Source organism: Dipodomys merriami, unplaced genomic scaffold (genome assembly GCF_024711535.1).
Source record: "Dipodomys merriami isolate MVZ:Mamm:240054 unplaced genomic scaffold, mDipMer1.0.p SCAF_94, whole genome shotgun sequence".
NCBI lineage: Eukaryota > Metazoa > Chordata > Mammalia > Rodentia > Heteromyidae > Dipodomys > Dipodomys merriami.
Genome location: NW_027206557.1, coordinates 501,808 through 572,988, shown reverse-complemented (window position 1 = coordinate 572,988; position 71,181 = coordinate 501,808). Strand labels below are relative to the sequence as shown.

Genomic DNA, 71,181 nt, shown 5'->3' with positions numbered 1-71,181 from the left:
AGAGCTCTGTCTTACCTCCAACTGGTCTTGAAATTTTGGGTCTGGGGACGCCTTATCCCGGACGAGCCCCCAACTGAAAGACCCCAGACTCACTGGGATGCTTTCTTCAACGGGAGGGTACCCCAAGAACCAAGACTCCAAGCCAGCAGATGCAACAAGCAAGAGGAGTTTATTTGGCGTTTGCGCAAACAGGCTTCCTGTCCAAGGCAGACTGGAAGCCCCGAGCAGCGGTTACAGGCACTTTTAAAGACAAAAACCACAGGATTAGCATAAGACCCCAGGCTCCCCAGGATTGGCTCAGCTCTGCACGGGAAGTTTTGTAACATTTGTTGAAAACTGGTTGGTTCCCTAGGGGAGGCTTCTCTGGAGGGGAGTCCACATAGTTACAGGCTCGCATTGGTTGACATTTGACCTAGTTTGCTGGGCTCACCAGATGGTCCTTGTCTTGAGCCCCTTGCCATGAGTTTTTACACAGGAATTCAGGAGAACATACTCTTTTGTTCTTTATCTATGTTTGTAGACCTTGTCCCTGGGCCTGCATCTGGACTTTGTAACTTTTTACTTATTTCCCGGGAGGGTCTGTGCTAGCATAAGCATATTTACAGAAGCAGAATCAGCAGTTAGTAAGTTGTAAAAAGAACTTAGTAAATTGCAAAAAGAGGACATAGTCCTGACTTCAATCTTTCAAAGTCTTCCCTTAAAAGGTTCAAGTATGGGCTGGGAAGGTGGCTCATGGGTGAGTAAATGTCTTGCATGCATGAGGCCCTAGGTTGGATTCCTCAGTACCACGTAAGCAGAAAAAGCCAGAAGTGGCACTGTGGCTCAAGTGGTAGAGCACTAGCCTTGAGCTGAAGAGCTGAGGGACAGCGCCCAGGCCTAGAGTGCAGGACTCATGACTGAAAAAAAAAAAAGTTCGTATGAAGTAGGTCACTGAGATTGTGTCCTTGGGTGCTTGTCATGGGGGGGGGAGGGGAACTTGTCTTGGGAAGGGGCTTGTTCTGGTGGGGCTTGTCTTTGGGGGGGGCTCGTACCAGGGGGGTATCATCCTCAGGGTTGTATCCTCAGGACTCTTGGTCTGTTTCTCTACTTCCTGTCCACCATGAACTAATAACCAGCTTTCTTCCATCCTCCCATGATGCACTACCATGGCAAAGACACAACAGAGCCAGCTGACCACAGACTACTACAGCCTCTGAAACCACAAATCCAAATCTCTCTGATCCTTTAACTTAGATAGCATTGACAAATACAGTAAACAAAACTGACATCAGTTTCTGGGTTCCCAAAGCCACAATTGCAAGCTTAGGAAAATTCAGTACAGATGAAAATGTGAGAGGAAGAGGGAATATTTGGCCTCATCAAATACCAAGCTTTGTTTTGTCCCACTGTTACTGAAAACTTGTAAACCCTGGATCTGGTTCTTTGTCTCTGTGGTCTCAAAGATTGAGGGCCATAGACATAGAGGGAGAAGTAAAACCAGGAAAGAGGGCTGGAAGGTGGCTCAGTGGTAGAGTGTTTACCTTGCATGCATGAAGCCCTGGGTTTGATTCCTCAGCACCACATAAGCAGAAAAAGCTGGAAGTGGTGCTATGGCTCAAGTGGTAGAGCACTAGCCTTGAGCTGAAGAGCTGAGGGTCAGTGCCCAGGCTGAGAGTTCAGGCCCCTTGACCTACCAAAAAGCAAAAAACAACCCCCCCCCAAAACAGATGCCCAAAACAGCAAAGACTTGTTGAAGAAAAAGTTAAGCAGGCTCTTGCTAGACAAGAGGGTCCCAACAGTGGGCTTAGCCTGGGGTGAGTTGTGCAGGAGTGAATAAGGTACAGTTAGGAGAGAGCTATATGACTCTTGAGATCTGCATCCTTACTCCCTCTGACCAGGTGCTCGGTCCTGGATAACTCTGGGGTTCCTTCAGTCTGCTGTTCACTTGCAGGTCTTCCAGGACAATGGGTCATGATGGGATGCCTAGTGGCCTGCATGTGTGACAGCTCAGAGCCATGGTGCTATGGAGTTCAAGGGCCTGCACACAGGGCCACACAAGGCCATGGTGAGGGATGTAGAACCTCAGGGGACGGGGTTGTCCTGAGGACCCTAGATGTCCCTTTTTCTGCTCTCACTGTGATTGGCTTTTAGAGTACATTTCTCAATTCTGAAGCTGATGGGATTGGATAGGAGAACACAATCATATTTCATCCAGCAAATTCTGGTTTGCTGTGAGATTCATCTGCATCCCTTTCTTCCCTGATAAAACCCCAAAGCTAGGAGTTTTGCACACCTCCCCCTTCTCTCTCTTTTACCAGTTATGGGGCTTGAACTCTGGGCCTGAGTGCTGTACACCTCAGCTCTTCAGCTCAAGGCTAGCACTCTACTACTTGAGCTATAGGGCCACTTCCAGTTTTCTGGTGGTTTATTGGAGATAAGAGTTTCACGGACTTTGCTGCTGGCTGGCTTTGAACCAGGATCCTCAGATCTCAGCCTCCTGAGTAGCTAGGATTTACAGGTGTGAGCTACCAGAGCCTGGCTCTGCTGAAGATTCTTGCAAGAGCAAGAATCATACACAAATGTAGAATTATTTCTCAGACAAAATCAATCAATCAATCAATCACTGGGAAATGAATCTCAGTGTTTCACCACATTCCTACAAACATTAGATTACTTCTTGCAAATACTCAGTTTATAAAAACTCCAAAGATATTAAAGACAAGCCTATAATGGGTTATGTGGTATAGGATTGGAAAAAACAATCACCCAGGTCTCTGTGACACTAAATGCCAAAGATACATCATTGGCAGAGTTCTTTTTGAGGAGAAAAAATTGTGCCATGTTTACCATATGCAGGATAATCTTCCAGTGTGAAATCAACAGAAAAATAGTCTCAGATTTGCAACTATTTAAAAAATATATTATCCCTTCACCCGTATTTTAGAAGATGTGTCTGAGCTGGAGTGTGACTCAAGGGACACAGTGCTTCCTAGCAAATGCAAAGTTCTGAGTTCAAACCCTACCAAAGCCAAAAAAATTGTTTTTGTTTGCTCTAAAAACATCATGTATTCCATTTGAAAGTTTAGAAAGTGAAGACTCAATGATGTATTTATTTACTCATTTATTTATCTATTTATCTATTTGTGTTGGATTCTGGGACTGGGCACTTCCTCTGAACTTCTTTTTCTCAATGATGGCATTTGAGCCACAGTTCTATTTCTAGCCTTCTGGAGATTAATTGAAGATGATTCTCATTTACTTTTCTGTCCCAGCTGGCTTTGAACCAAGATCCTCAGATCTCAGTCTCCCAAGTAGCAAGGATTACAACTATGAGCTAGCTGCACCCAACAAGAATGTATATTTTTGTGCCCAAGATATGCTACAATATTGGGTACCATTTAATTCAAAGACTTCAAAAACCAAAAGCTAATCTCAATAAAAATAAAAATATTTTTTTGCAAAGAAAAGATATACTCCAAGAAATATTTGATTGTCAAAATCTTAGTCACAAACAAAATTATGTTACAAAAGCCAGGAATTAGGGTGATTATGACAAAAGGAAAAGCTTTGTAAATTTCACCTTTCGTGTAAAGATGATTTGAACAATTGGTTTTCATTCTGGATCTTGATAGAAGATGATTCTGCTGTTTTATTTTTAAAACATAAAGGTAGCAACCCAGTAACAAAATCAAAACACAGCATGCAACCCTTAGGTTTGTGGTATCATTCTACTTTTGCTTTTCAAAATGCCGTAAAAGATTTATATGTAACATATGGGATGTTACATATATGGGATGTCTTTTGTTTACTTTTAATATTTAGTGTTTTCTACAGTAAGCATATATTTATTCATTTAAAACATAAAATAAAATTTAATACAATGCATACACAAATTTTAAAAAAAGATGTAAGCCAACTCCCAAGGAGCCACAGTTGTTTGCCCTATGAAACTCACTATGAGAAACCTTTCTTATTACATGCAGACTGAATTAAACATGCACCAGCATATAAGTTTAAGTCAAACATTTAGTTAGAGCTTTGGGGGGAGAAATAAGAACTAAGGGCAAGAAACAGTATAAAAATTAGAATCATAACCATGCCCATTTTGCTAATGATTTGGTAACAAAAGACATGTCTATGTTAGATAACCTTTACCAGTAATTTAGATAATCTTGCTGATAGCTGAGAACACATCACTTACATATGATTATTTTATTTTCTATTTTATTTTATTTAATTGATTATTTATTTTTGTTGGTTGTGGTGCCTAAACTGTGGGCCTGGGCGCTATCCCTCAGCTCATCAGCTCAATGCTAGCACACTACTACTTGAGCAACAGTGCCACTTCTGGATTTTTCTGTTTATGTAGTACTAAGGAATGGCACCCATGGCCTCATGCATACAAGGCAAGCACTCTACCACTGAGCCACCTTCCCAGCCCTACATGTGATTATTTTCATGCAAGTAGGAGGAGTACTGAAGAACTATAGTTAATATCCTCCTCTGAATCTGGAATATTTTAGACTAAATGTTCTCAATACAGTCTCTGACTCTATGCTCAAGATGTCCAAAAAGGAAGTATCTAAGTGCAAGTCATCTATTCCTGTGTACCGGATTTATGAAGATGTGCCTATTGGAATAGCCTGTGGGAGTGGCTTAAAACAAAACAAAACAAAAAAAGTACCAGTGGGTTCCTTGAACATTTTACTAACCTTTGAGCAATCCATTGCAGCAGCCTTGAAGGCACATTCTAATAAGAAAAGCTGAAATCCATCCTTTGCCTAAGAGATCACTCAATGTGCACTCAATGGGAAAAGAGAAAGAAGTTGGGAGATGAGGCCTGTCCAGAACAGTTGCCTCCTCAAGGCAAATACCATCCAGCTGTGTACAGTAGCTGTTCTATTCTGAGAGCAAAGGGAGACAACTCAGTCATGCAGAATGTTTAAGATAGGCAGGCAGACAGGCAAGCCACCATCCACGCAAATAGTCATTTTTTCTGGTAAATGATTTTGGGGTTTTATGAATCACATAGCATTGCACAGAAGTATCTCAAGCTCTGGATGAATTTATGGTTTTCATGGGGGAGTTGGTTGCATTAATTTATTTGCCAGGTGCCACTGGAGTGACAGACACTCAAACAGGAAGTGAGGAGACTGAAAGGAAAGGTGCTATGTCCAGAAAGGCTGATGGCTAAGGTGTTATAGACAACATTTTCAATTTTCAAAGAAAATATGTGCCCATTTCAATTACAAAGGATAGAAGTAAAACAAACACAATTCATATAGAGAGCTCTGATACTCTGAGTATATATTTTTTTCATTTAGCAAGTAATATCCAGACAGACTTCTGTTCAGAGCTGTTTAACATTTCATTCTATGGGTGCACTGAGAATGTTACACCTGTGTGGAAGCCGATGTAGCCAAAGTGTGAAATCATACTGAAAAACCAGAGTTAAAGCCATAAGGGGCAGGCTGGCCTAGGACTGGAAGGGAATGAGTGTTAGCCAGTGCTTGGAAGCATTTGTAGATAGTGGGTAACTTTTAAAGTTTTAGAAATTAATAAAATAACTGACAGGAAATATTGGCCTAAAAATGTGCAATGGGAATTTAGAAAGAGAGACAGATGTGAATAGGAAGCTCACTTATTAATTTATTGCTATTATATTGCCAATAGACAATTATATGTAGCAACATAGTCAACACATCCATGTTTTGACTCAACAATCAGTCTGAAGGGCTTTTGTGTTGTTGATGTTTTTGTCAGTCATGGGGCTTGAATTCAGGCCTTGGGCACTGTCTCTGAACTTTGTTTACTCAAGCTAGCACTCTACCACTTGAGCCACAGTGCCACTTCCAGCCTTTTCTGTTTATGTGGTAGTGATGAATTGAACCCCTCGCTTCATGCATGCTAGGCAAGTACTCTACCACTAAGCTACCTTCCCAGTCCCAAAGGTTTTCTTTGTTTAGTTTTTGTTAGCTGTGGGACTTGAGCTTTGGGCCTGGGTGGTGGTATCCCTGAGCTATTCTGCTCAAGGCTAACACTGTACCACTTGAGCCACAGCACCACTTCTGGTTTTCTGCAGGTTAACTGGAGATAAGAGTCTCACGGACTGTCTTGTCCAGTCTGGCTTTGAACTGTGATCCTCAGACCTTAGCCTCCTGAGTAGCTAGGATTACAAGTGTGAATCACCAGTGCCAAGCACTGAAGGTTTTTGGTTTTTTTAAATAACATTTTAATGTTTTGGTTCTGGATATTGAACCTGGGGCCTCTCATGCTACACAAGTTCTCTATCACTGAGCTAAAACCCAAATGAATTTTAGGATATTTTTGGAAATAAACAATGGGATAAAATAGAGAATTTGTACATAAAATAATAGAAAAATGCTTAAGCTGTATATGCAAAGATGTTCATTGGATTATCATTGATAATAAAGAATTTTTTTACTAATTCCTGATATGAAATCCTGTGAAGTAATTAATTCAGATGAAACTTCATTTATTAACACTGAGATGGCTTCATATATGTCACTGAAAGCAGAGGCCAAGAAGTAGTATAATCAGAGTATAATCTTTCGCCTTTACATTCATCCATACCTAACATCTCTGTCAGCTTTTTGTGGCTGTGATAACCTACCTGAAATGAGTGAGGAAAAGGTTTATTTTGACTCATGGGTGCAGAGGCTTCTGTCCATGTGCTTGGCTTTTACTGTTTCAGGGATTGTAGAATGGTTTGTAGAATAGAGGAACAAAGCTGTTCATCTCGTGGCAGCTGAGGACAAGAGGATTGAGAGAGAGATACACAGACAGAGAGAGACAGAAACAGAGACAGAGAGACAGACAGAGGGCAGACAGAGAGATATAGGAAGACAGAGACAGAGAGAGGCACACACACAGATGGCTTGGGGTCCCTCAGGGCTTGCCCCCAATTACCTAACTTCCTTCCATGAGGCCACACTTCCCAGAGGCTCTCAATATCAACACAGACTGCTGACCAAGCCTTCAGAACACCGGCCTTTGAGGGATGCACCACATCCAAACACCCTATCCCATCCCTGTGATTCTTACAAAACTGTTACCACAGTGGTGGTTTGCTTTACTCAAAAAGTAAGGTGGCTGGGCACCCATGGATCACACCTGTAATCCTAGCTACTCAGGAAGCCAAGATGTGTGGTTGGAAGCCAGTCTGGGCAGCACAGTCAGTGAGACTCTTATCTCCAATAGACCACCTGAAAAACCCTCTGAAAGTGGAGCTGTGACTCAAGTGGTAGAATGCTAGTCTTGAGCACAAAACCTGAGGGACAGTGCCCAGGCCATACACACACAAATAAGATGACCAGCCTTACTCAACGGATGTTTTAGTAAATAAATACATGTAATTCCCTTGTTTCCTTCCCATATGGAATGTACTAAAATACATCAGGGGTCTTGTCTTGTTGAAGCACAGTCCCTGCTCCTAAATGACACTAAGTATGTACCTACTAATATCAAATTAGTTCATGTTCAGTAATCTGTGTGTCTATAATCTACAGGCACTTGCCAATTCTGCCAATTTCTTCTATGACAGGAAAGATTTTTCCCCAGGTCCAGTTTAGTCATGTGACAGTCTCTGGCTGGAAGACTCTGCAGTCTCCATGAGACTGGGTCCATTTCTGTATGACGCTATTGCAGCATGAGAGTCACTGGCTTGGAAATGAGAAATCTGGCTTCACTTTCCTTCTGCCACTTGATAACACCGTCAGTTGGGCAAGCCACTTAACCTCTTCGGCTATTTCATTTATAAAATGGGTATAATGGAAGATCTTTCCTCGGGTTGCTGTGGAATTGGACTTCAATAAAAGAAACTTTTTCTTTACTTCATTCTTACATCTTCAGATGTAAAGTTTCAGACAGGAATGTTAGTGTCTGCAGTGTTTCATTATTATTTACCTTATTAAAAAGCAACATAGCCACAACACACTGCCTTCCTGGATGCTGAATTCCTTTTCCTTTATAATTAGTCTCTTTGAAATAAACTACAGAAATATCTTTCCCAAATATTACAAAACTTTCCTATTTTGCATAAATGAATATGCAAATGAAAGATTCTTACCTCAAATATGATTATTTAAGATAATGTAACTCTGCCATTAAAGTAATCTACCTCTTTCTTGTTTTCAAATCCATAGTGTAGTTTTCTAAAAGAAGGCCTCCCTTCTTTATGTGTGTGTGTGTGAAGGGGTGTTTGTGTGTGTACAAAACTCTTTGCTCATGGATATAATATGCTATTTAAGTTTTCTGCCTTCAGGCAGAAAACAAACAACCTTAGTGATTTTTCCTTACTCCTGACTTTGCTCACACATGCCCGAAATTCTAGACTCATTCGAGAACAGATTCTCATGCTTAGAAGAAGTTACTACAGGACACCAATCCTTTGGAAAGCAGCCCAAGGTGGCTACAAATGAAACAGGTTACATGTTCTTTTTTTAGACAATGTCACTTCTTTTAGACAATGTTACTGTTTCTTTCACTTTCCTTCAGTTTCTTCCCCAGTCCTTTCCCACAAGTTATTTCTCTACTTTTTACAAAAGACATATTGACTAAGGAGTACTGAGATATTTACTGGGTATTCCTACAATACATTAATAGCCATTATAAATGCATTTTCCCATTGGCTCCATCTGTTGGGCAATTAATATAAGCTCAGCACTGTCTGAGAGAAGCATTCTGATCCTAACATCTCTCATTTTAGATCTTAGAAGAAAAGACAAAGCCTAAAAAGATGTCCAATGTCACTTGGCTACAAATATAGGTGGGATTTCCATCCTGTCCCCCCCAATACCTGGGCCTTGAAATATTCTGCATCATTTCTCTGATAAGAATGGATGGTTGACATTTATTGTAATAAATTTGGAAGGATTCTTAGGTTTTGTATTTGTTTTAAAAGTTATGCTATTACAATTTTTAGACACTATTACTACTTTCAAATTGTTATGCAAAAGAGTTTCAATTTAACATATTGTAACATCCAAATCTGAGACCCCCGCCAAAGACACAGAGTAGTTAAGTCCATTGCAAAAGCAAAGAGCCATTTATTAGCAAGCTCGAGCCCAGACCAATGCCAGCATGGATGCAGCCAATAGCGAAGACCCCGAGCTCGGCTCACACAGGATTTTTATAATGGGGTACAAACAAGTAAAGGGGGTTTCCAGTTTGGCAAATACGTGATTGGTTGACATTTACAAAACAAATAATGCTCTCTTCCCATTGGTGGCTCCTAGTCTGCCTGACCGCAAAGTTAATTATTGGGAACATCTGGTCCTTTCCCGACTTTCCAGCTGCCCTCTGATTGGCTAGTTCTAGCGGTGTTCATCTGGTACTAGGGCAGGCAGGTGGTTGGGAAAACATTCTGCTGTTTTTCTAAGAATTGTTTTTCTTTGGTAGGGATAGGCAAGTCACTAAGATGGCTTCCAATTTAAAATGGAGTTACCCTTGTTTCACATTCCCTTCACAATATGAGTTTATGAGTACAGTGCATCTTGATCAATGTTACCCTTCCCATCAGACTATGAGGGCAATTTCCTTGGCCACTGGCCCTTGAACAGGTGGATTAGACAGTGGGTATAGGACTGGATAAAGACACATTCTGTTCAAAAGTAGAGTGAAAGGACTAGAGAGAAGGGGTGGAGATAGTACACAGAATAATTTTCTGTTTGGAAGCAGATGATGGGAATGTGTTGGAGATGAATTCAGGATAATGGTGCCACAGAGAGGACCAGGAGTCAAACAAGAATGGTGTCATCCTTTTCATTTCCTGTGCAGGTCACTGACTTGGGGGCAGATGTAGGTGTAACTATGTTGGCCTTCAGGTGCCAAGAAAGCAGACCAAGTTCAGTGTTCCTTTGACCAGCCCAGAAAGAGAAAAACTTGCTCATTTGTGCCTCTCTCCAACCCACATGGCTATCTCCTGGACCACACCTGAATTTCTCTCATTGTCCCAGCCCTTCCTTCAGTTGAGGCAGGACAGCTTTTCATTATTTCCAGACTTACTTTACTACAATAACTTTCTGTGAGTTATAGATCTATGTTGTTTAAGTCATCTAGTCTATGGGCTGTTGCTAGGGCAGACTCATGCTGAATAAAGCACTGTTCTTCCCACTTTCTTTTTTGTCTCTTCCTTAATGCATTCTCTGCCCAATATTATAGTCAGCAACAAAACTGACCAGCAGATTCCCTTGCTTAGAACATTTCAGTGGAAGCACAAAACTAGTGGCAAAAAAAACCCCCTACAGCACCTTTCTAGCCATATGCTCAGATTCTGTGAGATGACTTTCTAGGGATTCCAAATCTGGGGTTTTGTGTGCCTCTCTTATTTATCTATTTTGGTTTTCTCATAATTCAGCCACATTGATTTTTTTTTTTTTGCTAGTTGTGTGACTTGAATTCAGGGTCTAGGCTCTGTCCCTGAGTCATTTTATTCAAGGTTAGCACTCTATCACTTTGGGCTAGAGCTCCATTTCCAGGTGGAGGTGATTAACTGGAGATGAGAGTCTTATGGACGTCCCTGCCTGGGCTAGCTTCGAACTGTGCCTCCTGAATAGTTTAGCATTACAGGTATGAGCCATCAGTGCTCTGCCACATTGACTTTCAAGATGCCTCCTACACTGTGATGCATGTAGACTTCCTACAAAGGCATGTGTTTGTTTGCTGAGAATCCACCATCAACCTACTTGCTTTCCCTTCTTGAGTCCCACACTGCCTCACTCACAGGCCTCATCTCAGGTGGAGCCAATGGAAGGCAGGCTATCTACTGCAATCTCCTCTCCTTCCTCAGATATTACATTCTTTAGTTATTGTTGTATTCATTTAAATTTGTCATCTTAGAATGGAAGTGCCAGAAGGGCACATGCCACGTTTCTCTTGACAGCCCTGGGGCCTCCTTATGCCCGACTAGCAGTCATATTTAAGGCATCTTCTGCATGTTGAAGTAGTGAATGACCAGGAAAGAAATGCTTGCTTGCTTGCAGCAGAACTTTCTGCCTCCCTGGTTGTTCAAGGACTGACATGCAGTTCAGGATTGCAGGTGCCTGCTGTATAGACTTCATTATCTCTGGTGCAATAGCTTCCTGGAAGTGATCTTGAAGAGACAGACAGAGTGACTCTAATCTTAAGGTAGTCCTTGTGTCTCAGAAAAGCCTGGAGCCCACTGACAACCGCAGTAGGAGTAAGCTGATCACCAGGGAAATGAGAATAGCTGGAAAGAACCTAAGATAAGCAGAACAAAGACCCCTTGCATTTCAAACCCAAAGCAAGACAAGCCAGGCTGCCCCAACAAAGTGGTATGTCTGCAGTTGCTATGTCTGCACTATCAAGTGTCAACCAATCATTTGTAGGCCTAAATAAAATTCCAAAGCTTGCTCACTTTTTATTATAAAAACTGAAAAAACAGAGGTGGGGCCTTCTTGCATAACCAGCTGGGACTGTGCACGGAGCTCCAGGCTTGAGCTTGCAATAAATGACTCTTTTGCTTTTGCATCAATTACGGTCTCCGGTGGTCTTTGGGGGGTCTTGAAAACAGGCACAACAATCTCTGTGTCTCTGTTTCTGTCTCTGCCTCTCTCTCTCTCTTTCTCTCTCACTCCCCTGCCCCCCAGTTTTTGAGAACTGGGACAGATACGAGAAGCCTTATTTCCAACACAGGAAAGATGAACAAACTCATGATTGAACCTGATTGTGAGGTGGAACAGAATTCTGAAGCCATTTACTAAATGAAATGTATTATTAAATACATGGGTCTTGTTTGAAGCCCAATAAGTGTTTTTACTGAATGGATGGAGAATGAATGTTTGTGAGTGCTCAATCAATACCTGCCATCATCGTTGATTAAAAATATAACAGGCCAGTTGCTCACTTTAGGAGTTTCATGGTGACATTCTGTTAAGGTCCCAATGCTTTGAGTTTAAATTTCTGAACTCACAGGAAGGGTAAAGTTCTGCGTTTAAATTTGAATACCTCTCCACCAATCAACAATGAACAAAGTACATTTTGTTTTGTTTTGTTTTCTTTTTGGTGCTAATCCTGGGGCTTGAACTCAGGGCCTGGGTACTGTCCCTGAACTTTTGTGCTAAGGTAATTACTCTACAACTTGAGCTCTACTTCAAGCTTTTCTGGTGCTTAAATGAAGACCTGAGTCTCGTGGACATTCCCGCCCAGGCTGGCTTCAAACTGTGATCCTCAGATCTTTCTCTAGTCACCTGTCCCTACTTGCTCTTTTTTTTTCCTCCTGTCAGGAGACTGATAAGGGTGGGCCATAGAAGGGAGATTCCCATAAACTGACGTGTCCATGAAAATGGGCCATCTGTTCAGAGTCCAGGCCCTGCCCAAGTGGTCTGACAAAAGGTGCAGATCATCAGCTCCCCTTGGAGTCTTCTTCCCACCAACAGTATAATACATGACCTCATGGCTGAATGTCCCAAGCTCCAACCAGTACTGAGACAGGATTGTTCCATCTTCAGTGAACGGAGACTGACACAGTAAGTGTGCCTTTCTTGTGTATTTATCTTGTGTATTTTTTGTTTGACTGAGTACAATTAAAAAAAGAAAATTCAAACACTGAAGTTGAAACTCACAGTGCACATTCTGAAGCTGGGTGGAGGCAGGCACTCAAGGCAGTGCGGGTCTGTGGTCAGTTGCGTCTACATCCTTGTATCAGCTGCTTAGTGTCTGTTTTCCTGGCCTTCGTTTTATGAAATTTGCTTCCAAACAATCAAGATGGGCCTGAAAAGCAAGGAAAAAGTGAATGTGTTTTGCTGAAATGATCAAGTGGAGATTTTACATCTGTTGAAAGGTGTCATGCCTCTATAGAAAAATGAACCATGCATCCACAGTACAAGACTGAACCCTAGGCACCCTGCACATGCCCAGTGTTTCCTCATTGACAGGCTCCTTGCAACCAACCACAAACCTGAAGTCAGCAAGGTGAAGTGAGAAGATGTTGGCTCTTTTTTGCAACTCTGTTGATTTGCCTTGTCTATCAGCAGACTGGTGTAGACACTAGCAATAGCTCAGTGCACATTTACTGTGTGTGTGTTTTATTTGTGTGGCCCAGTTGTAGAACTCCACAGAGTTAAGTCATTTTGTCTTTGTGCAGTGTTTCCAGTTGGGGGTAGTTTTCATCCCAGGGGCCTGCTGATTTGCATAAAATAACAACCTAGGGGCATGTAAGGATTTATATTCAACAGCCAAGTGGTGAGATGAGCCCTTATCCATGACAACATGACATTCCTGACCACCAGTGAATTCCTTCAGGACACCTGACAGCGTGTCTAAATATCTTTATCAGAAAAATGAGGTTTGGAGGTTATACCATTAAGAGCATTATTAATATCACACTGATCCTGACTATTGGAGAATGATGTTTCTCCCCCTTGGCAGCAGGAACCTCAGAATCCTCTGCTGGGATATCACATGGTATCTAACTTTTTGTTTGTTTTTAACCTTATCTGTGGTTGGGGGAGGGGGCAGAGACACTGAATGGCACAATGACACTGAATGAAAGAGAGGGAGAGGGAGAAAGGCAGAGAGCATTGCCTTCTCCCCTAGACTCTGATCCCTCAAGGCTTGAGCTTCCTTACCACCTTCACCATTAGCAGCGAATGCCTAGCCAGCACCCGGGCCTTTTCCAGAGAAGCAGGGATTTCCGCATTTGCACAGCACAGGTGTTTCTCCTGAATGTTCCAGCAGCTGTCATTCCTCTGTGCCAGCTAGGCTGGGTGTCACTGCTTTGAAAATAGGTTGTTTGGATGTAAGAATTTATCCTAAATCCAGTTCCCGGCAGGTGGGGGGACACATGGCTTTCTATGCAAGGTGCAAACTTCAGGAGGTGGCTGCTTGGTGGAGAGACATGCTGGTGGTTCCAGTGACTGAGCGCACGCAGGGCAACCGGCTCCGTGTTGTTTCTGCCCTGCCGAAGGGGAGAAGCTAAGTGAAGCCCCGCAGTCGTCTCCGAGTGCGAGGCTGAATGGAAGCCTGTGCAGAGCTGCAGGCGCTGCTGGCGGCCCAGGTGGCCCCGGGGACGGAGGTGGACGGTGGCCGGCCTTCTCCCTGCGCCCTCGGTGCTTGGGCGCAGTCTGGGCGCGGGCTGTGGCCGTTCCCTCTGTGTGAGGTGGGGACGTGGGGAAGTCGGGCCCCGGCCTCGGCGCGGTGGGCGGCGGGCGGGGGCGCGAGCGCCGGGCGGGCGGGCGGGCGGGGCCGGCGGTTGGCGGGAGTTCGCCAGGGAGCGCGCGGTGCTCTGCGCAGGTGAGGAGGGAGGCTGCGGGGGAGCAGGCGGAAGGAAGCGGAGGTGGGAGCCGCGGCGCCGCCCGACCCGCAGAGTGGTGCGAGCGGAGCGACAGGACCGGCGGGGAGCAGCGATTCGCCGGCCTCCCGGCGCGCTGAGCCGCGAGTTCGCAATTCACTGCGCGTGGGGTCGTTAGGGCTCAGGATGCCGGGAACGCCGCCTCCGCCTCCGCAGCCGCCGCCGCTGTCCGGAGACCCCGAGGCGCCGCGCGGGGTCGCTGACCTCGGGCCGGCGGGGAGGGGAGACGGCTGCCGGGGCCGGCGAGGAGGGGCCGGGGCCGGGGTTCGGCGTGGAGGGCTCCGGGGTGCGAGGGGCGGGGACCGGCGTGGGCCGGTCGCGATGGCGGGCTGGAGGCTCCAGGGGGAATGGAGGGACTGGAGCGGGGCAGGGTCTGGGGAGCGGCGGGAGGGGGCCTGGTCCGGGGTGGGCGTGGACCCGGCGGGCGCGCCCCGCAGGACGAGGCCGCCGCGCTAGCGTTCCCGGAGCTGGAGCAGAAGCGCGGCCTGGTGACCCTGGGGCGGCTTCGAGGGTGAGAAACAGAACGACTCCGGTCCCAGGCCGAGCCCCTGGCAGGAGCGCGCTAGGAGGCGGGTGCACAAGGCTGGCTGACCACACAGGGGGCTCTGTCTCCAGGGCCTCCCCTCCCACTGATCCTGTCGCCCATGGAAGTTGGTCAGGAGGGTCAGGGGCCTTTGGTTTCAGGAGCAGCCCTGGCTTATTGCCAAAGGGCCTTCCTGCAGCAGGGCAGGTCCCCGCAGGGCCAGCCCAGGGCCCTGGACAGCTCCCCAGGCCTCAGCCTGCACAGGCCTCCCACCTCTGCTGGGGACGCTTGGATCTCACTGTCAGGGGTAGGATGTCCCAGAACCCTAGAGAGGGGGTTGTGGCCCAGAGGCAAAGGCTCCTGCCTGTGACTTGAGGTTAGGGACAGTGGGAAAATTTGAGAATTGAAAGGAGATTGCTAGAAAACAAGAGTGATTGAGAGTCTGAAGTCTCTGAGAGCAATTTAGGGACCCAAGGGCCTGAGCCAGTCCTCTGCACTTGTAGATTGCAAAGGCTGCCAGCAGCTACTGGGGCCTTCTTTGCTCCAGGTTTGCATGTTTCAAGGATTTGTGTCCCCTCATTTGCGCAGATTCTTGGGTGGTGTCAGCCAGGGGTAGGCTCAGGCAGCAGTCTGGGGAAACTCAGGACCTGCTACTGGCTGCAGTGCTGGATGGCATGTGTCCAGTACAGCCATGCTGAGCACATCCAATTTTTCTTGTTCACTGAGTTCTCAGCCCAGGGCCTTTGCACATTCTGTATTTGCACGTGAGTCGCTTTCTCCCACAAGGCAGGCTCATTCCCTTATTTCCATTACTTTAGTCTGCTGAATTGTGGGTTTGCAAAGTTTCTCTGACCATTCCATCTAAAACAGCTACTAGAAGTCAGGTGTCTGTGGCTCATGCCTCCAATCCTAGCTACTGGAAAGGCTAAAATCTGAGGATCTCAGTTCAATGGTATCCTGAGGAAGAAAGTCCTTGAGGCTCTTACCTCCAATTAGCCAGAAAAAACCTGAAGTGGAAGTGTGTCTCATTTGGTAGAACAGCAGACTGGAGCAGATGGAAGCTCAGCAACCACAGTGGATGCCCCCAGCCACCAAGCAGATAGCTTGGCTTTGCAGACATCCTGTTGAAATTGGAAAAGGTTGGGAATTGTTCAACCTGGCTGCTTTCTTGTTTGTTTGTTTTTTTAAATACCGTACAGAGGGGTTAGAATTACCTGGGCAACGTGATGAGTACATTTTTTACCAAGCATTGTAGCCTCCTCCTTTGTTTCCCCTTCCCATCCCTTCCCATCCTCCCTCTGCCCCCCCTCTCCTCCCCCCCACACCAAAGTAGTAAAGTTCATTTTCCACATAAAGACTTGTACATCTCATTGTTGCAATGGGTCCACCTTGCAGAGCAGAAGGTGCTTGGGACAGCTGGGCACATTCAGTTTGGCTTCTGTCTATTAGGCTAGGGCTTGCAAGCTTAAGGGGTAGGTGATGTGATAATACTGATTTGGTTGGTTCAGACTAGCATTGACTAACACATACAGTAGGCCCAACATAGGTGTTCATGTCTGTAATTCTAACTATTCAGGAAGCTGAGATCTGAGGACCAAGGTTTGAGGCCAGCACAAGCAGGAGAATCCAAGAGAACCACATCTCCAATTAAACATCGAAAAGACTAAAGTGGAGGTGTGGCTCTCAAGGGTTAGAGCACCAACACAAGGGACAGGGCCTGGGACCTAATTAAAGCCCCAATACTGGCACAATAAACAAACAAAACTAAATGATAAAACCTGCAGTGGAGGTGAGCAGAGGAGAAATTGTTTCACAAAATATACACTGAGGTTGTTTTTTTAAAGAATATATTACCATAAAGGTGATGTACAGAGGGGTCACAGTTACATAACTCAGGTAACGAGTGCATTCCTTTTTGACAATGTCACCCCTTCTCTTGCGTTCTCCCCACTTTTCCCTCTAGTCCCCACCCAATAAGTTGTAGAGTCCATTTTCAACATTGCCTATTGAATACTCCTGCTGCATTTGTTCACTCTTTGTCCCTCCATTTTGGTGTTCCACCTTACCCTCCCAAAGACAGATAAATGAACAAGACAAGAGGAAAGGAAAATGAAAATAGCAACAAAGGAAAAAAAAACATTTTTCATTTTTCCTGGAGTTCATTTTGATAAATATTATTTTATATGACCAGATGTACATAGCTGTTGAGCCTCTGTGATCCTCTCCTAAGAATATCTTCCTGGTGTCACTCTGTGCATTCACTCCATCTTATTGACCAATGTATGGCTTGATATGTGGTGTGTGTGTGTGTGTGTGTGTGTGTGTGTTTGTGTGTGTGTGTGTGTGTGTGTGTGTGTGTGTGTGTGTGTGTGTGTGTGTGTGTGTGTGTGTGCGTTTAATACCATGCTGGGATTTAAACTCAGAGCCTTGTGATATTGCTTGGAATTTGCTAATGCTGGCTCCAGACCTCGATTCTCTTTAGCAGCCTCTTTAGCAGCTAGAATTTTAGGTAAGAGCAGCAATGTGTCTTTTCTTTCTTTACTTTTTTTTTTTTGCCAGTCCTGGGGCTTGAACTCAGGGCCTGCCCACTGTTCCTGAGCTTCTTTTGCTGAAGGCAAGAAATCTACCACTTGAGCCACAGCACCACTTCTGGCTCTTTCTGTTTATGTGTTAGTGAGGAATCAAACCCAGGACTTCATGCATGCTTAGCAAGCACTGTACCACAAAGCCTCATTCTAGGCCCCTGCTTTATTAACTCTTTTTTTTTAATAATCCAGGAACTTCTAGGAATTTATACTTTTCATCAATTTTGTAGTGACTCTGTGAGAATATTGACATAAGAAAGACATAGCTGTGTTCTGTAGACCACGTCCTGTTGGTTTAATCTGTAAAAGTCACTATTTCTAAAAGTTGAAGCAGCAGTAGTGTCAGTCATTGGCTTAACTTTAAAAAATGCCTCTTTTAAGGCAATTTTTTTCTTCTACGCTGGAGTTTGAAGTCAGCACTTTGTGTTGCAAGGCAGGCATACTACCATTTGACCCAGGCTCTTACTTAGTTCTTTATTTTCTGTGGCTATTTTTTGAGATAGGGTCTCACTTTTCATCCCTGCTGGCGAGAATGGACTGCTGGTCCTGGGCTGGCAGGTGTACACTGCTGCTCCCTGATGAATTTTCTGTTGAGGTGGGATCTCAACATCTTTTTGGCCTGTGGCTGACCCGAACCCTTGATCCTCCCGATTTTTCTGTCTGCTTATGGAACACAGCAGTGTGCTAGGCCCAAACATCACCTTCTTGGAGGCATCAAAGATCCAAGGACATGCTTTTCACTTAGTTACTGCACTTAGAAGTATATCTGTGTGCTAGTTTAGAACTTTGGAGATCTTTGGAAAGTTACTCTGTCATGCCTTTTGTTTCCTATTTTATGCTGAGCAGTCACCATATTAAGAGATTAATTAATTAAGAGATGGGAGACATTGTTGTCAAACACTTTGTACTCATACACTGTTTTATAGAATGGAAACTTCTTTGTACAACTACTTAAAGATAATAATAATGAAAAGAATGTTTCTATCAAAAAAAAAGAAGTGAGCAGTTGTGTGATATCAGAGCATCTAGCTTTTCTGCAGCAGGTGTAAGCTCCGTTTTCATTCTTAGGAGCCTAAAAGGAGGATTCCCCTATAGAAGATTCCCACATGGCGGATTTGCCCTTAGTATTCACTTAATTTTCCTTGGGTTCTTTGCCCTTTGTGTTGCTTTATTTTTCCATAGGTTCTTCACATTTCCTCCCCAGTTTTCTTCACTCCTAAAAGGCTATTCATTGTCTTCCTAACACTCCCTAAGTGCTTTGCAATTTTGACCTTCCTGTTTCTTTCTCTTACTTACCTATATGATGGTGGAAGGGAGAAGCGGTGACTGGTGAGTTTGAGTCTTATTTTTCTAACAAGGTTTGGATTCTGAGTGCTGGTGACTGAGTTGATAGCCACCTTCAGAGGCTAAGAATAAGATGGATGGAGGAGGGTGGGTAACTGGCCCAGCATGGCTTAGTGGCCTGAGTCGGAAAAGAAAGACATGTATAGGACAGGGGCAGTGACTTAAGGGCCACCTTTATCTCTGTCTCTCAAGTCCTCTTGGCTAGCTGGGTAGTAATGGATATTGGAACTTGGTTAGTGTCCCCAAAATATTGCAGCAGAAGCCTAGAGATACTTGTGTACTTCATTAAATTTAATTAATTAATTATTTTGGGTTGTCACTGGGGCTTGAGCTTTATTCTTTCAAGGCTGGTGCTCTACCACTTGAGGAATACCTTTACCTCTGGCTCCTGGCTTTTTGCTTGTTAATTGGAGCTAAGAGTCTCATGGACTATTCTGTCCAGGCTGGCTTTGAAGTGTGATTCTCAACCTTACCTTCCTAAGTAGTTAGGATTACAAGTATAAGCCACCAGCAAGTGGCCACCATTTGTATAAAATCTTTACCCAGTTTGCCTTTGGAAATTGAGATTGATTCTTTTCTTATATAATGACATGCCTTTTGTTTACCTTCTCTCTCTGGCTGTTGAATTTGGTGGCTTAAGCTGCATCCTTAGACTGTTGATTAGCTGAGCCTCCCCAAGCAGGCTTCTCAAAAGTCACAGCCCCATACCAATCCTCTACCCTTCCTTTAGTCCTCTGAATCTTTTCATTTTCAGTTTGAAATTTCCAGGGTTTAGGGTTCTGGGGTTCAGTGACTCTGAAATCCTGTGTGAGTTTTTTTTTTCCAGGCTGCTACACACAATAAGCTTAAATTTTGAAGTGTAATGCAATTCCAAATAGTGTGTGTGTGTGTGTGGGGGGGAGTGGCCTTGTCCTGGGCCCTTCAGGAATCCTGTGGCTTGGGAGGTAGAGCCAGTTGAAAGGTTTGGGGCAGATGGCACCTTTTTTGGCTGAACAAGAAGTGAATTCCAATAGGACTTGGTAAAAATGGTTTCTCCATGACTCTTGCCCACCCTGATCCATGCTGCCTCACCATGGCCCAGACTTTTCCAGTGGATTCACGGCCTAGTTCTTTCTATGACCATTTATGGAAGTCACCACTTTCTTATTAAACACTTTTGACTTGAGGGAATGAGACTCTTCCATATGCTAGGTGATAAATAGGTGCCGAGTATGTCAGACACACACATCTACACTCATTCAAGCAGTTATACTTCCAACAGAAGGTAGTTAGCAGCAGAGAAAGAATACTGTCAGCCACTGAATCCCATTTTCTGTCATGTATATCATTTTTACAATAAGTTGGCTCAAATTTCATCCAAGCAAGCTTTGGCCAAGAACCCAGAGTTTTTTCTTTTTTATTGATGTTTTTTATTGTGAAAAATACTACACAGAGGAGTTACAATTACATGAGCAAGGTAATGAGTACCTTTTTTTTATTGTGAAAATACTGTACAGAGGGGTTACAATTACATGGGCAAGATAATGCAAACAACATTGAGATACCACCTCACCCCAGTTAGAATGGCTATAATCAAGAACTTTAATAACAACAGATGCTGGAGGGGATGTGGACAGAAGGAAACCTTTCTGCATTGTTGGTGGGAGTGTAAACTTGTTCAACCACTTTGGAAAGCAGTATGGAGGTTCCTCAAAAGACTCCACATAGAGCTCCCCTATGACCCAGCAATCCCACTTTTGGGCATTTGCCCAAATGATCACAGACAAGGCCACACTAAAGCACGACTATGTTTATTGCAGCATTATTTACCATAGCTAAGATATGGAACCAACCCAGATGCCCCTCAGTAGATGAATGGATCAAGAATCGGATATATATACACAATGGAATTCTATGCCTCCATCAGAAAGAATGACATTGTCCCATTTGCTAGGAAATGGAAAGACTTGGAAAAAATTATATTAAGTGAAGTAAGCCAGGCCCAAAGAAACATAGGTCCCATGGTTTCCCTTATTTGCAATAACTAGTATATGTCTGAGTCAAGCAGAAAAGGTCAGATAAGTTGATGTTAGGGAAATGAACCCTAAGATATGTATTCAAATGTTTCTTTCAGGTGATTGTTTCTTTTCTTTTTTTTCCGGTCGTGGGGCTTGAACTCTGGGCCTGGGCGCTGTCCCTCAGCTCTTCAGCTCAAAGCGAGCGCTCTACCACTTGAGCTACAGCGCCACTTCCGGTTTTCTGGTGGCTTATTGGAGATAGGAGTCTCACGGTCTCTCCTGCCCGGGCTGGCTTTGAACCGCGATCCTCAGATCTCAGCCTCCTGAGTAGCTAGGATTACAGGCATGAGCCACCAGCGCCCGGCTCAGGTGATTGTTTCTAACACATTTATAAGATGATTTTTTTTTGTTGCTTTGTATGTCCCTCCCCCATGTTATAACCCCTGCTTTCACTGTATTTGAGGTTAGTATAATGTGTGGAGGGAAAGGGAAAAAGCAAATAGTTTAAATAGGGATACAGGTGGATCCATTGCAACAATGAGATGTACAAGAACCAGATTTTAATCAGTCTCGTTGAGAAGCATCACCAAGAAATGGGCCTAACGAATTGTGAGTCTCCAGGGAGTGCCTTAGCAGTGCAAGCTTGATGCTGCATGGGTTTAAAGCTGGACCTGCGTGTCCAATTCTGGGCAGGATTTTCTTCCATTGCACTTGGAATCCATTCTAAGACCTTTTGAGTTTCTTCTAATTTATTTTCTAATCCTTTCCTTCTGCAGGTTTCCCGACTCCTTGGCTCACCCTGGCTGCATCTCAGATATTTTACTTCTTAGTTTGCCACCTCTGTGGGAGAAGCAGTTCTCTGTGAGTAGGGGTGAGATGTTCAGGCAGGGAGGAGGAGGAGGAGGAGTCTGGTGAGAAGGGGATAGGGAGGCTCTGCTCTGTTTTACTGTCTGGAGCAGGAGGCTGAGCTCAGCTCAGAATTGCTGTAGTAGGGAATTGCTTGCAGAGATTGGAAGGACCCAGGAGAACTGGAGAATTTTTCTCGGGGAGGGACAGCTCTCTTTAACTTCTCTGTTCCCTTGATTGTCTCCAGGTTTATCTTAGAAGTGTGGTGGTAAGGCTGAGATTCAGGCTGTTCCCTAGCAAGTCAGTATGGGGAGCCCAGAATTTCTAGTTGGGTAAATCCAGGGAGAATTGAAGATTAATGGCAAAAATACAGCAAGGACAGAAAAGTCATGCAGATGGACACTGCAGTTCATGCCTGTAATCTTAGTGACTTGGGAGGGCCAGATTGGGAGGATCATGTTTCTGCCAGCCTGGGCAGAAACATTCACAAGATCCCTTTTCAAGTGAACATTGGGTATGGTGGTATGTGGCTGTCATCTCAGTCACAATGAGAATCCTAGTATATGAGGATGGAGGCCTAGGTATACACCCAGGAAGGAAGGAAGACCCTATTTTAATATTAGCAGAAAAAGGTTTAGAAGCATGGCTCAACAATAGAGCACCTGCTTAGCAAGCACAAGGCTCTGAGTTTGATCTCTTGTACTTAAAAATAAAAAAGCACATGAAGGAAGCAAGCAGTTTAGCAGGTTAGCAGAAGAAAACCAGCTTCCTTTCTAAGTGAAAAACTGGGACCCACAACTCCACTTAGTGTCTGACATGCCACTCCTGGGAGTGTCTCCTCCTGGGAGCTTTCCAGGATTTCCTAGTGCTCCATCCTTATTCCTCAAAATGCCTTGTCAGGCTGACTTGTTCCAAGACTCATGGCTGGTGACTCCCAGCAGTCTGTAGGACTGGCAGGTGTATCCTGTGTCCTGTGGAGCCAGCGAAGGTTGTAGAAGGAAGCACTGATGCCCAGGTATGAGGCTCTGTGACCATTATAGAGAGCCTTTCCAGGAGAGCCAGGCACACCTCTCTGCTCTCCAGCTTGCCTGCCTGCCATGTGACTGCCCTTTTTACCCATTTTTGCCGAAGACACACCCTGCCCACTGTCACCGTGTCAGGGGAGAGCTTCAGGCTGTGGGCCAGAGTTTGTGTCAGATCTGAGGTCCTGGTGTCCTCTTCTCCCACAGGCCTCTGTCAACATCTTGGTGTTGCTCTGCTGTTTCCCAGTGTCCTGGACCACAGAAGCCCCCAGAGGAGGAAAGCAGAGGTCTTCACGACAATCTGCCTCCTGCTCACAGACCTGCATATGCACACCATGCAGGTGAGAATACCAGAGCTCCAGAGGACAGAGGCATTTCTGGGTCAAGCCCCATTCCATGTCCTGTGTACCCATCCTCGACCAGCCTGCTTCTTTTTCCCCCTCCCCATCAGCTTCTTTGGGTGAAGCAGGCATCTTTAACCACGCCAGGTAGGGCAAGGGCTTCTACACATGTGGTTATCTACATGGAGGGCACCATGACCTCAGTCATTTATGTCTCTAAGCTATAATTGCACATTATTTTCTTAGCAGCCATCAAGGGCTTCAGTGAGCTATGGAAACGTGAGCTGTGGAAACGTGATCTTATCTTGGCTCTTTCCAGGCTGCTCTGCTTTATCATGATGCTTGAGTGGTTGAGCTGCTCCCACTTCTTGAAACCAAGCAGCACACACAGCCAACCCCAAAGTTGAGTCTTCTGAGTTCACTCTGGAAGCAGAGCAAATCTGGGCCCTTGGGTCTCCTGCCTCTCCCAGGGCCTTTTGCTCTCTCAGGGTTGGGGGTGCTGCTGTGGCTGAGGTGTATATGTGCTAATTATCCATCCTGTAGATCAGGGGCAACTCTGGGGATCATGTCTATTCTAATTATGCATCCTGAAACTGTATACAGACGTGAACCCAAAGCTCACCGGTCTCCCTACCCACACAAGCCCTTCTTTCTTTGGAGCCACAGTAATGCTTTGATCTTCTGGAACTTTTCCGTGGTCACTGGAAACCCTGACTGGATGTCTTTTGAACCTTAGCTACTTCAAGTATCCCCTTCTTCCAGCAACTCCACTTCTAAACACAATAGTCAAGTTAAGCATCTTCCTCCAGGTGCACAGCTGCTCTGGGGAAAGGCTGTGTGTGTGTGTGTGTGTGTGTGTGTGTGTGTGTGTGTGTGTGTGTGTGTGTGTGTGTGTGTGTGTAAAGGCTGTGTGTGTGTGTGTTAAGGCTGTGTGTGTGTGTGTAAAGGCTGTGTGTGTCCTTTAAGAAAGGTTTGCCAGATGACATTATTTTGTTTTTTTGTGGATCTTGGGTCTTGAATTCAAAGGCACGCTACCACTTTGAGCCACAGCACCACTTCTGGTTTTCTTGGGATTCATTGGAGATAGTCACATGGACTTTCATGCCTGGGCTGGCTTTGAACCATGATCCTCAGATCTCAGCTTTCTGAAGAGCTAGAATTCAGAGGCATGAAGCACTAATCCAGGTTAATCATTCTTCACTTGTTGGAGAAGTAGCCAAATTAGTGCATTGTTACTTGTTCATATTAAAAGCTTTACAATGAGATTAACTTTGAGGGACTCTAGTCTTGGATCCCAGCCAATTGTAATTTTTTTTTTTTTTTTTTTTGTCGGTCGTGGGGCTTGAACTCTGGGCCTGGGCGCTGTCCCTCAGCTCTTCAGCTCAAGGGGAGCGCTCTACCACTTGAGCTACAGCGCCACTTCCGGTTTTCTGGTGGTTTATTGGAGATAGGAGTCTCACGGTCTCTCCTGCCCGGGCTGGCTTTGAACCGCGATCCTCAGATCTCAGCCTCCTGAGTAGCTAGGATTACAGGCGTGAGCCACCAGCGCCCGGCTGCCAATTGTAATTTTATTGTTAGCATAAAATTTAGTATGTGTTGGTCTAACAGGTTGTTCTATGTGCATAGGACATTCAGGAAATGTTTACTGAATGAAAAATATCCTAAAGGTTTGTGAGAGAGGGTTGAGCTGTGAGAGATCCTTTGGCTTGAGTGCTGTGTGATGGCTTGTGATCTAGTTCTCAGTCACTGTTGGGTGACAGATGGTCTCAGAAGCTTAGCTTTGCCCTCCCTGGGGTATGCTGTGGGAATGATGGAAGGAAAGAGAGGTTGAGACTTAATATCCACTTAAAGGTTTGAAAAACCTCTAATGTAAGATTCTAGGTGGTTTTCTTCATTTTCCCAATTTGAATATCATGGTAACTCTATTCTTTATGGTCGCAATGCTGCTTCAAAATTCTGTGGTATTTTCTTCCTGGGTATATTATCTGATTGAATGCAGAAATGATATAGTAGGGTGAGAATTCAAAGATGCACTAAATGATACTGGGCAATTTTGGGAACTTACCCTTGAATGTAAAGGAAGGTATATTTGGGGGGTCTGTTGGCAAAGAGATGTCATTAGCACACCAACACCACTTTATTATTTTTTAATTTTATTACTTTTTTTTTTTTTTTGGTTGTGGGGCTTGAACTCAGGGCCTGTGCGCTTTTCCTGAGCTTTTTTTGCTCGAGGCTAGCACTCTACCACTTTGAGCCCACAGTACCACTTCTGGTTTTCTGGTGTTTAATTGGAGATAAGAGTGTCATGGCTTTCTTGCCTTGACTGGCTTTGAACTGCAATATTCAGCTGTCAGCCTCCTGAGTAGCAAGGATTACAGGTGTGCCACCAGTACCTGGCCAACATCACTTTAATTGATTTTCTCAAGTGAGTTTTTTCTTTTTCTTCTAAATTTTTCTACAGTCTATTATTCCATCCAGGGTTATATGTTATGTTTATTGGCATGACTTTCTAGTCTCCAGTCATTGGGAACAACCCCTTAGTCTTCATTTACTTTTAGTGACATCTTTGTAGAATATATGACAACTATATTATGGAAAATAGTTTGAGATTTTCTGACCTATTCCACAAATTAGTTTTGGGCTTTGCATTTGGGGCAGAAATACCAGAGAGATGATCAATGTGTTGTCCTGCTACCTAGGAAATTTGTCTCTCTCACTCTTATTGCTTTGTTCTTTATAACCTGGGTAGGTACATGCTGTTTCATGAAGAGCCATAATTAGAGGGTGAATTTGACACTACTGTGCCGTGTTCTGTGGCATCGTGTATGTCCCTCCACAGATTCCAGATTACATATTGAATGTGTACAAGAATTACTCATGGGGCTGGGAAGGTGGCTCAGTGGTAGAGTGCTTGCCTCTCATGCATGAGGCCCTTGGTTCGGTTCCTCAGCACTACATAAGTAGAAAAAGCCGGAAGTGGTGCTGTGGCTCAAGTGGTAGAGCACTAGCCTTGAGCTGAAGAGCTGAGGGACAGTGTCTAGGCCAAAATCAGGTGCCACCTGTGGCCAAAAATAAAAATCACTCAGGGCTCTACACAGAGTATCCAGTGTACCTCCTGCAAGGGTCTTCCCTCTGCCAGCCTGGGGTTGGGTGGTGGAGGATGGCTTAATGCTGTCTGTAATAAGCACCAGAAGGATATGAGAAAGGGTCGTGACAAAACACTGAGGTGTTAATGAGTTAGAGGGAGAAGTTTCTTCATTGGTGATTATCAGCTCCCTCAGCCTGTTGTGTTCCAAGAAGATTTCTCAACAGCCCACAGTGGACTTGCCTGTAACTTCCCATCTTCGTAAGTTTGGAGGTGACAGTTGTGTGATTGCTGTCAGGAGTAAATGCCCCCCCGAGCTTTTAACCAATGGAATTTGTGGTGCACTGTCAAAGTCTGTGAAGGAGCTGTGTCAGCCATATTAGCTAGCTCCTTGGTGGCCTCTGCTCTGGCTGATGTTGGCTTTCACCTCAAGAGGCCTCATGAGGCTAATAAGATGGGTGCTTCTCTGGATACACAGAAGGTAGAAGCCTCATGCACCCTTGCATTTCTCAGTCCATGAGAAATACAAGAACTCTGTGCAGGGAGGTGAACCACAACTAAAAGGCAGTTGAGACTCAACAGCATAGTATGGGCTATTGCCATGATGATGAATCTTCATGTTTGTTCTTCGAGTCATTATAACCAGGTACTTGAGGTTGGATAATTGAAAGCAACAGACATCCAGGCTTCCCTGTGCCTCTTCACTAAGACTCTACTCTGTGACCTACTCACCTTCTAAATTTAGGAGCCCAGAGGTCCATCCCACAGCTATGGAGGTTAGTTTCCACCTCCACATGACCTTGGGTGAGATCTTCCTAGATTTTCTCTCCCACTTTGTTTCTTTATGGAGTCAGGTGTCCCATGATCCCACCACTGAGGTCTCGCTTTATTATATCTGCTGATGCTCTAATTGGTCAGGGTTGAGGGACATAGAAAGATCTTACAAAATCAAGTACTAAGTTTCCTCAAGGAGAGAACTTTGAAGGACAGGGAACGATACCCATAGAAGCAGGAGATGATGAACAAAAAGTACTCCAGTGCAAATGGAGAGCACGTGCACCTGGAAAGAGCCAATTAAAAATCTGAAAAGTGAAAACATCTGCGGAACAATAACAATTATGTAACAATACCTAACCATTTTTGATAATGCTAAACAATTATTTAACTATTGAATACAATAACAATAATTTAAAACCAATAAGGTACTTCATGATGAGCTTGATTTAGCCAAAGAGAGAATTGGAATTTTGGAGAATGTAAGATATTGACCCAGAACATCACTGAGAGATAAAGGAATGAAAACTGTGAAAGCCAAACTGGGCTGAAAAGGAAATGTTTGAGAAGTCCCAACCTGCTTTTCATTTGAAGTTCCACTAATTAATAAGTGAATCCGTAAAAGCAAGGCAGTATTTGAATAGGCGATATTTAAATGTTTGAACAGACTTGGGTGCTGAGGAGAATTTCAAGATTTCTGTATGGTCAGGGACATTGATGGTGGCAGCATCCACCAAAATATGGCAAGCTCACTCACAGTGAGCAACTTGGGAAATCATACATAGTAGGATTGTGATCTGAGGCCATCCCCAGACAAAAATGTGAGGTCTGGAAAATAATTGAAATGAAAAATAGACGATTGGTATTGGACTGTGCTTATGTGGAAAAGTGCCTGCTTAGCAAGTACAAAGGTGTGAGTTCAAACTGGAGTACTGTAAAAACAAACCTCTGTACTTACCTTTGTGCTGGAGTCTGGAGTAACAGTGTCCTTCCTCTCAGGTGCGACCTCTGGGCATCTGGGCTTTTTGCTCCTGCTGCAACTACTCTAAACTTAGATGGAGTTCAAGAGCCAGGACTGTAGAATTACATGAGTCTCGTTCAGAGTCTTTGTTACCTATGCAATGAGTCATGGAGCACATCAGGAAACACCTCAAGAGCCTCCTACAATCTTCTCAGTAGTACAGCACACACAGCACTGAGAGCATTCAGGGGATATGGTGTAGTTTACTTAAAAACTGTAGCTACAAGCATTGGTATTTTTTTTCAGAAGGCTCAGCTGAGTGGTGATAGGTAATGCTAACTGTGATTGACCAGAAGTGTAGCTGTAGCTCAAGTGGTAAATTTCTGGCCTTGAGCAAAATGAAGCTTAAGAACAGCAGCTAGGTCCTGAGTTCAAGTCCCAAGACACACACACACACACTGTCTCTCTTTCTCTTTCTGTCTGTCTCTGACTCTCAGTCAGTCTGTCTTTCTGTCTGTCTGTCTGTCTGTCTGTCTGTCTGTCTGTCTCTCTCTCTCTCTCTCTTGCTCTCTCTCTCTCTCACACACACACATCAACACAGAGTGCTTGAAGCTGGGGGAGTTTGAGGAAGGTCAGGTTGTGCCATTGTTAGAATAGGTCCTTTCCTACAAAGCCTGCCTGGTTTTTCTTCAGGGCTGGGGCTCTGGCTCAGCTTGCCTTGCCAGTGTCTTATTGAATGGACATTTGTTTGAAGTCTCTGTCCCTTCACACCCTGCAGGTGGATGACCCAGCATATCTGTTAGCCATCAAGGAGCTGAATTTAGTGCCTCCACTTACAAACCTAGACCCCCTAGGTAGTGAAAAGAGATGAGTGCAAAAGAGGAACGATGAATGAGAAATAAAACGTTATTGTGATTGTTGTGTGTTGTTATACTGGGGTTTGAAACCAAGGCTTCATCCTTTTTAAGCAGGCTCTCTACCACAGGAGTCATGCTGCCAGCCCTTTTACTCTGGTGGATTTTGAGATAAGACCTTATGACTTCTTGAGCTGGCCTCTAGACTATGAACTTGGTATTTATACTTCCTTCCCTAGCTGAGATGACAAGTGTGTATCACTATACACAGCATTTTGTTTTCTTTGGAGATTGAGTCTTTGGGACTTTTTACATAAGCTACTCTGGAAATCCAGTCCTCCCAGTATCCAGGATTACAAGTATATAACACTGTGCCCTGCTTGAGCTCACTTCTATATTTTGGGGGGTGGGGTGGGTCCAGTCATGGGGCCTGAACTCTGGGCCTGGGCGCTGTCCCTCAGCTCTTCAGCTCAAGGCTAGCACTCTACTATTTGAGCCACAGTGCCACTTCCGGCTTTTTTCTTTTAGCTTATGTGATGCTGAGGAATTGAACCCAGGGCCTCATGCATGCAAGGCAAGTGCTCTTCCACTGAGCCACCTTCCTAGCCCCTCCTTTTTTTTTTATTATCTTTAAGTATTGAACTCACTTCTTAATATGCCGTATTCCACTAGTTCTTCTCAGTATTCTTTTCACTGCTATCTTACATCCAGTGTCAGCTTCTAGGTAGTTGACAGCCTTCCTAACCCTGGGTGGAAGTTGAAATTGCCTTCAAAACTTAGCTAAATTCCTCCTGTCTCTTCACCTCTTCTGTAAACAGAGGTGATGGATGGCCTGTCCAAGCAGACAGCTATTCCTGGGAACCCTGCTTTACCTTCTTATTTCATGCCATGTCTGTAAACATAGCGAACCTTCCATGTAGGAATTGACGAAGAGAAATACATTGCTTGGCATGGATGAAGGCAAGCAGACCCAGGACCAGGACTGAATCTGTGTGAACCCTGAATTACAATGTGGTGGAGTGAGACAGTCCAGAGTTATCTGCAAATACTTTCTAGAGAAGACTGAGATTAAGGATGATTAAGAAAGAGGAAGATAGAAATCGGGGAAACTGGTGCTGCTATCAGAGAAAGTGCAATTTTAGGGAAAATGGTTCCTTGCCACCATAGCAGTATCTCAGTGGAATAAATAAAATAGGGATGAAGAGGGAGCTAACTAAATATCGTTGATACAAACAGTGCTTTGATTTTGTGTGTATGTCTTCTACTATTGCAGTTTCTCTTCTAAATGAAGAGAAATACACTCTCTATAGACTTGTAGTATGGGCAGCAGCAGCAGCCGCCATGGTTGCCGCAGCCTCTGGGAACCTGGAAAAGGGGAAGCAAGAGTGATCCAGTGACTCAGTCCCAGGTGTGGTGGCTGCGGCCGCGGCAGCGTGATGGCGTGGGTGGGGGCACTGCTGCGGCGGGGGCAGGCAGCGGCCGGGCAGCTCCAGCCATGCCAAATAAAAACAAGAAGGAGAAAGAACCACCAAAACCGGGGAAAAGTGGGAAAAGTTCAGAAGAAGGACAAGGCACGGTAGACACAGAGTGCTACTGTCTTAAGAGCTGGAACCAAGGCTTGAAATTTCCACTGCAAAACACAGATGTTGAGCCCCTCATTACCTCTCATAAGGACCCCAGAGGCAACATGGCATTTTAAGCATGACACTTGGCAGGTCACTGTGTCAACTGTTGTTTAGGAATACAGATTGAGGCACATGAGTTCATCTGAACTCTGGGTTGACCCTTACTCCGTTGTTTTCTTCCCCTCAGCTTTCAGCTCCCTTCTCTTCTAGTTCCACCCACTTACCAAGCATGATTGACTCACACAGGTGAATTAAACCATTCTTGCACACATTTTTTCCTCTCCTATCTCTCAGTGTTACTCTGAACTAGAATACCTTAACCTGAGGGATTTAAATAGGTTTAATATTCCCATGTTGCTTTGGAACATGTCACCTTTGGAATATGTCACCTTCACAAGTAATTTTGTTCATGTTCCCCATGAACATGTCTGTGAGCATGGAGTTACCACACACTCCCTTCACAGCCTGTAGTGGGTGGACGGGTGCCTGCTCCAGGCTTGAGAAGTAATCCCAGCAGAGGAATCATTCAGGATCCTGGCATGAGGTTGCCATAACACATCACTTCAATTGTGTGAAAGATCCTTATAGAGGAAAGGCTGGCTAACTGTCTTCTAGCCTTACAGAAGACAAGGCAGCAAGTGGTCTGCATGGAAGATCACATTTTTTGGCTACAACAAGGGAATATTTGACAGCCTGGACCTTTTTTCCCTAAGGGAGATAAAGTCATGGAGCAAAAGGTACACCAGCAAAGTGGAAAGATTTTCATTCACCTGAGGAATTACAAAATTGAAATGCTGCTTCCTGCTTGTCATAAATTATGAGTCATATACTTGTGTGACTCTATTTCCTCATCGCTAAAATAAGTTGGTGAGTTTAAGATTTTTCCATTTTTATTTATGTGGAACAGATAAGGCTCTATTCTGATAAGAAATTTACCCCAAAAGCTATATGGCAGGATATATCTCAGAATAACAAAATACTGTTAAAGGCCATCAGTATCGTAGCCAACTTGTACCTTATCCTAAAAAGGCCTACTTCTTCAATGACACACTGATACATTTTTTTCTTTCTGTTATTTTTCTCCTCTCCCAAATAGAATTTTAAAATTTGACTTGTTGCTTATCCACCTGTGTCCTGGAAATGAAAGTTTCTGTCCAGTTCTCACTGCTGGTTTTGCAGCACATATTTAAGGAACAAGAACACAGCTGGACTAATAGGCCACTTGATAATGGAAAATGTGGAGATTGACAAGGAACTATATTCTTGTGCAGCTCTTCTCAGTAGCATTCAAGTCTGGGGGAGCATGACTAGGCACATTTTATGAATACTTAAACTCTTAATAAATTCCTCAAATCCTAAAGTTCATTTTAAGATCAGACTGCAGGATGGTGTTGCTGTATTATTTTGTTTTGTCTTTTGAATTTGTGTACTGTGTCCAAAGTTATGCTTTAAATAATTGTTAATGCATTTGTGAAGTGATTTGTTTTCAGCACATTAAAGGTGATTTGAGTATTAAAAAAAAGACTTGTAGTATGTTAGAATGTCAAAGAGTATGTGTGGTTCGTGCTTCTCATCTTAGCTACTCAGGAGGGTGAAATTTGGAGGATCATGGTTCAAAGCAAGCTTGGGCAGAAAAGTCCATAAGACTTTTTAATCCTCCAAATAACCAGCAAAATGTTGGGCTGGAGGCATGGCTCAATAGGTAGATAGAATGCCAGCTGAGCATGCAAGCTGAGCAAGTACAAGGCCTTGAGTTTGGATTCCAGTACTGCCAAAAGAAAACAGCACGGAGACTTTCTATCTGCTTTTTATCTTCAGCCTCCTCATTCAGTTATGTCTTATAACTCATAATCAGTTATACCTCTGCCCCTCTTCATAGTCCAGTGGTTTTATGACACAAAGATTGAATTTATCTTGGTGCAAATTTCCGGTTTAATTAGCTTCACGAAGCTTGAAACAAGTCTCTTTTCATAAATCATTTTTGGAACCAAATCAGCATTCTTCCAGGGGGTAAAAAAAGTGGCCTGTCCTTTCATCTTTCACTTTCCAAAATTAATTTGATAACCAGGTTTTCCTGCCTTGGAGGTGGTTGTGAGCCTCTCCTGTCATTTCTGATGATTACTGGAGTCTTCAGTTGGTGATTTACCTCACAGCTGGTATCAACACCCTTGCTTTCCAAACAACCAAACTTTGCCTCAGGAAAGCATAGTTTAGGAATCATCCTGCAGACTAAAGAAACTGCTCTTAAGAAAACACCTCTCAGAGGTTCTAGTCTGTTGGGCCTTGTGGCAGCCACCCCCCTCTCTGCGCTTGCTCTCACCAAGGCTGCACCTGGGCCTGGGACCGGGCCTTCGGGTCCACAGCCACCATTGCCTCCGCCGCTGCCACCGCCCTCTGCCTCCCTTACATATCCCCGCAAAGTCAGGGAGCTTCGCGCTTTCGTGAAGATGTGTAAGCAGGACCCGAGCGTCCTGCACACCAAGGAGATGCGTTTCCTGCGGGAGTGGGTGGAGAGCATGGGGGGTAAAGTACCACCAGCTACTCATAAAGCTAAATCAGAAGACAATATCAGGGAAGAAAAAGCAGATAGTCAGAAGACAGAAGAAAACATACCGACAGAGGAGCCACCCAGTGAGGAAAACGACCTATAAATTGATAATGAAGGTGTAATTGAACCAGACACTGATGCCCCCCAAGAAATGGGAGATGAAAATGTAGAAGTAACTGAGGAGATGATGGATCAAGCAAATGAAAGGTGCTGCCATTGAAGCACTAAATGATGGTCAGCTACAGAGAGCTATCGACTTGTTCACAGATGCCATCGAGCTAAACCCTCGCTTGGCCATTCTATATGCCAAGAGGGCCAGTGTCTTCATCAAATTACCGAAGCCAAATGCTGCCATTCGAGACTGTAACAGAGCCATTGAAATAAATCCTGATTCTGCTCAGCCATATAAGTGGCGAGGAAAAGCACACAGACTTCTGGGCCATTGGGAAGAAGCAGCACATGATGTTGCCCTTGCCTGTAAACTGGATTATGATGATGATGCTAGTGCAATGCTGAAAGAAGTTAAACGGAGGGTCCAGAAAATTGCTGAGCACCGGAGAAAGTATGACCGAAAACGTGAAGAGTGAGAGATTAAAGAAAGAATAGAGAGGGTTAAGAAGGCTCCAGAAGAACATGAGCGAGCCCAGAAGGAAGAAGAGGCCAGATGACAAGCAGGGTCACAGTATGGCTCTTTTCCAGGTGGCTTTCCAGGGGGAATGCCTGGTAATTTTCCTGGAGGAATGCCTGGAATGGGAGGTGGCATGCCTGGAATGGCAGGAATGCCTGGGCTCAATGAGAGTCTTAGTGATCCAGAGGTTCTCCCAGCCATGCAGGATCCAGAGGTGATGGTGGCCTTCCAGGATGTGGCCCAGAACCCTGCAAATATGTAAAAGTATCAGAGTAATCCAAAGGTTATAAACCTCATCAGTAAATTGTCTGCCAAATTTGGAGGTCAAGCATAATGCTTCTCTGAGATAGCCTTTGGTGAAGGAAAAGCAACCTAGACCGCTATGTGGATGTCGCAATAATGCAAACCAGTGTACCTCTGTCCTCGGCTGGAGTCTGGGGTGCTTTGAAGATTATCCCTACCCCTCTGCACCCAGTGCAGCTGAAGCAATGTACAGTGGTTTGCCATTAGGGTATTCATTCAGATAATGTTCTCCTAGGAATTAGAAACTTTAACACTTTTAAACCTCCAATATATTTGAAACAAGTTAAAAAAAAAAAAAACTCTCCCAAGAGAGCAGATTCTTCTGAACCAGGTCATTGTGTCTCAGAGAGTGTCACTGGCTCATCGGAGGAGAATAAAACTATAATAAAGTGGTGTCATTCATGGGATGTCCTGCGGACTGTCTAAGGGTGGACGGATTACTGAACCTCAACGTTTCTCCAAGCTGTGGTCCATCTGAGTATCCTTTCTCAGTGTTTTGGGAGCTGTGTTTCTTTTCTTCCCGGACCAGCATTACTCATAACTGCCATGCAGAATACGTTTAATGAATTTCCATCTATAAAAGCAAAGGAAAACCCAAGTGCTTTGCTGTGCCCACTGCCTCAACGTGACAGAATACAGCATCTGTCAAATTCTTTCAAAGCACAAGAGAAAAGCTTTTTGTTAATAGTCTAGGACCTAAATCTTTCAAACCTGTGGTTACAATGGAAATGGTGCAAGAGATGTGGATGGGAGAAAGGACAGATGAGAGAATGGGGGTGAGACTGTCCTGGTCTGTGCTGGTCCCAAGGCCAGCTGCCTGCCTGAGCCCCAGGAACGATCGATCAGAGACTAGATAAAAAGGGAGAGAAGCTAAAAATCTGAGAACAGATGTGTTCTTAATCTATGTTTATTAGCTACTTGCCTGAGTAATGACAGAGTATCTCGGAGGCTGCTCTGCCTTTAAGTTGGTAGAATCTAGTTATCAAACAGATGAAATTGACTTTAGGAATAAAGGCATGATGAATGAAGGACAAAAGGTAGCATTTAAAGGCCAGTCACTTGAAGGAAGAAGGAGGAAATAGATACTTCTTCATTTTTTTCCCTTTCCATTGGCAGCACTGAGGTTTGAACTCAGGACCTCCTGATTGCTAGGCAAGCCCCACCCCAACCATTTCTTTCATTGGCTGTTTGTTTGTCATTTCATTTTGACATATCCTTAATGCACACCGTGTTCCTGGGTGAGACTCATCGCTTCTATCACTCCCCTTCATCCTCTCTCCTCATTCCTAAATCAGTCTCACCATGCTTTATTGCTTATTTTCATACACATCAACATAAAACATGGTGAACTCCTTGGCTACCCTTCACCCTCTCCATTCTCCCACCCCTTTGCACTGGTTTCTACACCACAGACAGGACATGTTTTACCTTCCTAATTTTTTTTTTTGTGTGTGTGTGCGTGCACAGTATTTATTTATTTATTTATTTATTTATTTATTTATTTTTATTGTAAAGATGCTATACAGAGGGTTACAGTTACATGAGTGAGGTAACGAGTACACTTCCTCTTGAACATTAGTACCCCCTCCATTGTTTTCCCTCTACCATCTCTTCCCTCCCTACATTCCCCGAGGTTCTTTTTTTTTTTTTATTGTGATTAAGTGATTACATAATTTCCCGAATTTCACAGTATTGTGGAATAATGATGTTCATTTAAAGTCACAAGTTCATTCTAACTTTCCTGGAGCCAATTGTCTATCACAGTCTATAACATATAACGGTGTTCACATGTTATGCACCATATATGTGATCAGCAGCATGGGGATATTTAGTAGTGGTTCGACCAGATGAGTGGGAGTTCTTTGTTTCTTAAGTCCTGTTAGTTTTGTCGTATCACCTAACATTTTGGATTTAGCATCCACTTATCAGGGAGACCATGTACCATTTGTCTCTTTGCTCTTGGCTTAGCTCGCTCAACATGATTCCTTCTTGCTCCATCCATTTCCCTGCAAATGCCATTATTTTGTCATTTGTAATGGCTGCATAATATTCCATTGTGTATAGATACCACAATTTTTGGATCCATTCATCTGTGGTGGGGCATCTGGGTTGTTTCCATATCCTAGCTATTGTGAACAGTGCTGCAATAAACATGGAGGTGCACGTGTCCTTGTATATTGGTTCCTGTTGTTCAGGGTAGATGCCTAGAAGTGGTATGACTGGGTCGTAAGGGAGGTCAATCTTTAGCTTTCTAAGGACCCTCCAGACTGCTTTCCAAAGTGGTTGTATAAGTGTACATTCCCACCAGCAGTGTAATAGGGTTCCTCTTTCTCCACATCCCCTCCAGCATTTGTCGTTGGCTGATTTGTGGATGTGGGACATTCTGACTGGGGTAAGGTGGTATCTCAGGGTTGTCTTTATTTGCATTTCCTTCACCAGCAGGGATGATGAACATTTCCTCATGTGTTTCTTTGTCATTTTTATTTCTTCATTTGAGAAGTCCCTCTTTAGTTCCCTTGCCCATTTAATAATTGGTTTGTTAGGTTTGGGAGGGATTAGTTTCTTGAGTTCCCTGTATATACAGGATGTTAACCCCTTGTCTGATATATTGCTGGTAAATATTTTTTCCCAATTAGTTGGTTGTCTTTCTAGCTTGGTTGCAATAGATTTAGCTGTGCAGAAGCTTTTTATTTTAAGGTAGTCCCATTTGTCGAGTCTCTCCAACTTGTTGTGACCTTGCTTCCTAATGTTTTTGTTAAAGTTCATGGCACTTGTTCTCAGGAACTTTATTATGGCCCTTCACGCATGCATCTATGGTACTTTAATCAGATTGATCACATATTTAGGTACAGGATTTGGTATGTGTTTACTTATATGTTTACCTTCTAGGTCTAGCAACCAAGTATGAGAGTGAATTTGTGTGTGCTGGTTATTTCTGAGCTAGGTTCTCACTTCGTGCCCAGTTATGTGCATGGACTGTCATCTGCCTGTTTTCTTTAAGTTTCCACTTGTTGCTTACACATGTGTACCACTTTACCCAACTCTCAGTGGCAAAGGTAAGCTGAAAACTTTCCTGCCTAGATCAGTCCTGCCCAATGTTAGCCCCCCAAATAGTTAGGATTACGGGCATGGACCACCTTCATTAGCCATTCATTTCCTTATCCCCAACATTTTTTAAGGGACCAGTGAAGTGTCCAGACAGAGAATGTAAGAAGTAAGTGGTCTCTTCGGAGGTGCCATTATATGATATCTTACTATATATCAGGTTTTTTCTAAGATGCTTACATCATTTTTGACCCTGTTTTGTTTGTGGCATTGTTTTTACCTTAGGGACAGAAGAGAAAACAGGAGTATTGAGAAGGGAAGTAATAGGTCTAATGTTAAAAAGTGAGTGACTTAAAAGCTGTGGTTCAATCTCAGGAAACTTTTCACAATTTTTTATTTTGGCAGTTTGGAGTTCGAGCCTAGGACTTGATGCTTGCTAGGCAGGTGCTTTCCCACCAAGCTACATCTTGAGCCCTTTTTGTTTTGTTGTTATTATTGATTTATTATTGTTATTATTATAATACTGTAACAATATTATATTATTTATAACATAATATTAAATATTATATTTATAAATGTTATAACTCATGTAGTACCGTAATAAAATACTGGGTCTTAAACTCAGAGCCTAGAACTTTTGCTTGACTTTTCACTCAAAGTTGGTGCACTACCATTTGAGCCACAGCTGCACTTGTGGCTTTTTGCTAATTAATTGGAGATACAAGTGTTTTAGATTTGTCTGCCTGGGCCAGCTCTGAGCCATGATCCTTAGATCTCAGCCTCCTGAGTAACTTGGATTATAGGTATGAGTCACCACTGCCCTTCATGCTTAGGCTAGATGAGCCCAGAGCCTATTTTTCTAAAGTCAGTCAAAAGAAAAGTAAGTGTCCTGTCACCTTAAGTGGCTTTGTGGTATCTGTTTGCTTCCTAGCATCCCTAGAGCATTCCATCTTTGTGGTTAGACACACTGGCAAGTCCTAACCCAGACATTCTTCCTGGGTCTGGGACACTGGGTAGTGGTGAGATCCATGGGTGGTTGTCACTGCAGAGAATTGAGCCTGCAATGTGCAGTTGCTAACAGGTGTGTGGTCTTGGTAGACCAGTGAGCTGCTGCCAGCTTCAGCACACAGGAGTCAAGTTAGAAATGTGTGGGCAGGAATGGCCTGGAGAGCCCTGAGGTGCATCTGGGGGCTGGGTGAAGCCCTGGATGTGGTGTCAAAGGCAACAGGCAGGAGCAGGTGGTTCAGCTGCCAGGAGCAGCCAGGCCTGTCATGGTGAGATGAGGTGTGTGTGTGTGTGTGTGTGTGTGTGTGTGTGTGCGTGTGTGTGTGTGTGTGTGTGTGTGTTTGTGCAGCCAGGCCTGTCATGGTGAGATGAGGTGTGTGTGTGTGTGTGTGTGTGTGTGTGTGTGTGTGTGTGTGTGTGTGTGTGTGTGTGTGTGTGTGTGTGTGTGTGTGTGTGTGTGTTGGGTGGGGAGGGGTTGTGATGAAGGATAGCAGCTGGACAAGTCTTCTGGGAAGGAGCCTCCTGCCAGGCTGGCCTGGCCACCTCCTCCATAAAAAGCCAGAGGATCCCCAGGGATCTCTCTGTGCCTGAGTTGAGAGTGGTCATGATGTTTAAGAGACAGAAGGTAGACAAAAGAGAACATGGCTTATAGCAAGGAAGAAACACAGAGGTTAGAAGTGGCTTAGCTGGACGCTGGTAGCTCACTCTGTGTTCCTAGCTACTCAGGAGGCTGAGATCTAAGGATCGTGATTCAAAGCCAGCTGGTTAGGAAAGTCTTTGAGACTCTAATTAACCCCCAGAAAATGGGAAGTGGAGCTGTGGCTCAAAGTGGTAGAGTGCTAGCCTTGAGCAAAAAAGAGCTTAGAGACAGCTACCAGGCCCCAAGTTCAAGCCCCATAACTGACCCCCAAATAATAATGATATGAAAAGAAGGCAGCTGGATGTGCATGGGATCAGAATTTGTCATGTCAACTCTCAAATTTAGGACAATTTTTATGAAAGTTGAGAGAGGGAGAGAGAAGCAGAAGGAGGAAGAAGAGGAAGAAGGAGGAAGAGGTGAAGGAGAAGACTAACATTCACTTCTAGGGAAGAGGGAGTCATGCCAGCAAATGGCTTATAAACTAAAGATGTAGTTTAGAAACAAACTGGCAAAAAGAAAAAACCCCAAATGTGGCCATTTTCAGAAACCTCTTTATTTTATGAAAAGTAAGCAACAATCTTTTTGTTTAGGAAATGTGGTGTCTGGACTTACTGTCTTCTGTGAGTTAAATCAAGAACCGTTGGAGAATAGAGCTGAGAAAGAAAGTAAGTTCTTTAAAAGAAAGCTAAATCCTTGAAAATGATGGTTCTTACATGGTGCACTGCTGATATCGATTCACATAAAAATGTTTGCTTTAACAAAGAAAGTTTTCTAGGCAGGAACTGATATCTCGTGCCTATTATCTTAGCTATTGAGAAGGCTGAGATCTGCAGATTGAAGTTGGAAGCCAGCTTGGGCAGGAAAGTCCATGAGACTCTTTATTTCCAGTTAATCAGCCAAAAGCTGTCAGTGGAGGTGTGGTTCAAGTGCTAGTCAGGCTTGAGTGAAAAAACCAAGTGAGAGTACAATGCCCTGATTTTCAACCCCAGTACACACAGACACACACACACACAGACACACACACACACACACACACACAAAGACACACACACACACACAAATTCCTAGAATAAGTGAAATGAAGAACAACGACTTGTCTGCTGTTAGGTGATCTTCCTGTGGATGACAAGAACAGTGAGTGTTCTTGGGAACTACTGCTTAGATAGAAGACTGGCCACTAAAGTACTAGTCCTGCAAAACAAGCTCTTTTGAGGCTGCAAATGTGTCTTTGGAAACAGAAGGTTTAAGGATTAGCTATGGATTGTGTAAGTTATGAAAACTTACTGAAGCAGTTAAGTAATTGTGATCTGGTATTCTAAATCCAAATATTTTCCAATTGAGTGTAGGAATTCACTTTTTAGATTTGTGGAATACAGGGAATAGAACCAGTTTGCTCATCGTAGACCAAAATTTCTTTGAGTCCTTTTCTTTCTGTCAGGTGAATGGCAAATTTCTCAGTGAGTGTACAGAAAGCTAGCCATGTATTATGCAGGATGTCCCAGTCCTTGAAATTGAGTTGGCAAAGTAGGCAGGAATGTTTTTGTGTAAAAAAGGCAAATGTTCATAAATACGACCACTGGGAAAGACTTCTGACTGAATTTACTAGTCAGACAAGTTGCTCATGTCATCCTGAGGGCTTTATGCAGGCAGAGATAAAGCAGTAGGAGTAGATGAGTGTGGTCTGTGCAGAAGGTTTGCTCAGGGTTGGCTCCTGGAGAGAGGGCAAGAGTGCTCACCTGGTTGGTACAACAGCCATGGAGATGGCTGTGGTACTGGTGTCTAGTTTACCATCTGCTGGCTACACAGTGTTCTTCCAAGTTGAGCCTCCCGTGATTCCCAGGGACTGATTGTGGTCAGAGTGGAGTGACAGTTTTTGTGTGTCTGCCAGCTTGTGGCAGGAGCTGCTTAGAGCCACCAAGTCATAGTACATGTGGTCGGAAATAGGGACCATGCTGATGGATTGAAGCTTTCTGTAAAAATATTTTGCTTTATGTCAGGTGCTGGTTGTTCATGCCTATAACAGTCGCTACTCAGGAGGCTGAGAGTGGAGGATCATGGTTCCAAGCCAGCCAAGCCTATAGAGTCCATGAGACTCTCAACCCCAATTAACCACCAGAAAATTAGAAGTGGAGCTATGGCTCCATGTGGTATAGAGCGCTAGCCTTAAGTACAAAAGCTCAGGGATGGGGCTTATTGATTGAAATGGGGTCTTTTTTTTTTTTTTGGTTGTTCATTGGGCTTGAACTCTGGGCCTGAGTGCTGTTCCTGAGCTCTTCAACTCAAGGTTAGTGGTTTACCATTTGAGCCATAGGGCAACTTCTGGGCTTTCTGCTTATGAGGTGGTGAGGAATTGAACCCAGGGCCTCATGCAGGCAAGGCAAGCACTCAACCACTGAACCACTTTTCCCGCCTGGGGTCTTAATTTCTGCTGGGACTGGCAGCCAACTGGGATGTTCTCAATGTACATCTCAGGCCTCTCTTCTTAAAGGCCTCAGTCCTTCCTAACATTGGCACACTGCCAGGGTTGGGGTGTAGGGGGGTGGGGGGTGAAGTTTGAGAGGCTTGGGGGACACATTGAAGCTATCTCCAAACCAAGAAGCAATTCTATGAAAGATTTAAAGTATATTAGCCAGGGGTGTTTTTTTGGAGGGGTGGGGGAGGTAGAGGGGGTGGTAACTGAATGTTAGATCTCTAGTAGACCTCAGTATAAAAATAATAAGCTAAAAAAGTGTCTCACACCAACCCCTCCTTTGTAGTTGGGATTGCCATTGGAGTGTTTCATCTGTGCCAGTCTCTTCCTCTTTGTTCTGTGTCTGGTATCAAGATGGTACCTGGTAAGGCAAGTTGGCCAGTGAGGGTTTAAAGTTAGGACTGTGCAAATCCTTCCAAAATGCAGTACCCTCTCTGTGTCTGTCCTCATTGGCAAAGAGCTCCCTGCCTCAAGTCCAGAAGTTGGGAAAAATCTGAGCCCAACTTATATCTTTATGAAGTGCTCCTCAGCCAGATGTCATGGCTCAAGCCTGTAATCCTAGCTATTTGGGAGGTGCAGATTGAGTTCTTGAGACCCATTCAATCAGTCACTGGGCTTGGTGGCACATGCCTGTCATTTGTGAAGGGAAGCACCAATAGGAGGATCACAGTCTACATTGATTGGGACATAATTGAGACCTCACCTTGAAAATAAACTGCAGCCCAGTGCTGGTGGCTCATGCCTGTAATCCTCTTTACACAGGAGGCTGAGATCTGAGGATCATGGTTGAAAGCCAGCCCAGGCAGGAAAGTCCATGGGACTCTTATTTCCAATTAACCACCAGAAAACTGGAAGTGGCACTGTGGCTCAAGTGGTAGAGTGCTCACCTTGAGCTGAAGAACTCAGGGACAGCAACAAGGCCCAGAGTTCAGCCCCATGACCAACAAAACAAACAGACAAACAAAAATAATACTGCATCAAGCCAGTGTTGGAGTGACTCAATTGGCTGAGCACTTGTTTAGCAAATGGGAGGCCCTGAGTTCAAACCCCAGCACCACCAAAGAAAACTTTTTTTCTCCTCAGTGAATACAGCTCATTACAGAGATTTTATTATTATGCTATCAACTGAACTGTAAAAAGGTTGACCATGAGTCAAGCCATTTGATTCCACCGAAGTACATAGGTTAATATTCTTGACAGGAGCAGTCTGGGTGTCAGTCTGACTTAGGAAAGCCATAGGGTCGGCTCCACACCTGTGTTACCAGCTTTTTGTCATTGTGACAAAACACCCAGATCAGCCAAACCCTAAGGAAGAAAGGTTTATTTCGGTTTCAGGGATTTGGGTCTTGGTGTCTTGGCCCCTTGCCTTTGGGCCTTGTGGCAAAGCAAGTCCTCATGGTGGAAGCACAGGATGGAGCAAAGCTGCCTATTTTATGGTGGCCAGGAGGCAAAAAGAGAGGAACAGGAAGGGGTGGGGTCCCACCATCCCTTAGACAAGTCTCCAGTGACCTGACTTCCTTCCACTAAGCCCTTCTTGCTAAGGTTCTAGAACCTTCCAGGCTGCCATCAGACCTAACACGTAGGCCTGGGGGTGGGGAGCTGTCAGAGTTCACACTGTAGACAGTCAGTGGCTTGAAGGTCATTTCCAAAGACATCCCTGGAGTTCTGAACTCTCTCCACTGCCTTAGGAGGCTCAGGGGAGGCTTTACAAAGATTGTGTTGAGATTTTTCCCAAAGGAAGCTACAGATTTTTCAGGGATAGGATTTTGGATGAGAAACCTGAGTGAACAGTTCCCAGAATGTGGAAGAAATGTGTGAGACCTTCCTGCTGGCTTAAAAGGAATACTTAAATGTTTGTTTGTTTGTTTCTGTTAACCCATATTTGATGAAGCAGAGTGAGCACAGCAGACCTGTGATGGAGCTGATATTCTTGCTTCAGATAAGACTAAGCTGCAGTGACTTTAAGAGACATAGAAGTATAATTGGGTCTAGAAAAGGCCTGGGCAGCACTGATGCACAGGAGAGTATTGGGGCTTGAATTCAGACCCTGGATGCTGTCCCTTAGCGTTCTTGTTCAAAGTATGAGGCTGTGATCATAGAATGGGAGCTGATTATGTTTTTTTTTTCTGTGTTTTTTTTTTTTAATGGAAGAAGAAACATGCTGTAAGGGCTGGAAAGTACCAGGTAGTAAGCACATAAAGGAGCAAAGGCATTCAGGGCACAGCAGGGTGGTGTGCTTATAGAGTGGAGAGAGTGCTGGCTTTCCATGGTACCTGCAGGCACCTGGCCTCTCACATGTCATCACAGACACTGAGGCCTGCCTTGCTGTTTGAGCCTGGGACATCAGTGGGTGGTAGGAATTTCCCAGCTCTGTTACCATCTTAACATATCCTTCTTTACCTCATGACTGAGGTGTTGCCAGGCAGCTGATAAGGTGCCAGGACCTGAATCCCCAGGCAGGGCCTCACAGTGGAGGAAGACTCAAGCTCCCTCCTCAGTAGTCACACAGCTGCAGCCATGCAGGGACTTTGTTCCCCTACCATGCTGAGAAGTGCAGACTGTGGAGGTGCTTGTTGAGTGCCTTTGATAAAGCACAGCAAATTACTACAGACCAGACAAGGAAAAAACTATGCTCACTGATCATAAGAATCTTTCTCTCAACAGTCTTAAACTCAGGGTCTCAGGAGTTCTCACTTGGCTTTTTTCATTCAAGGCTGGTGGAGTTCTATTACTTGACCACACACACCTCCACCTCTGGCTTTTGGATGGTTAATTGAGGATAAGAGTCTCACGGACTTTTCTGCCTGGCCTGGCTAGGAATCATGATCCTCAGACCTCAGCCTCCTGAGTAGCTAGGATTACAGGTGTGAGTCATCACTAGTACCCAATATTTTGGTAGACTGTGTTTATGAAAAGATACCTTTCAACACAATAGAGAAATTAGACAAGAGAATGCATTACCTCTCTCTTATTTCTTCATTTATTTTCACAGCATGCTATTTAGTAAATGTTTTATAAATCTACATACATACATACATATATTATTCAGTAGTTGTACAAAGAGATTTCAATTCAGCATTTCAATTGAGGTCAGTTTATGACCTCCCTCTAAGACCCTTAAGGGTCAAGACTCAGCAAAATTAATTGTTGCTGAAGGAACTCTGAGAAGGCAAAAATAGAAAAATAGAAAATTTTCTCCACGATCGCTCCACGGTTACAATTCATTGTGCCACTCATTGTGGGAAACAAAAATGTGTGTACCTTCCTGCAGTGATTTCTTTTCAAACCAAGAAAGTGTGGTAGATGGGAGAAACCAGGTTTAGATTGGCATGGTAAGTAGAAGCCAGAGGGTTTTATTTATTTACAGAGATGTGTGGTAAAGGAGAATGAACCTCTGAGTTACTCCATTAACAGTTCAGGATAACTGTGGGATTTCCAATGTAGAATCTTGGTGAACTGGAATTGGTTGCTGCATCTCAGCTACTTCTTGTCCCTACTTCCAGTTGCAGCTGCCTTCCCCCAGCCCCATTTCATTTCATTATGAAACTGTCTAAGTAGGAGTAAACGCCCAAGCTTCTACTCAGCAGACAGCATGGAGTAGAGAAGGCATCAGGGAACACTGACTGCTTCCTCCTCCTCTTATCCTTGTGTCTTCTGCACTTAACCACAGGATCCCAGTAAGGAGAGTGTTAGAAAATGTCAGAGAAGATGAGCAGGCTTAAAGATTGCAGCAGTGTTTCACCTCTATAATGCTATGAAGATCACGGTTCAAAGACAGCCAGGTCAAGAAAGTACATGATACATTTATTTTCAATTAACCACCAAAATGCTAGAAATGGGGATGTGGCTTACATAGTAAAGCACAAGTCTTGAGTGAATAAGCTAAGAGACAGTGTACAGATCCTGTGTTCAAGTCCCAGTACCAGCATAAAATGAAAACAACAAAGCTTACATCCTTTCTCTCTTTCAGCTAAAAACTCTTTGCACTGCCATCCTCTGTATGATGCATCTTTATCTGCTTCTTTCCAACATGAGGCCCACTGGGTTTAATTTTCCACCAAAACATCAGGTTGCCTTGTCTTAGGCTTGGAGGTCCCAATGAGAAGGCATTGTCTATCTCTTATGCTAGATTTTGCTAGTTTGGATCAAGAAAGTGATGATAAACCTGGAACACTACCCCACTTAGATCCATCTGTCATTCATTCATGCGTGCATACATTCCTTAATTCATTCAAGGATTATAACATGAGGGGCTATATGTGAGTTGAGGGATGAGGAGGTAGAGTAGGAGGTATAAACAGGCCTCCAGCCCCTCTCCCTGTGCCTTTTATTCATAGCGTAGTGGAGAGTCAGAGACCCAGGCTGGAAATAAATAGGTGCATCTCAAATAGGAGTTCATTGAACTCCTGTTGTGCCCATGGAACCGGATCAAATTTCAAGTGGATACAAGGTATTACTGAGCTGCTTCCTGTCTTGCAAGCAGTTCAGACTTTAGTTGAGGAGAAAGGACAGGTATCTCATTTAGCAAAATCTCCCATAATGGGAAGTTTACCTTCATCTTCCTGTTAGTGACATGACATAGACCCTTCCCAGAAAAGGAAAGTAGAGGTGATCCAGGCCAGATTAATTACAGGAGAAATTTTAGAAGAACTAGAAGGCTGGAGAGTTGCTGGCAAGGACTCTGCCTTGTGAGCTGTGTGCTGCCTAGAAAACTGTGTCTGAGTCTGTGTAGGACACAGTTTCTTCATTTTCCAAATGGAGATGATACCAAGGACCCTGTAGCATATTGAATTTTCCAAAGATAGCCATGCATGGATCTCTGGACACACATTTCCCACACTGCTCCCTTTTTACTCCTCTCACCTTGTGGTAGGGTTGATGTGTCTTCTCTTTGGTCTCCAGGATTATGTTGTGACAGCCTTGACTGACAGACAGACTGTAGTGAAATCGATTATTATATTCCTAGCAAAGCTCTATGATCAAAATGCTAAGCACCTAGACATGTATTGCTCTTGGAATCCAGCCGCCATGCTGTGAGGAAGCCCACACCCATGTGGGAATCATTGAGCCCTGTGGCCCTCAGGCCTGGCTGAGCTCTTGGTAAATGCCTGGGACCAATCCTGACCATGTGAATGACGGTCTTGCAAGTGGATCATCCAGAAAGCCTGGGTTTAGTTGACTCTGCTTGAACACAGACCAACCCTGGCCCTTTTCTAAGAGGACTAAAACTATTGTTATTGTTTGAAACTACTGGGTTTAGGATTGTTTCCATGCAGTAATATATAAGTGAGATGCTTGTCAGAGAAAGTCACTAAGGAGTGTCCATGAAATAATGCCTGTAAATCAGCACGAAAAGTAGCTTTCCAGTAATGATAGCTTTTAAAATAATTTGTGTTACTAATAAGTAAGTTTTAATAGAAATCATCAATAGTATCCAGTAGGTTTTAGGGAACTTTATTTGTTATTTGCAAAACCCTATTGTGTGTGAGCTTCCTGGAGGTGCTTTCTGCCGAGATTCTGCTGAGCTCTATGTTCTTTACTGGGTCAGAAAATTATTTGGTTGTCTTTTTTTGGGTCCGGTTGTGGGGCCTGAACTCTGGGCCTGGGCGCTGTCCCTCAGTTCTTCGGCTCAAGGCTAGCGCTCTACCACTTGAGCCACAGCACCACTTCCGGCTTTTTTCTTTTTGCTTATGTGGTGCTGAGGAATCGAACCCAGGGCCTTAGGCATGCAAGGCAAGGGCTCTACCACTGAGCCACCTTCCCAGCCCAATTACTTGGTTTTTAAAGTCTTTTTTTTCCCCTTTTGTTTTTCTTTTCTGATTCTCAGGAATGATCTATATATTGATCAACTTCTTATTTTATCTGTTCTTTGCAAAAACATAACGAGGAGCTATACAAGTACTATTTATCCCTTTAACTGCTGTGAATTGGATACTAGAGTTTGTATCTGGAATATCGTATAAGGCTCATGTGTGAAAGGCCAAGTGACAAGTCAGAGGCACTAGGAAAGAGAAGTGGAACCTTCAGGAGGAAGAGCCTGATGGAAGGGAAGGTAGGTCAATGGTGGGGCGTGGGGAGCAGCTTGCTCTTGAAGTGGATCCTGGGATCTTGAGCCCTTGTCTTTTTCTCTCCTTGGCTATTATGTGTATACTCCCACTATGGTGGTACTCCTTGCCACAGACTTGAAAGCAAAGGGCCAAATGACCCTGAACTGGAACCTCTAAAACTAAACTGAAATAATACCTTTCTTCTGTATAAGCTGATTCACCTCAAGTATTTGTTTTAGCAATGCAAAGAAGACTAAGCTGTTAGACCACCCAAGTGCATTGTGTACTTCCCTTATACACCGCTAGACATGGAAATTGTTTTTAATTCCACCAAAAGAAGCATTCTGTAATTCATATTTTTATGTATTTAACCCAAACGGGTTATCCTAGACTCTGAATAAAGGCCCTGTTGAATTTGTTCAACTTTATTCTAGTAAGTGAATTGTTCTCCACACAGGTTATGCTAATTTACACTTCATTTAGCATTGTGTATGTGATCTTGGTCATTCCATGTGTTTTTGTGCGCATGTGTATTCTGATACTGGGCCTTGAACTTGGGACCTTAAACTTTCTCTTGGCTTTTACACTCAAGGTTTGTGTTCTGTCACTTAAGCCATACCTCCACTTCTGGCTTTTTGATGGTTAATTAGTCATCAAAGACTCATGAACTATCCTGCTTAGGCTCACTGGGAAACCCTGCTACTTCAGATCAGCCTCCTGAGTAGCTGGGATTACAGGCACAAGCCACCAGTATCTGGCTTATGCCATATTTTTGTTGTTGTTTGTTTTTTTGGGGGTCCGGTCGTGGGGCCTGAACTCTGGGCCTGGGTGCTGTCCCTCAGCTCTTCAACTCAAGGCTAGCGCTCTACCACTTGATCCACAGCGCCACTTCCGGCTTTTTTCTTTTTGCTTATGTGGTGCTGGGGAATCGAACCCAGGGCCTCAGGCATGCAAGGCAAGCACTCTACCACTGAGCCACCTTCCCAGCCCCTGCCATATTTTTGTTGATGCATGGTATTGTTGTATTCTTTGCGCTTTTCTCATTTGAAGGGTGAACCTGGCATTTTATTGTATTCTACCTTCCTTTTTTCTGATGACTAGTGAGTCATGTTATCATATTGGGAGGACCTTTGAGACCATCCACTCAACATTACCTCTTAGAGATGCCAAAACAAAGAGTGAGTCTGTTTCCTTATTTCCTTACTACTTTTTCTTTTGTTTCCTAAGGAGGTTACATTTAACTTCCTCTGCCCCTTGTTGTTCTAGCCTACTGAGTTCAGCATCTCATGCAGTAGTAGAAGTGTTGGGTACAGGCAGCAAAGGTGGAAAATTACAAGGAGAGAGAAAATGATGAAACTTCAACAGCACAGATTTCCCCCTGGCCATCGGTGTTTTTCACCCCAAGAACAAGCTTGTTTCCCATATTTGTGATCTTCCTTGTGTTTGACACAGGATCTAGATCTCAGGGAGGGAGGTCAAATGTTTGCAAAATGATGGAACCGACTCTAATGCACTACGTGGCTTACAGGGTCCTCATCGCAGGCTGCAAATACTTCTGAGGCCAAGAGGTATCTCATCTCTGCAGCTGGCACTGCCTTTCCTGCTTCTGCCTGTGGCTGCAGTCAACTGGGAACGACTGATAAGGATCAGTAAGTATTGGCTTTGTCCTTATAGAGATGGGTTCCTTAGCACATTTTGCCTGATGCTCTGGAGGTTAGCCCTCTTGAGTGCAGCCTCCCAGAGGCCAGCTGTTGGGACCAGCTAGTTCATGATGTAGTATGGAGTAACATGTGTACTGGCCCTGGAGGGCCGCTGGACACTTGCTCGTCCTTTGTAAAGCTTCTGGTATTGCAAGACATTATAGGGCTGTGATTCAGCCAGTCTTGTGTTTTCACTACCATCACGCCAATAACTATCTTCCTGACTCCCTAATTCCAGTGAAGGAGCCTGACATTGAGTCCCAGGGGTCTGTCCCATATGATTCCCGTTTCCCCAACACACAGGCAAGTGTGATTGCTTGGTACTTTTCCAAAGATATGAAATAAAAGAACACACTGTGAACAGAGGAGCATTGTGATCCTTTTCTCTTTTTGTGCCATTCCTGTGGCTTGAACTCAGGGGGAAGGCACTATCTCTGAGCTTCTTTTGCTCAAGGCTAGCACTCTACCACTGGAGCCACAGCTCCACTTCTGACTATTTTTAGTAGTTAATTGGACAGAACTATACTACCTGGGCTTTACTATCTGGGCTGACTTTGAACCTTGATCTTCAGATCTCAGCTTCCTGAGTAGCTAGAATTATAGTCGTGAGTCACTGGTGCCTGGCTGTGTGTTCTATTTTATTCTAGATAATTTGTGTAACTCAAACAACCTGTGAGCCTGTTTGTTTTACATACAGGGAAACATCACACCTTGATATGAATATTCCAACACACATCAAAAACTGTTAACATCTTACTTGTACAACTGAAGATTTGAATTATAAATGTTTCTCAGTGATCCTGAAGACACGATCATTTGATAAATCATGGTTCCTTCAGTTTTAATAGAGTCACACATTCTCTCCCTTCCTCTAGTTTGTCTAACTCCTTCCTGTTCAGGTCATAGATGTGCGTGCGTGCGTGTGTGTGTGTGTGTGTGTGTGTGTGTGTGTGTGTGTGTGTGTGTGTGTAACTGAATCCTTTCCAGAACCCAGATTAACCCCTTGTGGGCTCTCAGACACTTCTGAAGTTTCATGGTGTCTTTGGAGACAGGTGGCTACCGTCGTGCTTTCTTAGAGTTTTATTTGTTTTGAGCTTCCACCTGGAGTCTCCTTCAGCTGGCACGTGGGTGGAGGTGTGGGGAGAGCCTAGACACCTGGCCAGGATAGTACTTGTTTCTGTGCTGGTCCAAGGATCGCAGAGTAGCTTGGATTACAGTAGTGAGACACTGGGACCTTGCTAAGAGAAATATTTCTAAGGGACACGTGTCCTGTCCTGTCCTGAGGCTGACACAGCCTCTCAAGATGTGCACCTGTACCCAGTACTCCAAACTGGCTTGTGTACCCGATTTTTGTCATGACAGGAAAAGTCATACAGGAAGAACACAGAGAACTCTTGATGGAGGAATTTGCAATCCTGCAAAGAGAAGTGCTGGGGAAAGAACTGCTCAAAGGGTCCCTTCTCTTCACAGGTCAGTTTTAGTCTGCAGACTTATTGAACACTCAGCTCCTTTCCTTGTCTGGGAAGTTAGAGGAACATTGGCTGGGTGCACAGTATTTCATGTATTGTACATTGGATCATTTATTGTATGGTAGTCATTCTTTGAGCAAGAATAGGAGAAAAGGACCCTGTTAGAGATACCTGCTCCTGTGGTTGGATGGATGCTCATATGGGTATCAGGACCATCTGAGTGGCTTTTATTAGAGAAGGAGATCTTTAGGATCCTCGACTTTAATGGGTGATAAGATGCTTTATCTCCTCATGAGTTTCAAAACAATGGAATATCATTGTCCAGATGTTTGAAAATGATATAGGAGACTTATGACAAGAAGGATAACAATATGTGTCAGAAACTCGCATAATAGCCATGTAACCTTGGTAATTCTTACCTCAGAACAGGTAAAGCAATAGAAGGTCACAGGCATTGAGCTCACACACCAGTCAGGACCAGGTTAGATTCAGTTTGTGGCAGGAGGTGGTAGAAGCTGTTGTGTAAGGTGTTCAGAGGAATTGGACTTCAGGAGATAGTGAGCAGCCTGGAGGGAGCTGATTTTGCTTCTAAGTTTGATGCTTCATTTAGGTCCTAGTGCCTCCATGAATTGTTATGTGTGCCTCCTTAGAATTTTTCTGTGTGTCAAGGCTGGGGCTTGAACTCAGGGTCTGTGTGCTCTTCCCTAGCTTTTCCTCACAGGACTAGCACTCCACCATGTGCCACAGCTCCATTTCTGGCTTTCTGTGGTTCATGAACATGAGCGTCACAGACTTTCCTGACCCAATGGACTTCACACCATGATTCCAGATTGCAGTCTCCCAAGTAGCTGATTCTAGACATGAGCTGCCAGCACCCAGCTACAACTTGTATATGTCATTCTCTAGAACATGCTCATTGTTTTAAGTGTTAATGTCAGAATCATAAGAAATGATTGACAAATTTAATATAACGTATATGAAGTCTTAAGTTTAGGATTTGTTTAAGATTTGGGCTAAGGACGAAGATGAGCAGTCAGTTTCATAATCAGGCAGAAATTCTAGTGCATACACTCTTCAGAGTGTGGTTTTGTGAAGAGAGAAGGTAATATTTAGCACTCCATCAACTTGAGGCTCTTGAACTAGCTGACCAGTGTTGCTGTTTTCTCTCTTTCCATTTTCATGATGTGCGCCATTTCACATGGAGTTGATAAGAATCTGGGTTTCAGGAGCTTAGCAGACCATGGTTGTTCTCCTCTTGCCAGAAGACTTTAACATTATTGGCGGCAGTGGCAAATAACTCAGGACTTTCTACCTGCTATACATGAGCTATGCCTCAGCACCTTTGGCTTTAGTTTGTTTGTCAGAGGGTCCTGAACATTTACCTGGTGCCAGATGCAGTCAGTGACCTTCCTAGTCCTGCCTGTGAGTACTGGGACCACAGGCCCTTATACTTTGATATAGACTTTGATATAGAACCTCAGTAACTTTTGTTCAGACTGCTGGTCTTGAACCACACTCCTCCAGTGTCCATGTCCCAAGTAGCTTGTATTACGGTTTGCTCTACTGTGCCTGGATGGTGGATGACTTTAAATCATTTATTGTAGAAGCGTTTTTTTGGGGTGGAGGGGTGGAGGGTAGCTGTCTACCTAAGTACATGTAAACTTCCTATATTTAAAGCCTAGATCTTTTCATCATACTGTTTAGCTGAATTGTGTGCTATTGCCAGGAGCATGTCTCATTTTACTAGCAAAATTGAAGTTCAAACCTACCAGAGGCTTTCTTATTTGAGGCTACATTTGGCTGCCTTGTAAGGCAAGGTCCCTGTGTCCATGCGCTCTCCCATGCACCTGGGTCCTGCTCTTTGTCAGGCATTCTCTTCTTCCTAGTCCTCACAGCATTTGTGATTGCCCACAGCTGGCCAATGGACGAAGAGCAGTTTGGCTTTCCTGCATTTAGTGGCATCTCTCGCCTGACCTGGCTGGTATCCTTGGGTAAGCATTTCCTGGTGTCTGCTACTTTGGCAGAGCAAGAAGAGGAGCAGTATATGCAAATGACTGTGCACCTAGAGACCAAGGACAGATGTAAGTCATGAGAAACCTATGAGAAGGAGACTTCAGGCTGTGTCCATTGTATACAAGGGTGACAACAGAGAAAACCCCAAGGGCCACAGCCAGTTGTCCAGGTGCAGCAGAGCTGACAGCTTGCAAGGACTAGAAAGTAGTCCCACTTGTGTTGCCTCCATTGTCCAGTAAGTGAATAGTTGCTTATAGAATTGAAGCATGTTGCGGAGGTCAAGTACTAGAATCTTTATTGTATACTTCTTTATTTGCATATTCAATTTAGAGATTGGCCTCTCTCTGCATTTCCCAGGAGGATCCTGATGTAGTTGACTCAAGTGATCCTCATAACCTCGGCCTTCCCAGTAACTGGGACTCTAGGCCTGCACCCCTGCTCCCAGCTCCCTTCACGTAGCTTTACTGATGAAGAAATGGAGGTGTGAGAAACATGTTGCCATTCTTCACTGCCTCATATCTGAAGACATGATAAACATTCTGAGATAGATCAGACTGTTTATATTACCTAAAGTTTATTTACATCCAATGTCTTTTAGCTGTCATAGCCAATGACTACACTCCTGGCTTCTGATGGTGCCTTGGAGGAATGGTTTCACATGTCTCCAGTTATTTTCTCTCTCCCTCCAGCTTATCCCATTCTGCTAGAATGAGATATTTGAGCTCAAACATGGCATCTGTCTGGACCTTATCATCACACCTTAAGAGCTACTGATAACTGTTGTCTTGGGATAGAATTCCTTAAGTTACTTTCAGATAGTATAGTTGAGTGAATGAGGACACAGGCTGATTATGATAGTAGCCCATAAAATGTCTAGAAAAAGCCTGGCTAACACCTGTAATCCTAGCTACCCAGGAGGCTGAGATCTGAGGATCGAGGTTCAAAGCCAATCCTGGGCAGGACACCCCTTGACTCTCAGAAAACCAGAATTGGCATGTGAATCAAGTGGTAGAGTGCTCGCCTTGAGCTGAATTGCTGAGGGATAGTGCCCACTCCCAGAGTTCAAGCCCCATGACACACACACACACACACACACACACACACACACACACGCATGCACGCACGCACACACGCATGCACACGCGCGCACATGAATTGCCTGGAAAAGCAGGGTTCATCCCTCCAATCCCTGCTATACAAATGCAGTAGGAGGCAATGTCTCATGAGTAGCATGGCCTGGCCTTTTCAATTCTTTTTTATGTTTTATTTTATTTATTTTATTATAAACATGCTGTATAGAGGGGTTACAGAAAGGCAATGAGTACATTTCTTGTCGAGCATTGTTACCCCTGCCCTTCTTCTCTCACTATCCCTTGCCATCCCCACCTCCCTCAGTCCTCCCCAGAAGGAAAGTTGTAAATTTCATTTCCAATATACTGTCCTATGAGTATCATTGTTCCAATAGGTCATTCTGTGTCCTGGTTTCAGCGTTTTGTTATTTCCCTTCCCCTCCCCAAATTATACAAATGTATATAGAAGATTTAGGGGACAGGTGAAAAAAAAGATTCAGGGTACCAAAATCAAGTAGAGTGACAAACAGGGGATATACCATAGGAGGAAGAACATACAAAGGAAACCAAATAATCACATACTGCATTAAAAACTACAATAAAGGAAGACCTCTTGGGCCCATATCTTGGGGTTCATTTCACCTAGCATCATCTTCTATGGTCATATGTATATAGCTGTTGAGCTTTTCTGCTCATCTGACAAAATAATGCTAGATGTATATTAAGTATTGCATATGAGGGAAACGATGGGGCCTATATTTCTTTGTGTCTGGCTTGCTTCAGTGAATATGATTTTTCCAAGTCTTTCCATTTCCTAACTAATGGTTAGTGTCATTCTTTCTGATGGAAGCATAGAATTCCATTTTAAATATGTGTATATGTATATACATATATATATATATATATCACATTTTCTTGATCAATTCATCTACTGAGGGACATCTGGGTTGGTTCCATATCTCAGCTATGGTGAATAATGCTGCGATAAACATATTTGTGCTGGTAGCCTTAGTATGGTTTTGTTTGTGATCATTTGGGTAAATGCTCAGAAGTGGAATCCTTATATATTACCCTGCTAGGGAACGGTCTGGCCTTTTACAAGTGTTTTCTGACTCAGTCTGTATACTGACTCCTTGAAGGGGCAACTGAGGCACAGAAGTCAAGAAACTTCGCAAGGATGCTGTTAGACTTTCCTTGTCTACAACAAGTGACTGAGAGAAACTGTTTCAAGGAGGAAAGGAGTGTTTTGGCTTGCTTCCGGCCTCTTCAGTCCAGGCTTGGTTGTGAGAGGCTTGTGGTAAGTCAGACATCATCTCATCAGCAGTGAGCAATGGCAGAGGCTGCTTCTGTCATGCAGCCAAAGCAGGCTGCACAGTACAGGAAGGGGCAGGACAGACACTTAACCAGTGATCTATTGCACTAGGTCCCAACTGCTAAGTTCCCAGCACCTCCCCAGCTAAGTCCACAAGCAAAGGACCAAGGCAACATTTCCTGTTCAACTAGTAACTGATACAGGGATTTTCAGTCCTCACTCCAGTTGCCTTTCTGCGGTCCTCACACTGTGTGCATTCTCCCCAGCCATGCGGGAAGCACACAGAAACAAGTATAGACCACACATGGTACTGTCTGCATCTTCTCACAGTCCTCACATACCATAGTCCTTACTAATTTATTGGCTGTGTTTAAATTTTGTCAAAGTATGTATTCAGTTTGTTCAAGACCAACTCATGCAGATATCCAATTTAGAAGTAGTGACAAAAACACCTGTATTCAGGTCCTCAGGATGCTGGGGAAGGAGGCACGGGCCCTGTCTGGTTCTTCAGGACTTGCTCCAAAATGGCCACCTTGGCCATGCCTACAAAGCATGTGCTGACATGCTGACACAGGTGTGGATGTGGCTTCCTGCAAAGAGAAGAATGAATTGCCAGTGCCCTGGTTGGTGAGTAGTTGCATTTGTAAATATTCATGAGTGATGTCAAAGAGGAACCCCCTCAGTGAGCCCAGGCCTGGCTCCAGTGGACTGGGTAGCATCAGTTGCCATACATACTCAGGTTTTGAATGAACCAGACCCTTCCTTTGGGACAGAATTTACCCAGGAAAACGTCCTCACTGTTGCACAGGCAGACATCGTAGCTCTTCCCTGCTATCGGAAGAGAAACAACCCAGAGAAAGGGGTCACAATTTGGAGAAGTGGCGTTTTACATATTTTGTAGGTTTTCAGGAGCTCTGATCGGAGCTTCAGTAGGAAACAGAAGGGGAACAGAGGACCCTGTCTGCTTTGGGCCCAATTGTTGGTATTTTCTGGCATGTTTAGGTTGAGAGAGTCATGAGAATGTGATGAGAAGAGCACTAAGAATGCCGATGGCCTGTGGCGTGAGGGACATCTGGCTGTCACTGAGCTGCCACATTGAGCCACAGCTGCAAGGAAGCTGAGTGCACAGTGAGGCCATGTCTGCAGAAGGTGGGCAAGCCTCCCACCTGCTCCCCACCATGCGCTGTCTAAAGTGAGGCTTCTCCTGTCTTTTTACAATCTGCTAACCTGGCTTGAGGAGAAAGGGCCTGTCTTCAAAGAAACAGACGTTGAAGGTTCCATTTCAAATCTGGATCCCTGGAGAATGTACCAAATGGAGGTGTCAGCAAGAACAGGTTCCAGAAAGAGTCAAATCTGTGCAGAAGCTCTGGGGCCAGGTCTTTAGAAGGAACTGGCTGCAGAAAGGAAGCTCATCCTGCACTGCCTGGTGCTGGCAGAGGTGGTGCAGAGGTGCTGCTGCTTGGAGCAGTAGGAGAAGAAGCGGTGGGTACCACCAGCACCACATCACAGTTGGATGTTCTCGGCTGTTTGCTTCCATTCTTACCATTAAACATGTTGGAGAAAGAGGATGAGTATGCCGCTACCAATCGTGGGAGTGAGATTTGGAGTTGTGTACAAAGAAAGTCCATACCATGGTGGAGCTGAATTGATTGTGCCATACTTCTGGTTCCATTAGTTTTTCCCCACCATCCTAAGAGGTGGACAATTGTCACTGGTATATTAGCCTTTGGAAATTAAAAATGGTTAAGTCTATAATGGTATAAAATAATAAGCACAGATATATCAAATCAATGTCCTAGGCCTGGATTCTCCCTGCAGCCCTCACACAGTGGTCACTTCCTCAGAGCAGGCAGGAGGAGTCAGGGACTGTGTCATCAGGATAGATGGCAGGATCAGCGCCATGGTCGGCAGGACCAGTAACATGGTCCTGGTGATGGAGGTGGAAACCACATTGGAGGGTTGCCTCAAGGGCTCCTGTTGGGTGGCTTTAGAGCAGGAAACCCCGGCCTCTGTTTCCCATGAAAAAGCCCCCACCATGGCTCCCAGTCAGGCTGAATGCATAGACCTCCTTGGCCCTGCATGCACGAACCATGCCAGTGAGCATAAGTTGCCATCATCAGAGTCTTGGGCACTGACTGTGTCATTTTTGTTTTCAGTCATGGGGCCTGAACTTGGCCTCTGTGCTGTACCTCAGCTCTTCAACTAAAGGCTAGTGCTCTACAAATTGAGCCATAGCGCCACTTCTGGCTTTTTCTGCTTATGTGGTCCTGAGGATTCGAACCCAGGGACTCAGGCATGCAAGGCAAGCACTGTACCACTGAGCCACCTTCTCAGCCCTGACTGTGACATCTTGAGCAAGGGAGATGGTGGACCTAGGGAAGGAGCAGACAGAGTAGGGCACACCTAGGAATCTAGAGGCAAAGGATGCCAAGGTTCTCCCTCCCCTGCGGGGATCCCCGTGGTGGAGTCGCCTGTCCACTTCCCCTGTTGCTTGAAAAGTAAAGGACTCCCATCTCCACATTTCTCCACATCAACAAACTCCACGTCCAGGCTGCTCTCTAACTCCTCTTCCCATGCCCAGTGGCAGCCGAAAATTCTCAGCCCTAGGAGCTGAGTGGCGCCCAATCCACTCTGGTAGCCCGATCCCTTTGTGCCCTTTCCACCTCTACCTCAGTGAACATGGTGCAGAAATCACGGGCTCTCCATGCCCACACTGGTCACTCCATCAGCCCACCAAATGAGCCCAGAGATTGGCCTCAAATTCTCTTGGATCCCAGGCCGCCACGCTCTCTGACTCTCCAGAAGAGTAGAGAGCTGAGGCTACAGGACACTGAACAAACTCCCCATTCTTTTCAGCTTCCCATCTCTCACCCACCCTCTCATTCGCACACAGACCTTGTGGCAGGCAGAGCTCCAATATGCGCATGTGAGGACCCATATGAATGAACACAGACGTGTGCCACTGTGTCTGTGTGGATGAATCTGTGTCTATGTGTCCATGTGAGGTCATGTGTGTACCTCTCTCAATAGGTGTGTTGAACAAAGGAGTCTCTCCTGGGTAGGCTTCCAAATAGAGAAGACCTCATCTGTGTGTGCACTTGTGAAATTCTCACCCCCACATAGAGCTCAGATGTTGCCTTTCCTTTTGCTTTGTCGTGCATTGTTGGCTTGCATGGATTTGAGATAGAATCTCTTGCCTAGGTATCCTCCTTGAACTTGGTATCCTCCTCCTGGAGGCTCCTACTACAGGAAAGAGAGGCCTAGGCAAGGACAAGTGGTTTGCAGTTTATTCTCTGTCTAGACACCATGTGCAGGGACTGAATCTCTACAATGTAGAGTGCAGTGAAAATGACTGACACGAGCTGTAGGGTTCCCAAGCATTGGATAGATACTGGGTCTTATTCAGCGTAGGATATGCTCAAGCAGGTGCTGGGTGGAAGCACTAGGAATGAATGGGTGACTGGCGGAGGCAGGCAAGCACAGGCACTTGTACATGAGGAGACATTTAAACTGGTAGGAGGGATCTGGTGGGAACTCATTAAGTGTGTCCTCATAACCATGACATTAACTAGACAGAGGACAGTTGGTTGTGTATGTGGAGTGTGTCTCGTTTGGCTCCTGCCCTGCCATGGGGCCCAGCTAGCACCCAGGGGACATTTGCAGAGGTGTGGTCTGAGGCTGAGTTCAGAAGAGGGGACTTCCCTTCATTGATGATGTTATCTCCAGAAATGACGTCACAAAGGGCCAGCAGGAGTTGGTGCTGGTTACCAGCTGAACCAGCTGAGCTGTATGGACAGCGGAGGGACAGCAGGATGTTCTCCTGCTGTTGCCCGCTATTCCACAGAACAGCGCCACAGAGCGAGTTCGATATTGTTCGAAGACGCTGGGTCATCCCTTGTCCCAGTCGCCTGAGAAGAAATACACCATGTATCCCACGGGTGAATCAAGGAAGAAGGAGGGTGTGGAGGGAGGGCGAGTCCCCTAACCTACTACCTTCTGGCAGCCTCAGACGCTATGTGTTTACATTCTTGAGTGGGGTGAAAGTGTGTGTGTGTGTGTGTGTGTGTGTGTGTGTGTGTGTGTGTGTGTGTGTCTGTGTGTGTGTGTCCCCAGGTTATTTTCATGGTATGGCCCTGAGCCTTTTCCCAGTGCGCTGCTGTTTCTATGTTTAACTGTGTCTCATTTCTTCACAGGAATTAGAGTGGGTTTTAGCCCCCACCCTTCCTGATCCCTGCAAAGCAGGATACCTGCAGGGAGGTAAAGTGGAGAAGCTAGTAGACCACTTAGTGCCTGCCCTGCTATTCGGAGATGCTGTGTTTATCCCAGTATTTCTGGGGACATACCGCACTTTCACGACTGCCCATCACGTGTTGAACCTTCTGTTCAACAGGTAAGTGCCACCTCTGATCCTAGGGATGGGTCCATTGGCTAGGCCTTGGCATGTGCTGCACCAGTGAGGATCTGCTTGGATCTTGACTACTGGCATGCTAGGAGCAACATCCTCACTGCCTGAGGCTGGAGTGGTGGGATGGGTCCTGAACAGGCCTGTCCACATCATGACCTTACACACTAGGGAGCGCAGGGATGTGGGCGCAGCTGGGAGAAGCCCCTCTCTCATGAAGACCCCCTCTCTACATCGAGGCCTCCTATGAATAAGACCTCAAGAAAAGCATTTTCCAAATTGACAGTGGTGGTGGATGTTCCATCTGGGCATCTTGACCTAGCTGAACCTCACTAGGAAGCCCAGGGGAAACACTGAGAAACCCCATGCCCATTGAGGTGTGTGTGGGGGAGGAAGCTAATGGGCTCATCATCTTGTGTGGGGATGCATTTCCAGACGCTTGACACCACTCAGTGAAAGAACAGGGAAATCCTTGTCATCCTGAGCTCCATCCTGTGCTCAGAGAGACCATTGGGACTGTAGACATCATGTGCAGACACAGTATGTTTGACATTCTCATGGTGTCCCCTAGATACAGTCATTTTGAGGACTATGAGGAGGAGAAGGCAGGCGCGCAGGAGCACCTGCAGCGGTGAGTGTGCCTGGGGGAGGAGGGAGAGCATGTGTCTTCGGGGTGGTTGCAAAGAGCTGGCTTTGGGAGGCCTGGGCAAAGGGAAATTGAGATTCCTGAGGGGAAGGCTCAAGTCCAGGTAGAAATGTGTCCCTGCAGGGATTGTGTGTGCTTGTTCTGTGCCTATGGAGGGTGGGAGAAGCCTCTGGCATGTGACCAACCCAGTCCCATTTGCCTGCCCTGGGAATCCTCAGGACCACACAGAACGGGGAGGGCCACACTGCGCCATCATGGACAATGCCCTGAGATTCCAGGGGCCTCAGTGAGTGCTCAAGGGCCAGGATGTGCTGTTTGGGTTGAGAGTCAGGACAAGACTGTTGACACCTGGCTCTATGTGAACAGGAGGCCACTAGAGGCCACTAGAGGCTGCCCAAGTGAGGAGATTCTGGGTTCTGGAGATAACAAGCAACAGGACAAAGCACCCCAGAGATGACAGTTTGGGGAGCATGCCCAGGGACACCAGGCGGTGGGTGTGGGTGGGGTGGTTTCATCTGTGATGTAGGTCTAGTCGCATCCCTTGTGTAGACAATGTGTGTAGTGCAGCCAGGTGACCAGGCCCATTATGGGCTATGGGCATGAGCAGGCCCAGGAGCCCAATTCATACACCTGTGTTTGAGGGGGTCTGAAAGGAGGGTAGGCCCAGCCTCTGACTCTGCTGCTTCTCCCCCTGCACCTAGAGCCTTCTCCTTCATACTGGGCTCCTGGATGAGGGAGTACCCAGAAGACTTCACTGGAGCACCGGACACGTCCTGCCTGCAACACCTGGTAACATATCTGCACCTCAATATGCCTGGCTCTGTTGAGGAGCAGCAGGCCCGCTTTCTGCTCAGCCAGCTGGAGCACATGCTTCTCAAGAAGCCAGAGCTGGAGGGTGAGTAGCATGGGCTGGCAAAGGAGAGAACAGGTGTGGGATTCCAAGCTTTGTCCACCTGAAGGCAGCTCCCATGCTACCATGGGGCCATCAACAGGACAGCCAGGGAACCTGGATGCCGTGGCATGAAACCTGTCCTGGCAGGGCTTCCTGGGGTGGAGTCCAGGGACTAGGGCTTCTCAGCAGGCAGGGGTCTCGTGGCCGTAGGAATGACTGAGGGGAAGGCAGTGCTGTAGGGGATCTTTTCTTGCAGCTGTTCCACCAACTGCCAGGCTTTATGAGAAAATCACTGTCCAACCACTGGCTCCAACACCCTGCGTAGAAGCAGTACTACCATGTCAGTCAGAGCTGGAGCTAGCTGTAGCCTCAGAGGCCCCCTCAGCTCCAGGAGCTGCAGTGGAGCGCCAACAAGAACCCCATGCAGACGGATGTTCTGACTCACCTCGATCAACTGTGACCGAAGAGATCAATCCACCTGCAGGTCAGCCAATGGCCCACAGCCTTGCACCATCTCCAGCACCAAGTCTGGATCTTGACCTGCAATACTCAAGTCTTGTTCTATCAAATGAAGGAAGAATGGCTGATCCCTCAGTGCCAGGGGCACTTAGCCCAGTGGTAGCAATGGCTCTAGAGCCAGCCATTGATGCACCAATACATGCCAGTGATGAGGGTATGCCAGTGCCCACTCCAGAAGCCCAGCTGCCTGAAGGCCAGTGTGACCCAATTCTGCAACTCGCCCAAGAAGGAGACGCATCTGCAGTTCAACCAGAGCCCTCCAAACCTATTGTAGTGAGCAGCTCAGGGCCAGAGCTAGAGGCTCCAGGAGATGAAAGCCTGGAGTCTGTTCTCGGTCCATCTGGGGAGCAAGTGGAGTCTCTGGGTCCATCTGGGGAACAAGTGGAGTCTCTCGGTTCATCTGGGGAGCAAGTGGAGTCTCTGGGTCCATCTGGGGAGCAAGTGGAGTCTCTGGGTCCATCTGGGGAGCAAGTGGAGTCTCTCGGTCCATCTGGGGAGCAAGTGGAGTCTCTGGGTCCATCTGGGGAGCAAGTGGAGTCTCTCGGTCCATCTGGGGAGCAAGTGGAGTCTCTCGGTCCATCTGGGGAGCAAGTGGAGTCTCTCGGTCCATCTGGGGAGCAAGGGGAGTCTCTCGGTCCATCTGGGAAGCAAGTGCAGTCTTGCCCCCTTGCTGGAGAGGCTGACTGCCTTGAGTCTGGTGCTGAGCAGCCAGAGCCACCCGTACAGGAGCCTCTGCCGCCCAGCCAGGATGTAGCACCCGTCCCATCTGTGCAGCTGGAAGCTGACACAGGCTTAGGAGGGGACATTCATCCAGTTACTTATTTTGAGCCGCCAGTGGCTGAAGACGCCGATGGTGTTCTGCCCTGTGCTGCTGAGGAAGAGCCTGCTCGCCCACCAGCTAGTGCGGCAGACAGGCCTGCGGAAACAGACCCAGCTCCCTGGGAGTGTGTGGAGATGGAGGATGTGCAGATTTCCTCCAGGGGGCCATCCCGGATGGAATTAGACATGATGGAATTAGACAGTGATGAGGAGACAGGTCGAGTGCTAGATTGGCTGCCCGAAGAGAAGGCAGATCAGTTCTCCATCATGGCCATCGTAAGTAGCTTGGCAGGGCTGGGCGTGTGGGCTTTCCTTTGCACCTCTACTGCCACACCTGCCTCAGGGCAGAGTCATGCTGACCATTCATTTCATCTTTTCAGAAACTGTTCAAAAAACTCCTCCCTTACCACCTTTTGACTTATGTGTATGTCCATGCTGACCAAAAGGAGTGTCTGGAGCGCCTGGCACCCACTCTGCTTCCCATACTGGAGCACTGTGAGCAGGTCTCCAGTTGTGTGATCACCACGTGCCTCGGGGACCACAGCATGGAGGCAGCAGAGAGAGCCCAAGTGGTGCAGCACTGGATAGAGGTGGCTCTGGTAAGAGCAGGAGGGGCCCGGGGGCTCTTCTTCCCTTTCCCACTCCCACCAGGGGGCTGCCTGCTCCCTCACAGCCTCTGCCTAGCCTTACAGCCCTCCTCCTACTCTGCCCTCACTTGGGCTGTGTGCATTCCTGCCCTGCTTCCACTGTCATTCCCCTCCCCCAAGCTGTCCCAGTTCAGCCTAGTAACAAAGGCCCAGCCCCAGGCCAAGCAGGAGCCCAGGAGTTTCCTCCACAGCTCTCCTCACCCATTCTTCACTCCTAGGAGTGCCACCTACGAAAAAATATGTCAACCTTTGTTCCCATCATGTGTGCTCTGCAGAGCAGCCAGCTCCAAGGCCTGAAGAAGACGTGGAGATTGGTTTGCAGGTGGGTGCACCTTTCTCCTGGGCAACCCTTGCTTCCTCAGCTTAGCGTCCATCTTCTGGGAGCCCAATGGCAGTGCCCCATGGCAGAGACCACAGCTCTATGGCCTTGCCTAGGATTTGCCTGCTAGGTTGGGATTCCTCTTCTGCCATACATTGCACAAGGCCCTTGGGGACGTTTTCCTTCAGAGACATCACAGCTACACCAGTCTGTGCAGTGCTCTTCCAAGCAAAACCACTCTGGGAATTGGGGTGGAGCTGGAGGTTTCCCCTCAAGACTTTGCTCCTGACCATGTGACCTAAGGGTCAGAGTGGCTCTCCCTGCACAGCCCTGTTCCCATTAGCATAAAGTCCTGCCTCAAAATGGGAAATCCATTCACACTCCTCCTCTCCCTTCCTCTCCCATCTGTCACCTTGTCTCTGCCCATCGTCCAGGGAGAGAGTAGCTGTCTATCAGGAGCTGAGGAGGATACACTGCCAGGAGCAAGTGTACAAGGTTGTATGAGCCCCGGAATAAGATTTGACCCTCGGACGGAGGCGAGGGAAATTTTCTCTCTGATGGAATTCAAGGAGCATATCCAACATAGCTAGGAGAAGCGTCCGTCGTGGGCTTGGGTGTGGGACAGATTGTATGGGGAACAGGAGGACCCTGGGGACCCCGTGGAGTGAGTGGACGAGGCCACCTGGGTGTCTGAGGAGGGTGGAGAAAGTGACAGGGTTGGGTTGTCAAGGTTGCTGCTGAGATTTCCTGTCAAGCTTCCTCCTGAGTGCGGCCTGTGTTGAGGCTGCCTCTCTACACCCCGCCAGCCTGGCACGCCCAAGCCATGCCCTGGCTCTATTTCTGGGTGGCCTTCCCGTCCCAGGAGGGAAGCCTAGCCAGTCATGTGAGGTCAAGATGTCCCTTCAGATCAGGCATTCACAGAGACATCTTTTAGGGGATGCAAATGGCCACATCCACCATGGAGACAGGCCTTGGCATATGCTCTGGCCTGCCCAGGGATACAGTGCTGATGGTCCCAGGGAGCCTGAGATCCTAGGGCCCAAGCCATGGCTGTCACACCACATGGCAAGAGGGGACTCTGGAGGGTTGAATGGTTAGAGAATGAGTATGTTCCACATACTGCTGCCAGGGGCGAGAGTCCAGATACAAGACCTTCTGGAAGAAACTCAAGAGAGGCTGCAAGAAGCCTCAACAATTGGTGAGTGTGCATGCCTGAGGCCAGGGGCTTTCTAGAAGGAGTAGTTGAGGGGGGTCCCCCAACCCAACCGACCTGTTGGCCCACTCCTTAATGCCCCATCACACCTGGCCTCTGCTCAGATGGCATGTTGCAGCAATGAGTTGCAGCCACTGCACTAAGGCCTGCACAAGAGTAGAGGAGCAGGTGAAGGGCAGGGCCACAGACCTTGCCTGTGTGTCAAGTGCCAGCCCTGGAGGGGCCCAGACCTAGATAGATTTCCCCATGCAGGGCTGTGTCTTTGGTATGGGGTAGAGGGTGGATCATTGAGGAGTGAACCTGTCTTCTCCAAGTTCTGCTAGGCAGATGGCTCCATGGGGCTGGGGTAAGTCTGGGGTTCTTGGGAGGAGCTTAACAGGACCCTTCTGATCTTTCTGCACCCAATGCCACAGGAGTATCCCGAGGGCACAGTCCCTTACCTGGGCACCATCCTCAGTCACCTGGCCTCACTGCACAAAGACCAAGATTCCAAGGATGTGAGTGAACAGGGCCCCAGCCCTGGGAAAGCAGATTGGGGACAAAGAGCCTCTCCCTGCCCCTTGGCCTCCAGCAAGAGCCCACGTCTTCCCCAGCCTCAGAGTGCCAAGCACCTCAGCAAGCCTACTTATGATGCCCTATGCCCTCAGGCCTCAGTGCTGCTGATGACATGGGGCCATCTCTCAGAGGGTGGTGAGGAAGGGTGGCAGTGTGACAGCAGGTGCTCAAGCTGACATAGCATGTGGGAATAGCATGGCCTTGTCACTGGAAGCCTCGAGTGTCTGCCATGTGCACAGAGAGTTGAGCAGTGAGCAACCTGTCCTCAGGACCTAGGCCTCCCTGCCCTAGACTGAGAGCAATCCTAGTCCAGCTGTGCACCCAGCCTGCCCTCTGCTGGAAGGACTTGGTAGGGCGCCAAGTGGAAACAGCATTTTCTTAGCACATATTCTTTGCTCTGCAGGGCTCTTGGCTGAACATAAAAAGACGACGAGAGGTGAGAAAATGACACCTTCCTCTGCAGGCAGCCAGCTGTGCGGGTCCCTTAGGTCCTTCCTTCCCTCTGATGTGGATGGTCACATCACTTGTCCTCCAGAGGTCAGGAGATGGGGCCTTGAGCTGGGGATCTAGGACAGCTTGCTGGGGTTGGGCACTGGATCTCAGTAGAGAAAGGCGAGTGTGTTGGGGAGAGACAAGAGTGAAGCCAAGTGAAGACCTGAAGTCAGCTGCCTGGCCTACCTTGCCCTGGTCCAGGTCCATCACCACTGTGTCCTTTCTCTCAACCAGGAATTCAAGGTGATGGCCCTGGTCAAGGAACTACAGGGCTCATGTAAGGAGCTCGAGGTAGTTCCTGACATGAAGTTCGTATCTTGGTTTAATAATATGAACCACCTGAATCAATTGGAAAGGTGAGCTGGGGTAGGCAGTGGGGGCAACAAACATGGGAATCCCCAGCACCAGTCCATGAGAGCCTGTTGCCTGAGTCAGCCTCCCACCAGACCTGTTGAAGGAAGGGTGTATGAGCTCCTGAGTCCCCAGGGCCCCTGGGAGGGAACCCCCAGGGTGGAGCCTGCTGTCCAACCAGCTACTTCTTGTCTTAGCTCCAAGCTATCCAGGGAGCTGGAGCCTCCCCGCCGGGTACTTGTCCTGAGCAGGAACAACAAGAGGAGCCCTCCCCTGCGGAAGCGCTCAGGAAAGTAAGTACATTGGCCCAGGGGCCAGGGACTCCCCAGGGTCTGGGTGGTGGGACAGGCAGCCTGATGAGCTGGGGCTGCCCTCCCACCAACTGCCACACAAGCCTTTGTCTGGGTGGTGTGGCCTGACCTCTGCCCACCTCACTTCCTTCATTGGGGTCCCACGGTGGTCCTCAGAGGATTGGGCACATGGCTACTTGCAAATGAACATTAATGAAGGCTGCCTCAAGCCCAGAGGGCAGTGGGTGTGGGACAGCCCTGTGGGCTCAGGGAAGCCCTGGAATTAAGGCAATCTCTCCATTCAGTTGCCAGGCTTCAACAAGAAAGCTCAGTGACAATGGCAGCTCCCAGTGGGAGACAAATGAACAGCTCAGCGGTGGAAGGGGCAGCCATGTACCCAGCGTGCACTTGAGCTGCTCACCCAAGCCTTCTTCACACTGCAACATGGCAAAGATGACAGAATATGAGGGAATCTTGCCGTTCCTGAGCCCCCAGCCCACCAAGAGAGCTGGGCATGGGGCTCTATCCTAGGCTGTCCTTTATTCAGCCCAGATGCCTGGACTCCAACCAGAGAAAATCATATTCTCCAATGAGTTATGGGAAATGCATTGCACAATGCACAAAGACTCAAATGTCAGGTCATTTAGATTAAAAACCTATGTGGAAACACGAATAGCCTGTTCAAACCATTTCTTTACAAGAGCAAGGTTTTGGTGGGTGCTTTTCTTTGCCTTCGTTAATGGCAGAGACTTCTGCATATTCTGTTCTAAGAAGAAATCCTTTCAGGCTTTGAGCTCATTTTTTTTCCTGCAGAATGAGCAAGAGCAGGTCCCTCTAGGGGCTAGGCTTTCAGTCAGGTGTTCTCATGAGAACTGTTTCACAAGCCTGGAAATGTCAGTGTTGAAACGTCTCCTTTGCAACAGCCATCATCTGTGCGGGAAGCTGCTGGCTTCTGTGCAGGCAGGGAATCCACCTCAACCTGCTGGGAGGGACTTGGGGTCACCATGCAGGACCCTGGGGGAAAATCGAAGTGAGGCCACACCAGACCCAGGGGGACACTGCTGAGCTGCAAGAAGTGCTAAACTCAGTCAAACCAAAATCACAGTTCTTCCAACCCAAGAACATCCCTAAAACCGTAAGCACACTGATGAAAGAAAACACAGGAAAACATGTAAAACAGCATAGATCACAGAAAGCACATCAGTCAAATGCCAGAGCCACTCACAGATTCCTAAGGGAATATAAATCCTCTTTACCCATCATTTCACTGAGTTCAAATAATTCTTCAATAGTTGCCCTCCTGGGCTTTTATGCCTGTTGCAGGAAGATTTATTATCTTTTCTCCATTACACAGTTGAAGAAAGCCATGGCAAGAGCACTTCCCCTTTGTGTTTACTTCACAATACCAGAGTTCCAGTGGACAAAATGTCCATCCGGCCAAGCAGACACACATGACCAGGAAGGAAAGTGGGGACTATGCTCCTAGAATCCTCCACAGAGCAGTAGCAAAGGAGCCCAGCAAGAGATCAATAGAGGATAATGCACACTCACCATCTGGGAAGGGAATGTTGTTTCAATCCTCCCCTGTAAATTACCTGCCAGGTGCTTGTGACTCATCTGCAATTTCAGTGTCTCAACAGCCTAAGATCTTCAACTTCACACAACTGAGATACACGCTGCCATTCCAGATATCCTTGCAGACTGTTGAAGCCAAACATAGAACTTAAGATGGTCAAAACTTAAAGCTTCATATCCATGGCCATACAGTGACAGATTACATGGTCAGAAATCATGTGGAGTTCAGCTTTTGCATGAACGTAACATTTCACAAAATGGTAAATTCTATCAGATGCAAGAATAGAATAGTCAACCCATCTTCCTAAGGGAATCACTGCCCAAATGAATGACCTAACAGCATCAGTGCTGGATGTGATGAGAGGGGAAACACCTGAAGATACAATGTTTACTTGAAAAGAGAAGTGTTTCCTTTCTCCTGTGAGGAGATTTCAGATAGCTTTCCTCTCCTTTCTAATTTTGTCTTCAAAGATCAATTAAAAAGAAGTGTCCTCTTTTCAAGTGGATATTTTCGTTCAGCTACTTATCCTGAATTTCCAGTTTTATTGGATGATAAGCAGAAAATCTTCTGGTAGAGATTTCTTTATAAACAGAAAATGTATTTGAGATGAAGTTGTGTATTGCTATTGCATCTACTAAAGATGACCTGTGATCCACTGCCTATAGTAGATGAATTTTCTGTTCTTATTTTAACGTATTTTTCCTAATAATTCCTACATACTTTTAAATGAGGTTAGTTTTGCGTGTGTGTGTGTGTGTGTGTGTTTTGATCTTGGGACTTGAACCCAGGGCATAGGTACTGCCCTTAAATTTTATGCTCAAGGCTACCACTTCTGGCTTTTTGGTGGTTCATTTTAGATAAGAGTCTCTTGGACTTTCCTCCCTCTATCACCTTTGAACTGCGCTTCTCAAATCTCAGCCTCCTGAGGAGCTAGGATTATAGGCATGAACCACCAGTGCCCTGCATGATGTCAGTTTTTATCATTGTTGGTGACACAACACACCCGTAATTTGCTCCCTACTCTTCTCTCAGGCAAATCTGTCATAGCACCTCCTGGTTTGTCCTAGTTCAGGTTAGACCAGGATCCTTTGAATCTGCAGTCAACCACAGAGCTAAACTCACAGGTGCATGTCACCACACCTAGCTCACTGTTTGAGATGGGCTCATGCTAACAGTTTTATTCAGCCTGGCCCTGAACTGTGATCCTCCCAATGGCTGCCTCCACACTAGCTGGGACTGCATGCATGAGTCATGTTTCCAACCTCATGTAATGTTTTTCGGGCACAGGGTAGGTGGAAGGAAGATGTGAGGAGATGGACAAGAGATTGGTTAGGAAGGGATAATGCATAGCTCCAATCCATGCCTTAGGACCAAGGCCATGAGACTGAAGGGCTGGGTCTCATGTTCACAATGAGAAGCAGAAAAAGCTCTTCCCTTTCAAATGTCCTTGTGGCAACCCCAGCTTTTCTGAAGACACAGCTTCAGATGGACTGGAAGAAATACTGGGGTTTCAACACAGAAACCTTTGTGCTTCAGTTGTGAGATGTGTGGGCCACACACTTCATTAACTCCTTCCTCGTTGTACATAATACAGGAATTCCTGCTTGGAGCTACCTGTCCCATTTCTTCTTTATCATTCTAGGTAAGGGCTGAGCTTCACACTCATTCTGAGATCCAGATGATTCTTTTGATTGTAAAGGTGAAATACAGAGGGATTACAGTTAGGCCCTGAGTCCGTTTCTTTTTAAAAGTGTCACCCCTTCCCTCTGGTTCTCCCAGTGTTTGTCCTCATGACTCCCCTTACCCCCCAAGTGATAGAGTTCATTTCCTTTCTTTAGCTTGCATCACTGAGAAGTAATCTCAAAGGAATTTTTACCTTCTGTTCCCATTGAAATCACTAGAATATAGTGGAGGCCAGAGGTCATCAGGGACAGAGACTTCACAGTCAGGCTGCAAAATAGGACAAGCTGCTTCCTTCAGACGCTTGATTTCAGTGGACTACAATGGCAGATACAGTGAAAGGCCTGTGAGATCCCTGCCTCACCGTGTTGGGCAAGAGGATGTTATCCTTAAACCACGTCCTGCTTTGAAAAGACTTTGAGGGATCCAGGCTCACAGCTCACAGGCACTGGGATTTCAGTCTGTCAGTCACTTTTCTAGCATTGGGAGGCTTACATCTGCAGGGAATGTTAGCATACCACTTTCTGAGCTCCAGCCAGTATCTATGAATACCTGCAACTGAAATTGCTTCAGAGCCCAGTGCTCAAGGCTGGCCACTAGCCTCTGGTGTTACTTAGGAGACAGAAGGAAGTAAGTCATGGGGTCCCCATGGGAAGGGTTGTTGGGACCTTGGCTTCTCCATTCTGTTTTTTCTGCTTCCTGACCATCACCAGCTCAACAGCTTTGTCATGATTTCTGCCTCCACACAGGCTCAAAGGGAGGGTGCCAAGTGACCATGGATGGAAATCCATAAAACCTTGGGCCAAAAGGATCCTTTTGTCCTTTTACAGGCTTTGGTCAGGTGTTTGGTCACAGCCACCGAAGATGCCAAAAGTGGTAGTTTTGGCCTGAGTCTGTGAGCTGCTTTTGTGTGCTACATGTGGAAACAGGAGGTAGAAAGAATAGGTTGAGGAGGCTAGCCAGCTCTATCTGCACACTGCTGTGCAGTAGGACTTTCTGTTGTGACAAACATCTCCCAATGCTCTGCAACCCCATAGTCACAGGTGGCTACTGGACACTTGGAATAGGACTGGAGCAATTGAGAGAATATTTACCATTATTGGACTTGAGCAAATTTAGTTTTCATAACCCTACCTGAGAGAAAGGACTTGAGTAAAGAATGGGTGGAAGCATTCCGGGGTCATTGTCCAGAGAGCCTTTAGTCCACGGTACAAGAGCATAGGAAATGACTGGCTCCTCACTTGCAGAGGACAAGGGGTTTTCCACAAAGCACAGAGCCACACATTCAGTTTTGTCAGGGTGTCCTCATTTCTAACGGAGATCTCCCCAGAGCTGCCATCTTCTCAACACCATAACATGGACAGGATCACAAACACCTGAGGCTCATTTCTTTGGCCATACTGCTTTGCTTTTCTGTCTTAAAGATGGAAGGCTCCTAAGAATCCCTGGCTGTTTCTGAATATACAGTAGCTCATTTCAAAGCCCTCTTATCTCCACTGCTGTTTGATGGAAGGAATCCTTTACTTCTTCAGTAAGCTTTCTTTCTATGACAAATATTGCATTGGTAACCTTCACTGATGAGTCAAGACGGATATAGATGTGATATGAGATCACATGGAGCACAAGTAAAGGATAGTTATGTACAAGCATGAATAAGTCACACAAGTTTACATGCGTATCAGTTAAAGACCCCATCAAATAAATCCCTGGAGAAACTAAGCATGTGGGACACACTTACAGTCCAGGCTGCTTGGGTGGCAGAGGTAGCAGCATTGTATTTGTATATGTTTCTCATTCTTAGAATCATTCTTTGGAATGGAATTCTCCAGTTTGACTTGATGAAAATCAGTGTATGTATGAAATTAACATTTCAAGGGTTATGTTGTCTTGTTTTTTCCTAATTGGTTGCATGTGTATATATACGTGCTTTTATTTTTACATTGCCATTTGCATAGTCAGGGACAAGTCTTTGTCTAAAAGTCTTCAGCTCCTATCTCATATTCTTTCTGTTGTAGAATTTGCCATGGCTTTAGAGGAAGAACTAGGTTGTGGCAAGATGGCAGGGCAGTTTGTCTAGCCCAGACAGAGGTTGTAAATCAAAACACTCAACTCACATGCTCAAGGCAATGAACCGGCCTTGCAGTTCCATAGCTGATAGACAAAGCAGCAATGGAAATTTAAAAAAAGCAGCCCCCAAGTAAAAGTAATTATACCACAATTCCAAAGAGAGTAGATGAAAGATGATATTCTAGGAGGTAAGAT

The 71,181-nt window shown here is 45.7% G+C and overlaps 1 protein-coding gene and 2 pseudogenes across 2 annotated transcripts; 2 read left to right on the top strand and 1 right to left on the bottom strand.

Moving 5' to 3' along the window:
• LOC138821765 (uncharacterized) overlaps positions 1 to 273 on the bottom strand; it is a 3,672-nt pseudogene extending 3,399 nt beyond the window's left edge.
• Positions 274 to 32,690: 32,417 nt separating this feature from the next.
• Positions 32,691 to 33,990, top strand: LOC138821810 (hsc70-interacting protein pseudogene; annotated as a pseudogene). Its single transcript, XR_011370219.1, has one exon. The product of XR_011370219.1 is annotated as a hsc70-interacting protein pseudogene (transcript).
• Positions 33,991 to 55,791: 21,801 nt separating this feature from the next.
• Positions 55,792 to 66,336, top strand: LOC138821795 (ral guanine nucleotide dissociation stimulator-like). The gene is made up of 14 exons (XM_070014230.1): positions 55,792 to 56,000; positions 58,712 to 58,908; positions 59,492 to 59,551; positions 60,268 to 60,461; positions 60,715 to 62,072; positions 62,177 to 62,395; positions 62,662 to 62,765; positions 63,197 to 63,257; positions 63,892 to 63,960; positions 64,389 to 64,472; positions 64,934 to 64,966; positions 65,257 to 65,378; positions 65,571 to 65,666; positions 65,969 to 66,336. The coding sequence occupies exons 4-14, from the start codon at positions 60,296 to 60,298 to the stop codon at positions 66,192 to 66,194; spliced, it is 2,538 nt and encodes an 845-aa protein (XP_069870331.1). The 5' UTR covers positions 55,792 to 56,000; positions 58,712 to 58,908; positions 59,492 to 59,551; positions 60,268 to 60,295; the 3' UTR covers positions 66,195 to 66,336.
• The last annotated feature ends 4,845 nt before the right edge of the window (positions 66,337 to 71,181 follow it).

Coding starts and splice junctions, on each gene's coding strand:
- LOC138821795 (XM_070014230.1), top strand. CDS start 60,296: ATGAGGGAGTACCCAGAAGACTTCACTGGAGCACCGGACACGTCCTGC. Junction 62,073..62,176: donor AGTTCTCCATCATGGCCATC/GTAAGTAGCTTG, acceptor TCATCTTTTCAG/AAACTGTTCAAAAAACTCCT. Junction 62,396..62,661: donor ACTGGATAGAGGTGGCTCTG/GTAAGAGCAGGA, acceptor CTTCACTCCTAG/GAGTGCCACCTACGAAAAAA.